This window comes from Arachis ipaensis, chromosome B3 (genome assembly GCF_059453495.1).
Source record: "Arachis ipaensis isolate K30076 ecotype BB chromosome B3, ASM5945349v1, whole genome shotgun sequence".
Classification (NCBI taxonomy): domain Eukaryota; kingdom Viridiplantae; phylum Streptophyta; class Magnoliopsida; order Fabales; family Fabaceae; genus Arachis; species Arachis ipaensis.
The window spans coordinates 20,356,328-20,428,416 of NC_142438.1; the positions used below are offsets into that span (position 1 = coordinate 20,356,328).

At 35.3% G+C, this 72,089-nt stretch overlaps 4 protein-coding genes, 1 non-coding gene and 2 pseudogenes across 5 annotated transcripts in view; 2 read left to right on the plus strand and 5 right to left on the minus strand.

Moving 5' to 3' along the window:
• Nucleotides 1-9,416: 9,416 nt before the first annotated feature.
• On the plus strand, nucleotides 9,417-17,027 carry LOC107629906 (UDP-Glycosyltransferase superfamily protein). The gene is made up of 18 exons (XM_016332849.3): nucleotides 9,417-9,718; nucleotides 10,338-10,481; nucleotides 10,622-10,734; nucleotides 12,272-12,305; nucleotides 12,434-12,489; nucleotides 12,579-12,710; nucleotides 13,447-13,595; nucleotides 13,713-13,802; nucleotides 13,896-13,962; nucleotides 14,521-14,584; nucleotides 14,664-14,778; nucleotides 14,946-15,112; nucleotides 15,192-15,302; nucleotides 15,384-15,445; nucleotides 15,783-15,835; nucleotides 15,932-16,007; nucleotides 16,440-16,568; nucleotides 16,669-17,027. Exons 2-18 carry the CDS (start codon nucleotides 10,475-10,477, stop codon nucleotides 16,684-16,686), a joined length of 1,443 nt encoding a protein of 480 aa, XP_016188335.1. The 5' UTR covers nucleotides 9,417-9,718; nucleotides 10,338-10,474; the 3' UTR covers nucleotides 16,687-17,027.
• Nucleotides 17,028-24,179: 7,152 nt separating this feature from the next.
• On the minus strand, nucleotides 24,180-25,137 carry LOC110270018 (putative protein phosphatase 2C 76 pseudogene; annotated as a pseudogene).
• Nucleotides 25,138-31,084: 5,947 nt separating this feature from the next.
• Nucleotides 31,085-36,241, minus strand: LOC148569992 (putative protein phosphatase 2C 76 pseudogene; annotated as a pseudogene).
• A 1,183-nt stretch (nucleotides 36,242-37,424) lies between these two features.
• On the minus strand, nucleotides 37,425-39,153 carry LOC107632665 (uncharacterized). The gene is made up of 4 exons (XM_016336333.1): nucleotides 38,521-39,153; nucleotides 37,882-38,289; nucleotides 37,595-37,666; nucleotides 37,425-37,490 (listed from the first exon to the last, which is right to left on the minus strand). Exons 1-4 carry the CDS (start codon nucleotides 39,151-39,153, stop codon nucleotides 37,425-37,427), a joined length of 1,179 nt encoding a protein of 392 aa, XP_016191819.1.
• A 3,867-nt stretch (nucleotides 39,154-43,020) lies between these two features.
• LOC148569993 (small nucleolar RNA R71) lies at nucleotides 43,021-43,124 on the minus strand. The gene has a single exon (XR_015907819.1). It is a non-coding gene; the product is annotated as a small nucleolar RNA R71 (small nucleolar RNA).
• Nucleotides 43,125-55,884: 12,760 nt separating this feature from the next.
• On the plus strand, nucleotides 55,885-57,381 carry LOC107632664 (uncharacterized). The gene has a single exon (XM_016336332.2). It carries the CDS (start codon nucleotides 55,885-55,887, stop codon nucleotides 57,379-57,381), a length of 1,497 nt encoding a protein of 498 aa, XP_016191818.2.
• A 13,351-nt stretch (nucleotides 57,382-70,732) lies between these two features.
• LOC107634258 (putative cyclin-D6-1) overlaps nucleotides 70,733-72,089 on the minus strand; it is a 2,054-nt gene continuing 697 nt past the window's right edge. The window contains exons 4-6 of the mRNA XM_016337809.3: nucleotides 71,806-72,016; nucleotides 71,598-71,728; nucleotides 70,733-71,216 (exon numbers count right to left, since the gene is read on the minus strand). Of these exons, the coding sequence (XP_016193295.1) occupies nucleotides 70,908-71,216; nucleotides 71,598-71,728; nucleotides 71,806-72,016 (651 nt within the window). The 3' untranslated portion in view covers nucleotides 70,733-70,907. The remainder of the gene's footprint in view (nucleotides 71,217-71,597; nucleotides 71,729-71,805; nucleotides 72,017-72,089) is intronic.

The window sequence follows — 72,089 nt, forward strand, 5'->3', positions numbered from 1 at the left end:
CTATTTTAAAAATAACTTTTAACTTTTCGAAAAATTAATTCACAGCTTTTTGAAGAAATGAAAATATATGACTTCTTCTCCTCGATAAGTCATTCTATCATTTCCGTAAAAAAATGACCTCAAAACAAAAAAAAATTTACTTTCATTCTTGGCTCTGTAAAAAAATACTGGAAATACTGCCCCCACCACCGTTTTCACCCAAGATTTCATCTGCTAGAAGTATTGGCCTTCCACCATCATTTTCACGTAATGATTTATCTGCTGAAAATATTGACCCTCCACCACCATTTTAAAATAATGTTCCATCTGAACCACCTATTGCATATATTCTTTCCAGTTTTTTTTTATCATTTTACCACTCTATTTTTATTATTAAATTTGTATTTAACATTGTGTGTGGTATAAAATACCAGTTTTAATCTTTTTCTCATGTGATTTTATTTTTATATAGCTGCTATTATTTTTATAGTTAGTTATAGCAAGTTCTTGACCCCAATAAAAGAGGAAAAAATTCTAATAAAAGTAAAAAAAATAAAAAACAGCAACAAAATATACATTGACACACATTTCACATTTATTTTTTATTTTTATCTACCATATCATACACAATAAATCAGCAAACACTAATTACGGGCCAACAACTTTTGTGTTTTGTAACCATTAATTGACCATCAATAGTATTTTTAATAGTGTGAGATTACATCCAATGGTGGAAGATCACTTACTTTTCTTTTGATAGTTAAGTGTTGGCCACAAAACACAAAAATTACTGGCTCCTTAGACTTTCTCTTAAAATTTTATTACTATTTACCACATACAAGAACACCATTATGGGTGAAGATGAAGTAGAAGAATTAGTTTCTACCTAAAAAATGGAACTAATAAGAGAGTAAATAAAGAATTAATTGCCTAAGCAGTTGTAATCTTAGTGATTAAGTTATAGAAAATCAACATTTAATATTGAAAAGTATTTGTTATCATCGTTGTTTTAATATCCATTTTTTGTGAAAAAAATGGTATTTTTTAAGTTATTTATCCAAACGTTATAACTTTAAAATAAGTACTTTTATAACTAAAAATCCAAATCTATACCAATGTATAATGGGATACACAGGTTTAGTATCCAATTCTTTCTTCTTCTTTTGCCCCTGTTTCTTTTTTTTTATTAAAAAATGGGTTTACTCACGACAAAATTTAAAAACTGAACCACTTCTAATAAAGAAAACTGACACTACGTACTCAGGATACATGATATTTTGAAATTAAATTTATTAATTATATTTTTATCTTTAATTTTTTATGATATTTTTTAAAAATTATTAAAATATAAATAATTAATATAAATAACGTTATCTATACCCATATATAATGGGGATACACAGGTTTACTATCCAATTATTTCTTCCTCTTTTGCCCCTGTTTCTTTTTTTTTTATTAAAAAAGGGATTTACTCACGACAGAATTAAAAAACTGAACCACTTCTAATAAAAAAAACTGACACTACGTATTCAGGATATATGATATTTTGAAATTAAATTTATTAATTATATTTTTATTTTTAATTTTTTATTATATTTTTTAAAAATTATTAAAATATAAATAATTAATATAAATAACGCTATACTATAATGATAATAGTAATATAAATAAAATTACATCAACAAAATATTAATTATTTATTATTTTTTATTAGTATTTTTCATATATAATAGTCCATAATACAATAGTATATAAGTGATCAATATATCATTATAGGACAATAACTGATAATAGAAAAAATATAATTATTTTATTAATAATTATTTCAATGGGACAATAGTATTTAAATTATAAACAAAAATAAATCATTATTATTATTAGCTAAAGTTATTGGAATAATTAAATCTACAACACATGGTTTACATATTTTTGATGTCCAATATTTATTTTTTTTAAAAATTACATATAAAAGTGTATTCATTAATCAAATCTATACCAATACAATATATAATGAACTATACCAATATATAATGGACTATACCAATATATAATGGGAATAAGAAAATTTGGTATCTAATTTTTTCTTACTATTTTACCCTTATTTATTTTTCTGTTAAACACTAAATTCAATATAACAAACTGTTACTACCTTCTCCATATTTTTTTTTTATCAAAGAAAGAATTTGCCCCACGACAGAATATCAAACTGATTCACTGTCAACACACGACATATTTTAAAATTGAACAGAACTGCTACTATCACGTACTCAATTTAAAAACTAATTCACTTTCAATAAAAAATGGTTCCACTTCAGTCATACTTAACCCTCAAGAAAACTAAATTATACTCTTTCCCTTTCAATCTTGGTCTCGTAAACGTTTTTGTTATCTTTCTAGCAAATAGAAATGGAACTTCACGAAATCAATAGGAATAACAAAGACAACAACACCTAGCTAGAAGACATACAAATTATCAGGAGATGATTCGACAAGAAAACAAATTGCCATATCAACTGATACAACTCCAATTTCAACTCCAATGCCAAACACAGGTGGAGGCCGATTAACTACAAACATAAGGGTAGCCAGATTGACTATAACTAGACAAATGGCTAGAGCTAAATTTGTTACGGGTAACACAATAACTAAATTTAAATTTCTTTGTTATGAATTGAATTAGTTCTTAATAATTAAATTTTACTTTTCAAAAATGTAGGAATGGAAGCGCATGACAATAGAACTGCTGCAAGTAACAGAAATCAAAATAACATAATTGGTTACTATCTATCATTGATATTCCATAACAAAATTAATCAAATTAATATTACTATACATAATTTATTTTATATATATCACGAAATTATACATACATTGCAGTATCTTTCTTAATCAAATAACACATCAATCATACATGAAGTTATAAAGTTAACATTAAAAATTTAGTATTCAACTTTTTCAGACATCATTCATCCATAAAAATAATTTTAAAAAAATTTAATGGTCAAAATAATAATAATATTTTTTTAATATTTCATTTTTATCTTACAATATAATATATAATGTAATATATAATATTTATATATTTATATTTATATTAAAAAAGAATAAAAAATAATGTCATGTAAGACTAAGAACAAAAAAGTACTCTTATATTAAAGTTTATTATAATAATTGTATAATAAAAAATAAAATTTATATATTAAAGTAATAAATCAATGTAACATTAAATTTTTTAACAACATTTTAATTTAATTTTTTTAAATTTTTTATGTTCTCATATTTTAGAACTTTGGTAACGATATATATTTCTAAAAAATTAAAAATAAAATTAGGATATATCTCACTTACATACAAATATAACGGTTAAAAAAATTACAAGAGTTATTATTTTTTATCCCCTATAATTAAAAAAGTACGGCATAAATAAAGATTAATTCCTTTTATTATAAAGATTAATTTCTTTTATTATCAACCTAAACACAAAAAAATAAGAATACATTATAGTATAATAAATAAATTATTTTTTAAACATTTTTGTATTCTTAATTGTCTTAATTGATGAAATACTCATCATATCATCAATTTATGGTAACAAATTAAAAAAATAAATTAAAATATCTCAAATATTAATGGATGAGATTTAAACCTTAAATAAAAAACACTATAAAAAAATATAATAGAAGCATAGAAAAAACTATTTGTATTATAATAAAGAAATATAGATCAATTCTAAAATAATTAAAGTTACCGATATTTTGTTTCACGCAATCAAAGTTAACTAATATTATGATAACTAATTCTTCTCTTATTAGTTTAATTTATACTTATTTTCTATATTGCTCTTTAAAAATATAGGTACGGAAATACATGATAACGAAGTTGGTTCAAGTAATAGATCCCTGGTTAGTATCTTTATATGCTTTAAACATGTAAAACACATCGATATAAATTATTTTGTCTTTAACCAACTTAACTAACACGCTTTATTTTATTGCTAAGCGCTAATTTTTATTTTTCAAAAAAGTATATAACATATAAAATTTGCATTTTTTTTAAATATAGGTGTACATCAAGACACCATTACTACTACTAATTCAATTCCTCAACCAATTGCATCTTATGAACCAACTACAAACAATACTAGAAGCCATGCAAATATGAATGGTAAGTACTCTATTTATATTTCTAATATTTTATCATCATCATATAATAATCATTTAAAACATTTATTATATTGAATAAATATAAAGTTTTATTAATATACATTACTATATAAAATGTGTTTAGTTAAACTTATTGTATTATTATGCTTATTAGTTATCATAATAACAAATGAATTTTTATTATGTTTATTATTTGTATTGCTCTTTAAATTATGCTTACTATATACTGTAAATAAAATTCTGAATTTAATAAAAAAATTTAAAATAAATACTTAATAAATAAAATATTTAAAATAGTTGATACATTCATAAAAATAATAATAATAAGAATAACTTTATAATAAAATTTTCGTAACAACATATATCTTTTAAAATTAAAGAGAAAAACTGAACAAAAAATAAATAGAATTTAAACACAAAAACAACAATTAACAGATACTACAAAAATATTGATGTCCTATCTCATGTATTTAAAAATAAATTGTATAAATTATATGGGTCCTTTTTATTATAAGGTCATTAACAAATTAAGAAATTAATAAATGCTGAAATTTACTGATGGCACAATGTGTTCTAATTTCTTAAAATAAAAAAAAAAAAATTATATATTATATTAAAAGTTACAAGTCAATAAGTAACTAATAATGTAGACCTCAAATTAAAAACATAGATAACGGTGTATACATTTTTATGAGTTACAAATTTTTTTTTTATGAATCACTAATTTAAGTACTAACTAAAAAAAATGCTACTACAACTGTTATTCAATAGTAAAAACCATGAGACATATAATATCATTTAGTGATGAAAAATAAATTTTAACGTTGTTATAGTAACTAGGGAATAAACCCTTGATGATAAAAAGATTATCAAATTAAAATTTAATAATGTAGGAAATATTATTAATATAAACACCAACAAAAATAATAAAATAAAAGTACACCATGCATGTTAACCATAAAAAATATTTATGCAATTTTAATAGACAAAATTTTTATTGTATCGTTAATTTATTATAATAATTTTAAAAAATATAATTAAAATTATTACAAATTATTGGACAACATTTAAAACTTTCATGAAATTGAATAGCAAACAAAAACACAATAGAAGCATATCATTTTGAAAATATTCTTTGTATATTTTAGTATAACTCAGAATAAAAATTTGCTCTATTAAATATATATTTAACCTCATATATTACCTAGAATTTTAAACTTTGACAATCTTATATGAGTTTAGGCAACAGAAAAATCTAGAAAAAGACACTACATCTTTAAAAATTACGTTTATTTTTCAAAAAATAAACCTCAATTGAAGAGTTGTATACATATTCTTTATTTACTATTGATTTCACTATCTAAAATAATATGAAATAATTAATGAATTCTACCCGAGTACCTAACCATATAATTATTGGCCCATGTAGGAAAAGAAATCTATAACATAATATTTTAATATTCTTATGCGAGTGCAGAAATTAGACACCATGTTAGAACATCCCACAATTGTGCTCGGAATTTTCAAGAGAATACAACAGTGCTTCAAACTACACTACCTACTACAAGGACATGTACACACTATAATGCACGTCTGTTTCACCATAAAACATTTAACATGTGTTGCAATGGAGGAAAAGTCTCTTTGCCCCCAAGTAAATGCTCCTCAAGAATTACTTGAAATCTTCTTAGACCCTTCTGCAGAAGGGAACCATTTCAAAAAACACATTCGTGGTTATAATTCTACAGGTTTTAATTGAATTCTTTTCTATAATAAGCAATCAATTTAATTGAATAAACCTGAAGCGTTTATATGGTTACTTTTATGGTAAACAAAATCTGACAGTTTTTCAAGATACAATAAGTTATTGACAAGGAGATGTATGATGAATTACGAAGGATTTTTTTTAAGTACACAATTTTTGAATTTTTCCAATTTTTTCATTAATTCTCTTATAGTTTGATATTTAAAAACGAAAAAAATAAGCATATTCATTTCTTCTATCCTTCCACTATTTGTAGGAAAATGAAGCCCTCTTCAGATTCAGAATCATATTTTGGCTTACCACTTAAAAAAAAAAGAAGACAAACATGAATATCCATGATATTTAGGCAAAATTAATCTTTTGTAAATAACTAACATGCATTTGGGTTTATAGATATACTCTTTTTAAATTAAGATAACATTTTTGTCGTTATTTCTTGAACTATACATTTTTCTGATAATATATACATATATCTTTATTGTGTGCTTTTATAATTTAGCATTTTAAAGGTTTTTTTTTATAGTAATTTTACTCTCAACAAAATATCATATAAATAAGACTACGTTAATTTTAAGATGATGAAAAAAATACTTATCTGACAAATTTAAAGAGTAAATAATATATTAACACTAACACTAAAATATGATATAAATAAGATCACGTTAATATTAAAATTAAAAAAAGTAATCTAATAAATTTGAAAAACAAATAATATATTTTAAAAATAAAATTAATTTCTTCAAAATAATAGAAAAGTGGCTGAACAGGCAGTTAGTGCCTGTTGAGCCGCTAGTACAAAATAATTTATTTATAAGCTGCTATTAGGGCTTGTTTGGGTGAGCTTCTAAGAAAATATATTTTTTCGAGTTATCTTTTTTTAAAAGATCTTATGGAGAAGTAAAAATAATTTTATGTTTGAATATCTCATTTAAAAAAAATCTTTTTATCTATCAATTATGTTTGAGTATAACAATATAAAAGTACTTTTTTGTTTATTCATTATATGAAAAACATCTTTTTTTTAAGGAAAAAAAGATCTTTTAAAAAAAGATGTAAATTAGGTAGCGTTTGTTTTCGGAGACAGGACACAGAGACATGGACAGTACATGTTTAAAATGTGTTTAGAAGCAGAGACATGGATATGAAACACATTGTCTCCGAAACAGTTTTTTATATTTTTGTGTCCACTCTTTTACGAAGGACAATGATAGACACGGCATTTAGAAGAGTGGACACGGATTTTTTTATAAATTTTATTTTTCTTTTTGTCCATAGATATTTTTTATTATTCCACTATTATCCCTTCTTATTTTTTCTATAATTAGTCTTGAAATTTTTAAAAGATAAATATTATTAAAGGTAAAATTAATCTTTTAAAATACTAACAAATAATTTATAAGTTGTAATTGATTTTATATAATTTAAAGAAAAACCAATTTTTAGATAAAAAAAATTAATTTTCTAAATAAAAATAGATTTTTGTGCAAAAACTATTTTTTTTCATGTAAAAATGATTCTTTTTTAAAACTGATTTTTTATTTAAAATTAATTTGGCTTATTAACCTAAACAAAATTTTTTATTAATCAAATTGAGATCTATTTTTTTATTAATCTTAACCATATGTATTCCTACATATTAATAATAAATTTAAAAATAAAATAAATATATTTATAATTTTTATTTTAATATAAATATTATTATATATTTTTCTATTAAAATTTTTAGTCTCTTCAAACATTTTTCAAGTTTCATCTGTACTCTTACGTACTCTTATTCTCTATTAAATTAGTTTGTACTTGATGTAGAAAATTTGGAATCATATGGTTATTTTAGTCATTTTATATAATATTTCAGTCTTGTCCATGTGTATCCAAACATAATACTGGATGTTACATTAATGTCTTGTACATCGTATCCAAACACAATACACAAACAATAATTTTTAGTGTCTCCGTCCTATTGTCTTTGTCTCAGTTCTGTCCTGGCTTTGAAAATAAACGCAGCATTAGTGCTTGTTTGGGCGCCATTATTTTGATAAAAAAAAGATCTTTTTTCAATGAAAATGATCTTTTTTTTTTATTTTTTAGCGTGTTTGGCAAATTTCGAGTAGTAAAAGTAAAAGTACTAGAAAAATCAGAAAAATATCTTTTTTGAGAAGTTGTAATTTACATCTTTTTTTAAAAGATCTTTTTTCTTTAAAAAAATTGTTTTTTATGTAATAAATAAACAAAAAAGTACTTTTATATTGTTATATCCAAACATAATTGATAGATAAAAAGATCTTTTTGCATGAGATACCCAAACATAAAATTACTTTTATTTTTTCACAAGATCTTTTAAGAAAAGATAACTAAAAAAAAGAATTTTTTTTAGAAGCTCATTCAAACAAGTCCTAAACAGCTTCTCAAAAAAGATATTTTTTTTTTATTTTTCTAGTATTTTTATTTTTACTACTAGAAATTTACTAAATACGCTAAAAAATAAATAAAAATCTTTTTTCATTAAAATTTTTTTTATCAAAATAATGACACCTAAACAAGCACAATAAAAATTCTTATACTTTAAATTTTTTTTATTCAAAAGAACTTATTTAAATTATTTACTTAAATTGGGTCTTGATTAACTTGTTAATTTGATAAATGGTTATAGTGTTGCTGTTTTTGATTTTGTGATTGCTAGATTATTGTGCTGTTCTTGATATTTTGAGAATTCATTAATTTGATAAATTGTTATTACTGTGACTTGTTGTTCTCGATCTTGGTGTTATTATTATTGTTTTGATCTTAGTTTATGTTGTTATTCTTAATTTATTAATATTGTCATTGGCTTGTTTTTATGTTATTTTGATTTTAGATTTTTAATTTAGATAATATTTTAAAATTTATATTAGATTATAATTATGTATTAATGTGTTTTATTTATGTTTTATTTATTATTTATTATAAAATAATTATTTTAATTGAACCGATTAAATTAATAAATTAATAATTAAAGTGATTCGATAATTAATTTGATTAATATTAATTAATACAGAAAAAAATATGAACATATGCTTCATAGAAATAAAAATCAAAGATAGAATATATTTTTATTGTGATCTCAATGTCTTTTAGGTAGTGTTTGGTGGAGAGACAGAGACGAAAAGATTCAGACTGAGAGATAGAAAATATTGAAATAAATTTTAGTATTCTGTTTGGTGCAAAATAGGAGGCAGAAATTGAAATAAAAATAAAATTTTAATTTAATTTATACAAAGAATAAAATTGGAATTAATTAATTAAAATGAGAATATTTTAAATATAAAATATTATTAAAGTTTTAGTTTCTATCTCTAAAATTTTTAGTCCCTTGTGTCCTTACTTTTTAGAGGTATTGAAATACTAAAATTTTAAAAATAGAGACAAAAATTTTAATACCAATCTCTGAACTAACAAACATAATACTAAAACTTAATCTTTCCATCTCTATCCCAATACCTCAAAACCTCAAAACAAAGCTACCTTTCCCTAAGGTTAGGAGACCATAAAAAATTCTGATGGTCCTGCTGATTAATCTCACACACGCCCAATTTCATTTGAACCCTAGCAGTAGCAGCAGTGAAGTACAACAACGCAGTCGTACTCGCACACTCTGCTCTCTGTGCCTCTGCCTTTCTCACTGTCTTCCGGTGGCGGTCTCTCCCTGGTCACAGTCTCTCACTGGTTGCCTGTCGCTGGGCACTGCTGTCCGCCACTGGTCTGGTCGCTGTTCTCCCTTCACCTCTGTCCGAAGCTCTCCACGGCCACGCCTCTGCTGTGCTTTCAGCCTCAGGTTTGTTTTCTACCCCTGTAATCATGTACTCTTAGTCCCTTACACTATATATAATATTAGCAAAAATAAACCATAGGGCTATCTTTTGTGATTTACTGATTTTTAATAGCTTTTAATTGTGGATTTGTTGTTGTATTGTTCTAATTTTTATTGATGTTTATGCGATTAATGGATTGTTAACAAGTATTTTGCGGAGTAAAATGTCTTCACTTGGAGGAGGTGTTGCTGGAAATGAAGGTGATGGCAAGATTGTTAATAATCCATAAATTTGTTACTACTTTTGACTCAAACTTTTTATTATAATTAGTTCCAACTTCAAATTATTATATGATGGATTATTTGTTTAGGTATAAATCGTTAATAAGCTATAAATTGTTATGCATTTTGAGCTACTATGACGTAATATAATTATGGTATTTGTACTTATTTTCTCTGTGTTATTATATTAGATTGGTGATTATCTTTTTCCTGTTTGCAATTATATAGTACAGCATGTATATCTATTTGAGCCTACGTTTCTCCGTTACTTGCAGTAATAAGATTTTTTGTAGGCACTTGTGTTTCGTGATGCGTTTTTACATTTTTTCTGTTCCTGTACTAACCTTCTGTGCCTGTATAGGCACTAGTTTCTGACAACCTTGCTCAGTTGCTCGTGAGGTGCTTCTTCATCTTCGATTCTTCCAGTGGACTCCTAATCAAAATACCAATTGTGAAATTTTGATTTATTTTTTCTTTTTCCGCATAGTGAAGGGAGCAATGGCAGGTGAAATTTTCTTCATCTCATCTTCAATTTTCCTTGGGGAAAATAGATTTTTATGTGAATTTGTTCTGAATTGGCCCTTTGTTTCTTATTTTTTTTTTTAATTGAATTTTGATTTTAACTTTGGGATATGAAAATTGAAGGGAGAAGCAAAGAGAAAGAAGGCGGAAGAAGAGGGAGGGCATGTGTGGTGGTTTTAGGTGACATTGGACGCAGCCCAAGAATGCAATACCATGCTCTTTCACTTGCTAATCAAGTTTTTCTCTTCCCTTCTCTGTCTATTTTTCTAGTTTATCCATCCAATTTTATGATTTGGTGTCATACTTCACTCCAATTTTATTTAATTTCCATAATATTGTTACCAATTTTTGTGCTGAACAATTCACCAGAACCTGAATCATCACCGCAAAAGAACTGCTCTTTAAGTTATTTTTTCAAAGTTTAGATTGCAAAAGTGTTTTAAATTGGTCTGAGAATCAACCATGCTGTTTAATTGTTGTGTTATATATTTGAGATTGTACCAACATTTGTGTTCAATATGACTGCCAGTTATTTGGTGGCTAGATTCTTCATATTATGCAGTTGGTAATCTAATTTTATGAGCATGATTTTGGGTATTAATCTGGAGTTGCTCAGGTTAGCATTTCTTAACAGGGTTCCATGTTTTTTAAGGTCTGCTTAGTTGTTAGCTGTTCTTGTACTATTTCCAAGACTTAGCTGATGCTCAGACCTTGGAGTCGATGATGTTGTTTCTGTGATTAGATAAATTATGGTGTGTAAATGAATCCTATGTCCTTTAAAGCAATTAATTTATACTAAGCAATAAGTAGAGTTTGTGTACACAGCAGTTGCCTTGTGTGATTAGATATTGACTGGGTCACATTTGATAAGCTATTAAGGTATATTGATGTAGAAAGGGATAGGTAACTTAGGAGTAATTCAATTTCTTAGTCAATCTGTTTTTATCGGATTGAGTCTATGACCTTGCATTTATACATAAATGATACATTTCGTTAGCTACATTGCATACAGAACCTTGTCTTGTTCTTGACATTGCATAATTTAATTGCTAGAGTTAATTTAGACTCAGAAACCTCTCAAAACATACCTGGGAATCATGAAGGACCATCTCTATTGTAGTATTGTGTTGATTCCACTATTGTTCACTTCTCCTTCATAGGCACCTCTCAAACCCTCACAACCCACACCTTGAAAGACCAATCTAGCTTCTTTGCATTGACTCCTAGGAAATTGATTTTCTCGGCCATTTTTGAGAGGAAAAAGGAACAGGGAAGGAAAATGCAGTGGTTCTGAAAATGAAGTGGTTTAGAGGCAACTGGTAGGAGTTAATATGAAGTGAGGGTCTGCTATAGGAAGGGTCTAAATATATAGTAAATATCCGAAGCAAAGTAGGAGGGAAATTTGAATTCTGTTTTCTTTTTCAAGCATGTTAGATTTAATGCTGTGGCAGTGTGAAGCTTAAGCGTATTATTGTGTGATCAATCTAGGACTCTGTATAGGGATAGATCCAAAAGAACCTAGGATAATATGTTATCAATACATTTTAAACAAAAGTATTTCAGCTTAAAACATATTTTTAATATATTTCCTTTCCGGCCATTTCAGTTTCATGTGTCTGCTGTTTTTCTTTTACTGACACCATCTTGATTTCAGTGTTATTTCTTTGGTTTGTCCAACTTTGATGTCCCATGCTTTTACAGTCATAGGTATAAGCATTTTGTAGTACAACGCAATTTAATAGTGATTTATGAGTTCCTTCTAATGCATTGCAGGCTTCGTTGGAGGTGGACATTGTTGCATACGGAGGTAGATTTTGCAATTTCATATTTTTATGAGGAATAGGTTCTATTATTACAGTTAATGGAATTAATTACCACTTTTCATGTACCGCAAGTGTAAATTTTTCTTATCTAACAATTTCTATTTTCTGACAGGTTCAGAGCCGCATGGTGCACTTCTTGTTAATCCATCTATCCATCTTTACATAATGGTATGTAAGTTGACAAATCTTTTCAGCTTTAGCTATTGTCATATTTTACTCAAAATTGATGTAGCGTTGGAACATTCTCAAATTTTCAGAAGCAGTGGCCAACGGCCCGCCAAAGTTTACCAAGGATACTTATACTTTTGTTGAAGCCATTAGTTCAATTTTTCACGCTTCTTTGGTTCCTTTGTATAAAAGTACCTTCTCCTGATATTTTTATTGTCCAGGTTAGTTTACTTTCCTCCTTTAGGTCCATTGTTATTGAAATTAAGTATTTTTATGCTTTGCTCAATAGATCCAATGATAGTATGATACTTGCGAAATAGTATTTTTATACCTGAAATATTGGATGGTTGTTTCCTTTGGCTCTGTTGCCACTTTTTGAGAAGCAAACCAGATGCCAGGACAAGTAGGTCCTGAGAAATTTTGCAATGGACTTACAAGTTTTTAAGGAAAATAAAGTACCAAGTAAGTCCTGAGAAAACTCGGTGATGGACTTATAGGTCCCTGAGAAAAATGCCAAATAAATCCATGAAGAATTGAAATACTGGAGTTATAGGTGCCTGAAAATTTGCAATGTTGGACACGATTCATTCTTTTCTGATTTTCTCAAGAACTTACTTAGTACTTTTATTTTCTTGAGGGACCTATAAGTCCATCGCAAATCTCTTGGGGGAGCTACTTGTCTTCTTACTCATAATAAAATTATTTCTGCAAAAGAAATTTTTGTTAGATCAGCTTATGCTTCTAGAAAAGAATTGATATGATAATGGTGTCTAGCTTGGGTATCTTTCATAGTTGATCATAGGTACTATATTCGTAAGGGTAATAATTTATTATCTGGTTTCTGGTTAGGTTAATTACATAATGAATTCAATGACATTCAAGTGAAACAACCATTGCTGGAGCAAGACTGCTTTGTAGTTTATTTTTACATTTTATCTGCTTCCTTTCTTTGTACAGAATCCTCCTTCGGTTCCGACACTAGTGGCAGTAAAATGGGCTAGTTGGTTGAGGAATTCATCATTTGTCGTAGATTGGCATAATTTTGGATACACACTACTTGGTCTGTCCCTTGGAAGAAATAGTCACTTTGTATCTTTATATAAATGGTAACATTTTAGTGTTTTTTTATTACACATCAGCTGATGAGTAATTTTCTTTTTGGTCTATAATGATTTTGCTCTCACATGGTTTTTGCTAATGTTATTTTTCTTGGCTTCATTTAGGTTTGAAAAGCATTATGGGAAAATGGCAGATGCTTCTCTGTGTGTAACAAGAGCAATGCAGCATGAATTGGCTCAAAATTGGGGAATTAAGTAAGAGGGTCAGCTCAAAGTTCAATGAAATTGTTTGATATTAAATTGTCCTTGAACATAAACCAATCTTATGCATATTTCTTAACTTTACAGTGCTACAGTATTGTATGATCAGCCACCTGACTTCTTTCATCCCACTTCATTAGAGGAGAGGCATAAGGTAAGTTTATTGTCTTGTTACGAGTAGCTCTGCTTATTATTATGGTTAAATCACTCTGGAGAATCTTGTAGTTTCACTCAATTTTCAATTATGTTTTTATAGTTTAAAAATTTATAATCAAGTCCTTATATTCTACACAAATTTTCAATAGGTTCCTATAATTTAAACATTTCTAATCAAGTCCCTATATGTACAAACAATTTTCAATTTAGTTCCTCCAATTTAAAAATTGTGATCAAGCCCTTATCTTAAATGATAAATCGCTATTTTTCTTGAAATTAGTATTTATAGTATAAGGACATAATCATAAAATTTTAAAATAGAGGGACCTAATTGAAGAATGTATATACTATAGGGACTTGATTGAGAAAATGTTTGAATTGTATGGACCAGATTGAATTTTTTTTTATACAGCATAGGACTGGATTTCACACTTTCAAATTATATCAAGCTAATAAAAAGAATTAAGTGAAACAATAGGATCCTCTATAATAATTAAACCCGTAATTATTCAATAAGAACTGAAAGATCCCCATGTATAATGCGGATAATTAATAGTTGTTTTGTAGATTAAATAAGGAACTCTGTCAGCCTCTTGGTTTTAGAGATTGTGTTAGCAATGGTAAGAAAGGTCTTACAATCTAGAGATATAATACTGTCAATCTTTGTGAATTGTTTGTTAATCTACCTTCTTCTTAAAGGAACTTCTTTGATTGGAAGCCATGGCCAAAATGAGACCTTATTTACAAATGAGGTTGGTCCAGACATATATTTGAAGCGTAACCGTCCAGCACTTGTTGTAAGCAGCACGAGCTGGTAAGTATATTCTATCATTAATTGAATGCATTAGTTTAAAATGGCTGGTCTGCCTATTCTAATTTTCCTTATTTACCTCTTTATTATAGAAAGGCTGCTCCATTTATTTCAGTGGGTTACTTTACCAGGTCTGAGTGATTTGTTTCTGTTAACCGTGACACTTTCAGGACTCCTGATGAAGATTTTGGAATTCTTTTGGAAGCTGCTGTGATGTATGACAGACGTGTTGCTGCTATATTAGGTGAAGACGATTCGCTAGATGAGGATGTCGTCTGGAAAGAAATATCTGATGGAAAACAATGTTTATATCCCAGATTGTTATTTATCATTACTGGTATAAAATTTGTGTTCTTTCCTATTCAAGTATTGGATATCAAATGAAACTTCTTAACATGGGATCTTTATTGCTAAAGGTAAAGGTCCTGAAAAAGAAAAGTACGAAGCAAAAATAAAGAGATTAAAACTTAAACGTGTGGCATTTCGTACCATGTGGCTGTCTGCTGAAGATTACCCATTATTGCTAGGTATTTTGTGTATTGCATGGCTTTAAAAGTTGCTGTACATTGTGGTTCATTATTTGATCTTAACATCTTCATGTAATTTAGGGTCGGCTGACCTTGGAGTTTGTCTGCATACTTCATCATCAGGATTAGACCTTCCCATGAAGGTAATCATAGTCATTTGGCAATATATGATAGTAACACAGATGGAGTGTTGCCATTTTTTTATTATTTAGATAACTCCCCTCTTTATAATCTGTCTTTTCAAATGTTTGGCCACAGAGCACTCATTAGCTTCTTAGGCATTAATTGTAAGGCATTATGTTTATATTAGAAAACTTTCGAAAATTATCTTGTTATATGTTAAAAAGAACTTGAATTGAGTGTCACTTTTTAATTTTGAATATTATGGTTTGTTTTTTAATGTAGGTTTCAAACAACTGTTGACTGAAATTTTATTTGTTTTCTATTATTTTCTCCATTTTTCATCATTTAATGTACCAGGTTGTCGATATGTTTGGCTGCGGACTGCCTGTTTGTGCTGTTTCGTACTCTTGGTGAGCTATGTACTTCCTTTGGGAACCACTTGTATTCTTTATTTTCAGACAATATGCCTTTTTCATTTATTTATTGGTCTTTTTTTGTTGTTGAAGTATTAAAGAATTGGTTAGAGTTGACAAAAATGGTATTCTCTTCTCTTCATCTTCAGAGCTGGCTGATGAACTTGTGGTGAGTTTGTTAATGCTTTCATATGCAATATTTGTTAGATTATACACAATCTCCCTTTAACATGATACACAACTATTGAGTAGATTAGTTTGTTAAATATACATTGTAATAAAGAAAAAATAATAAGAAAAAAGAGAAATTGCATCTAGGTTATACGGTCATCTGAATACACCCCTGTTTCGGAATTTGTTTCTGTAAAGTTTAATTTATTTTCAGCTTGACTTGGCCACAAGGCACTTCTAGTGGGTCATTATTACCTAAACCTACCAACATAGAGACCTTGTAAGAAAGATATATTAGAGACTCAAATGATAATCCGTAACTTCATTTGCTTTGAGATTTTGTATCTTAGTGATCCCTGTGGCCATTTTGTATCTTAGTGATCCGTAAACTTGTAACATGCTAATTTGTTCTCTTGCTGTATATTTTCAGATGCTTTTCAAGGGATTTCCTGATGAATGTGATGCTCTGAAGATTCTCAAAAATGGTGCACTAGAAACCAGTTCTTCGACAAGGTGGGCTACAGAATGGGAAGAACATGCAAAGCCACTAATAAACAAGGCAAGATTGTGAATCTGAGTTAATCCAATTCTCCCCGTTGTTTTATTTTATACACTGCTTCAGGCCTTTGAACTTAAAATATGTGAATTTCGATTTTCAGGTTGTATCAAGATTTTGATTTTCTTTTGATTCTCGGAAGATGTCTATATAACAGCTCTAACGACAAATGAGATTGATCTCTTGGCTGGATCCAGTGGAAGGTCAGCTGGCACCGTATGCTGATTGTGTCCGGCATGATGATGTTTGGCAACGTGAGCAGTCGGAGTTATCTTCTGTAAAATCGGTGCACCTTGTAGAATTTGAAGGTTTAAAGAGATCCTGTTCCTAAATGATGGCTTTGTCTGATATAGGGTTCCATTTTTGTTTGACTATTGCCCGAAACTGTGGTCAAGATTGTAGCAAAAGTGAGAGTATAATTCTAAATCACCAGAGATTTGATTATGTTTTTATTTTTTTTTTCTTTGGTGAGCTGAGGCCTATTTTGATTAGGTAATTGTTTTCACCAATGTGTCACAATCTTGACACATTCCAACGCTACCGTGTAGGCACTTGGATTTACTCAACCTCTTGAGTTAAGACCAAGTCAATCTAACTCTCAATATTTTGGCAAGAAAGTTAAGAACACAAAAGCACACAAGAGAAAGGAAGTTTTGATAGAAAGAACACTTTATTATTTAAGTATTTGTCACAAAAGACTCACATCCAAACTCTAACTCTTGCCTCTTATTTATAGTCATCCACTTTCTTAATAGATGGTTAGGATTGAATCTAATCAATGGTCCAGATTAATCATCCAAAATTTTTATTACAAATATATATCCTACTATAACTTTTTAAATATTTCTTGATTATTCCATATTATTTTTCATATTTCTATATACATCAAGACTCTTCTAGAATACTCTGGCTTTCTAGAGTCTTTTAGAACTTTTTAAGGTATTTCGGGACCTTCTAGGATATTTTAAAACGTTCCGGAACCATCTAGAGCATTCTCAAACACTCTAGAAAACTATATAAACACTATTAAATCTAAAATTTTAAAATTTACTATGACATTCTCCCCCATCTAATGCGCACACGTCCTCGTTGCGTTCTGTTCATAATAGCGCTCTAGATGTTCTTGGAATTGCAATAGATTTTCACGAGCTTCCTAATTAGCTTTGGTTATCGGGAGTCCTTTCCACTTGATCAAGTATTGGATACTTGGTGATATTCCTTTTCGTCGCATGACATGATTAGCTAAGATCTCTTTGATTTCATCAAAGGATCTAATCACCACACGCAGAGCTCGACTTGAGTCACCTTTACTCGGTTCATCTTGGTCTTCATGATATAGTTTAAGCATACTCACATGGAAGACCGAGTGAATCTTCATAGAGGGAATGAGTTGTACTTTGTAAGCAACCTTCCCAATGATCTCAAATGACCATTCGTATTTGCGGATTAAGCCCTTATGAACCTTGTGCAAGACTTTGAATTGTTGTGGAAGAAGTTTAATCATTACCTTGTCTTCTACTTGATAGCTTGCATGCCTCCTCTTTTTATCTGCTCATTTCTTCATCCTCTTTGCAGCTCTATCGAGATAAGAATGAGTGACATCTGCTTGTTCTTTCCATGACTTAATCATATGATAAGCTCCAGGGTTCTTCTCTGAGTAAGAGGAAGAAAGAGAGTGAGGTGTAAGTGACTGTTGTCCAGTCACAATCTCGAACGGACTCTTCTCTGTAGACTGACTCCTTTGTAGATTGTATGAGAACTGAGCAATGTCTAGGAATTTTGTCCAATCCTCTGATTAGCGCTTACGAAATGCTTCAAGTAACACTCAAATAAGGTATTCACTCTCTCAGTCTGCCCATCGGTTTGAGGATGGAAGCTTGTTGAAAAATGAAGTTCCGACCCAAGGAGTTTGAACAGCTATGTCCATAGTCATTTTGTGAAGCGTGGATCTCGATCACTAATGATACTCTTAGGCAATCTCCAATACTTCACCACATTCTTAAAGAATAGTCGTGCTGCTTCCTCTGCAGTGCAGTCAGTAGGGGCATGTATAAAAGTAGCATACTTCGAAAATCGATCCACTACCACGAGAATAGATCCAAGCCCTTCGGTAAAACAAAGATGAAATCTAGAGAGACACTTTTCCACGGTCGCTCTGATGGAGGCAGAGGTTCCAACAACCCACTTGGCGTCTTCTTTTCAATCTTATCTTGTTGGCATACAAGACAAGTTTTAACATAGCCCTCCACTTCATCTCTCATTTGAAGCCAACCCACTTGTATTCAAATTCGAAATTAAACTCAGCTAAGAAATCTTGCCACCTAGCTTGTTTGGGGCTTACTTTTTTTTTAGTTTGGAAGTAGCTTGTAGCCACATTTTCTGTCTTGACAATGAAGTGTGAACCAAGTAAGTAGTGATGCCAAGTTCTCAGACAATGCACCACTGCGGTCATCTCCTTCTCGTGGACGGTGTATCGCCTCTCTGTATCATTCAACTTGCGACTCTAAAAGGCAATAGGATGTCCTTCTTGCATCAAAATCCCTCCAATGGCGTAGTCAGAAGCATCGGTATGGACTTTAAACACCTTTGAGTAGTCGGACAGTGCTAGTACTGGTCCTTTTGTGATAGCAGCCTTGAACTCATCAAAGGCCTTTTGACACTTCTTTGACCATTCCTAAGAGTGATTCTTCTTGAGAAGATCAGTTAATGGTGCAGCCTTGGCGGAGTGTCCCTTGATAAACCTCCGATAGTAATTAGCCAGTCCAAGGAATGACCTCAATTTCAGATACCTTGTTTGGCGGCTCCCATTCTTTGATAACCTTCACCTTTCCTTGATCCATGCAGAGAGTTCCATCTTTAATGATGTGTCCCAAGAAGTGGACTTCGTCCCTTGCAAAGAAACACTTTTCTTTCTTCACATACATGTTATTCTCTCGCAAGATCTTAAACACAGTTTGTAAGTATTGTACATGTTTCTCCAAGGTATTGCTATAGACAACAATATCATCCAAGTAGACCACTACAAACCGATCAAGATAAGGACGAAATATCTCGTTCATCAAGGAACAGAAGTTCGCAGGAGCATTGGTCAAGCCAAAAGGCATCACCAACCACTCATACGATCCATATCTCATGACACACGTGGTCTTAGGCTCATCACCATCGACAATCCTCACTTGGTGATATCCTGACCTTAAATCCAGCTTTGAGAACCACTTGGCTCTACCAAGTTGATCAAACAAATCGGCTATCAAAGGAATAGGGTATTTGTTCTTGATGGTTACCTTGTTAAGTGCTCGATAATCGATGCATAGTCTCAACGAACCATCATGCTTCTTTTGGAACAAGACTGGTGCGCCATAAGGTGCCTTTGATGGACGAATGAACCCAGCATCTAGAAAATCCTTGAGTTGCTTCTTCAACTCCTCAAGTTCTGGCAGTACCATCCTATAAGGTGTTGAGGCAGGCGGCTTTACTCCTGACTCCAATTCAATCTTGTGGTCCACCTTTCTCCTAGGTGGTAGTTGTTTTGGCAACTCGGGAGGCATCACATCCTTATTTTCTTAAAGGACTTCCTTGATTTCGGGAGGAACGTCTTCTCTTTCAGATGTTAACTCCTCTTGTAATAGAGCCAAATATGTAATCTCTACTTTCTTGAGTTGCATAGCAGAAAGCATGGGTAGTCCTCCAGCTTTAGAGACCGTAGGGACCATGCATGGAGACCCTTTTTCCATGACGCATACTATGTCGTAGTATAACATAGGTATTATATTTGCCTTCTTTTGCAAATCGAGCCCGATGACTATTTTGGAATCGTCCATGGGTGCTACTGAAAAATCCACAAGGCCCTTCCAAGAACCAAGATTCATCTAAACCCGTTTTGCTACTCCTTTAAGAGGTTTACCCTTGGTATTCACGGGTTTAAACCAGCCATTCTTTTCGGTGATCTTTAACCCAAGCCTCTTTACTTCATCAAGCATGATGAAGTTGTGTGTAACGCTAGTGTCGATCATAGCCATGACAAATTTTTCAATAATACAGGCTTTGACATACATCAAGTCTTTCTTTTCTGCAGTGCTTGCTTCTTTACCCTTCACAACATTCATGAGTTAGATAGATGCAACACACTCATTTACTTGAGTTTGGGCCTCTCATTCCTCGGTGATAGATGCCAGAGTCCCTGGTTTGGAACAGTCCTTCATTTGGTGTGGCCTCTTGCACACAAAACATCCTCTTTTGGGCACAAAAATATTCTTCTTTTCCTCGTACTCTTTCTTTGAAGAGTATTTTCCTTCTTTCTTGGTTGAGAAACTCTTCCCCTTGTCTCCCTCACCTTTAATAGAACTAAGTTTGGAGGAAGACTTAGATTTAGAGTCTCTCCTATGATACTCAGTGAGTGATTCGGCCACCACGATGACCTCATCGACATCCTTAACATTCCTTCTTTGTAGTTCTTGCTTTGTCCAAGGTTGGAGTCCATCAATGAAGAAGAACAATGCATCTTCTGATGCTAAGTTGGGGATTTGAAGCGTGAGAGTAGTGAACTACTTTACATAGTTGCTAATCGTACTCTTGTACTTTAACTCCCTCAACTTCTTCCTTGCTTCATAAACCACATTCTCAGGAAAAAATTGTCTTTTCAACTCCCTTTTGAAATCTTCCCATGTGGCTATGTTGCAAGTACCATTCTCCATATCTACGCATTTTGTCCTCCACCACAAAGTAGCATTATCAGAAAGGTAGAGAGTTGCAGTGCGTAATTTTATTGCTTCTTCGACCACCCATTAGCCTTCAAAGTACCTCTCCATTTGCCATAAGAAGTTCTCCACCTCTCGAATGTCCCTCACGCTCTTGAACTCATTTAGCTTTGGGAGATCAATCTTTGTCGTCTCCCTTATAATGGTTGATCGAGATTTTGCCTCCTCGAGTCAAACTCGAACTTCCTCAAATAACTTCAAGGAATTCTCAAGTTTCTCTTCGATTTGGAGCATGCTTTCTTTGAAAGCATCTAGTTTTCCTAACACGTGAGTCTCGAGGGTCTCCTTGTCATGTTCTATCCTTTGGAAGCGCTCATCCATAGAGGATAGAACATTCTCCAACATAGAAACTCTCTCTTCTAAAAAGTTAGAGTCCTTACCTCTAGGCTCACTTGAAGAACGGGACTTCTTGCATTCCAATTGAGAAGGAATAGCATTCTTTCCCCTTTGAGACTCAACATGCTCCATGGTTATACTAGAAGCCATACCCACAAACCACTTGTGCTCCTTCTCGAACCTTACTCTGATACCAAATTGTCACAGCCTTGGACACACTCCAACGGTACCGTGCCGATACTCAGACTTACTCAATCTCTTGAGCTAAGACCAAGTCAGTCTAACCCTCAATATTTAGTAAGAAAGCTAAGAACATAAGAGTACACTAGAGAAAGGAAGATTGGTGGAAAGAACACTTTATTATTCAAGTGTTTGTTACAAATGACTCACATACTGAAACTCTAACTCTCACTTCCTATTTATAGCCATCCACCTCCTTAATAGATGGTTAGGATTGAATCTAATTAACGGTCCAGATTAATCATCTAGAACCTTCATTACAAATATCTATCCTACCACAATTTTCTAAATACTTCTAAATTATTCCATACTATTCTTCATATTTCTATATATATCAAAACTCTTCTAGAATACTCTATGGTGTAACACTCTCACTACCAGAATGTCACGCTTCCGGCTGCGCCACTCTGATAGCAAGAAGTATTATGGCTACTTTACATACTAAATATTTAAATAGGAGCCTGTGACTCGACACTGTATCACTGCGTTCTTTGAAAACCGAAAAATAAATACTTTATCTTAAGAAAAATACAAGCAGACATAGATTCATATACAAGACTCCTTACATAATATCTTATAATATAGTATACACATAAAACATACAACTCCTATCCCTCTTACAAATTTGTGATAACAAAGACGAGGGAAGAAAATAATCTAATTCATACAACAATATATGAAACCAAACACAATTTAACTCTTCTTAATGCTTCTTCATCCGGTTCCTGAAAAGGTAAAGCTGTAGGGGGGTGAGAACCTAACCACATGGTCTCACCACGGAGTTTCAAAGTTGTCATAAGAAGATATTTAACAAGAAAATCATTTTCAAGCTCAATGATTATCATCGCCTTATGAATCTTTTAAAAACCAGTAGGTAATCGTTCAAAACTTTTTCAAAGAAATAATGTTTAATCTAATTGAAATCTGAAACCTTTCCTTTCTTATAAGAAAATCTCAATCAGAAACCAACCACGCAATCAAACAACACAATCATTAATTCAGCACCAAAGTTCATTCTCAAATGTAGCACGCCAGGACAAACACAGGCAAGACAGACAAGGAAAGCACAAGTAGGTAGCAATTACAGCAAATAGTTCAAGTAGCAGTTAAGAACAGTTTAGCAATTAGGCAAACCAAAACAAGTTCAAACCCAAGCAAAGCATACAAATGCATATGATGCATGCCTGTCCTATGGCTGATGAGGCTCATCTGTCGGTTATCCAGCCAACCCGACAAGTCTGAATTGTCCTTAGACTGTCCCCCGACGTGCATCCCCAAGAGTCTATGCATAGCTTTTTCTTAAATAATCAATATTGCTCAATGGGGGTAACATTCCCGGGAATTTATATAGTGCCCGGTCACACTTACGTCGTAGGGTCAACAGAGTATCGAGTTTTCAACCTGGTACACGTGGTGGCAAGCCACGGCACTTAATCCAGGGAACCTCGTATCTCAGATATTTCAAATTCATAAGCCACATAAATAATTCATTCACATTCATCAATATCATCATCATTCGTCAATCCATGTCTTATTTCCAAATTCATTCAAAAATCATATTTCAAATCCATCCTCATCATCCTTCTTTCCGTTAATCAACAATCTCAATCCAAAACATAATTCTTTCTTTTCTAAATAAATCAATCTTAAACATATAACGTTTAAGAACTAAATCTTTTTAAACAATTACTTCAAAAGAAACTTCCAATTTTATAAAATTCCGGCAGCATCTCCTCTAAAACTCGGATTCTGCCACCCTTTTCGGGTTCCATCCAAACATTTCTCAAACATTTTCTCAACTATTTCTAAATCTTAATCATCTTCCAAAATTCAACCAACTCCAATATCAATTTATTTTCAAAGCGAATCAATGCCAATAATAAATCTCTTTTTAAAATCAAAACAGCTCAAATACTAAATCATTTATAAAGTAAGACTAACTCAAAATTAAACCATTTCTAAAATTAATTCATTTTCATATTTCAAATCATTTCCAAAGCCGATGCGTTTACATTCTCAAAACAGCTTCAAAACAAGAAAGCCATTTTTCATAATAATCAACTAAATAACCTTTCAAACTAATTTCTTTTCAGCCATCACAAACTACTCAAACAATCAAGTAGTTAGTCATTCAGTCCAGGAAACAACCACATATATAAGACAATCATAATCACAGACATGTTTCTCACATTAATATCTATTTATAACAACTCTGTAATGTAAAATAGATTTTAAGAAAAACCCCTACCTCAGTTTAGCCAAAGCTCAGTAGTTAAACGCATCAATTCCTTTTCCGTTCATCACTTCTGTTTGGCTTATGATCCTAAGAGAGCAATTGCTTTACCAGCCTTCAATATTATAGTTCCAGAATCTCCAACATTAGCCACATAGAGATGATTATCAACCAAAACAGCGGTTGAAACAGTAGAGCCATCATCCTGGAAAGTGTTTTTTTTGGAATCCAATTGAGAATCAGTCCCTTGATACGTTTCACTTATAGCCAATTTGGCACCAGTAAAGAAAATTTGGATGCTTCATGAGATTATCAAAGAGATGCTCTTTCAAATACTCTGCAACACGAGAACTACCATGAACGTCAAATATTCCAAATAAGCATACTGAATGACCACCAATCTTCAATGTTTTAATATCATAAAAATCCTCCATCGTCACATCTGAAGCTTGAACACCCACAGCTAAATCTTCCATCCTCACTTTTCCACCCTCCACTCGCAACCCGGCCATCATCATCTTTTTCTGGCATCATATTCACAAGGGAACCAACACTTCTTAACACATAACCCGTATCCATCATCATCACTGTGAATGTCTTAAATTGACGAATAAGAATTACTAGGGGCAGCTTGCAAACTCCTCTTAGTGTTGTTTATTCTCACTTGTTTGGAAAAGATTCCAGCTTGAACAACCAAAGACTTACACGATTGCTGCATACCATCTAACCAACCAATCAAGAAGACAGGGGTTCCGGCGTCAGTTTTCGACAACCACACTCGCAGCAGCGCAGCTTCCAACAGAACCAAATAGAGCGACAGTAACCTTCGAGCAACTCCGATGAGCTTCATCAGCGGTGGTAAGAAAGGCGGTCCCGACGGCCAGAGGCTCCAGCAGCGGTGGTGAGATTTGGCGGCAGTGACGTAAACATCGACTCCTTCCTCGCGTCGCACTCCTCCTCCGTCAGTCTCCTCTCTTTGGGCACTCTCTCTCCTCGGCTCCACCATGGATGGCGGTGACTCTGCTTGCAGTGAGGACGACGATGGTGACCTCAGCAGTGGCAGCGGCGGCAAGATGCGACGGCAGTGGTGGCTTCTCCCCTGCGCGCGCTCTGCTCCTCCCTTGCATGGCTCTGGTTCGCGCTCCTCTTCCTCTGACGGTGACACAATGGCACGGACGCATCTGCGGCGGCAACGGCCTCAGCCGCGACGAAGAGCGGCGGAACAGCTCACCAGCTCCGGTGCGTTTTCCCCCTTCCACCGGCGCTCTTCCCTCTCTCTCTGTTTTCTCGGATTTCACTCTCTCTTCCCTGCTTTTCCTGTTTCCATTTCCCTTCTCTTTTTCTTTTTGTTTATTCTGAAGCTGTGTTTCTTTAAAGAAAAGGGGGGTATGGCGGTGGTGGTTAGGGGGTTAGGGATTAGGGTAGAATTAGAATTTGATTTGGGACAAATATAAAATTAGAAATTTTTGGGTAAATTGAAATTTTGTTAAATTTTAATAAAATTAAGAGATATTATATTAAATTAAATTTTAAATTAATCCTTTAAAATTATTTTAAAGATATTATTTAATTATTAATTTGTTGATTAGCTTTTAATTAAATATTCTAATTTAAAATATAAAATAATATAATTAATTTTCTTTGTTTATAAGGATTAAAGTATTAAATTATAAATTCTTAATTATTTAAACCAAATCATGTAAAATTCTTATTATTTTACATTTACTAAAATTTATAATTTAAATATAGAAAATGATTCGTTAATTATAAAATTAGATAAAACCTTAAATTATTTTAAACTCAATTAATCAAAATTTGCTTTAATTATCTTTAATAAAATAATTTATGAGATTAAAGTACTTAATGAATAAATAAATCAAAATTAGCTCTTAATAAGATTTTCTAAAATTTCTGGGTTTTACATCCTACCCACCTTATAAAAATTTTCGTCCTCGAAAATTGATACAAAATAAAAGAGATTTCGTATTACTTCGCTCTTGAACTCATTTAAAAAAAAGGCAAAAAGTCCTCAATATATATACATATAATTTCAAATACCAGGATTTTCATATAAAAATATGAAGGTATAAGTATTATGTGAAACAAGGTTACAAGATAGGCTTGATGCACAAAATAATATGTTTCAAACATGTGATGGTAAAACAAGGCGACAAAAGGTTATAAAACGGGATAGGGTTAAAACAACGTACTTAACGTTTGCATTTGTTCTCACACCAACTTCAGATTCAATTATTCAAACTTCAACTTAACTTATTTCCTCCATCCTCAATCGTACTTCATCGAACAACTCATCTGAGGGTCTTCAACCTCGTCAACACTTCGCAAATTTTAATGATCACAAACCCAACATCAACAAAATTCTTTCACATGAAATAAGGTTCCACAACTCCCTGCAACATTGTATATTTACAAGTTTCACCTTTTGCGTCCATCAAACATACCCTAAGGAATTAATGTGTCGTTTACTAAGTCCAACAGTCACACAAGATACCAAAACTAACCTCGAGTAAACTCCGAAGGATAATAGACCTTAGAAAAGAAAGAAAAGCGGCAAGGACTGTATTTGCGAGAATTTGAAAGAATTGTTGAAATCACAAGTAGACAAGGATAAACAAGAAACGAAGAATGTTGGAAACAGGATCAATTGATAACTTTAAGGATAACTCTTGAGTCGAAGGGATTCGATAGGATCAATAAGATGAAAAACAACACAGTATTTTGAAACGAATTCAAGATGAATCAAGAAATATGAGGTTTACAGAAGAAGAATATCCAAACCAAAGACAAAGTTTATAGAACTCAAGAGTATGGTTTAAAAATATTTTCGAATGCATTGTTCGTAAAGAATGAAAAACTTAAGGGGAAATCATTTCATGTTCTGAAAGAGAAAATGGGTAACAAACATCCTTCAAAAGATTAATAAAAGCATAAATGTAGCATTATTTCAATATAAATTCAAGTGGAAATAGATTACACAAACTTTGTAAATAGAAGGATTAATTTGACTAAGAGCTAAATTGTATTTTCTCTTCTTTTTCAAGCATGTATGAAAACTACAATTTTGTTGGAAGAAAACCTGACATAAAGTTTTACTCATAAAAGAAAAGATGATGCATTACAATTGAACATGTTTAAATCACATACAGAAATTTTCAGAGTATAAGGTAAAGGAGTGTAGGCTGAATTGAAAGCGATTTTATTAAAACTTTAATAAACGGTTATATCGCCCCGGAACGAGTTCAAATCATATCAAAGAGAGGCACTGCTTAAGTAAAGCAATTCAAAGTCAGGGACAACTTTGCATAAGAATAAATCAAAACCTGTTTAAAAAGGTTTAAAACAAAATTCCAATAATATACTTGAAGTTACAACTTTATAAAGATGTTCAATAATATTAAGATGCGCTAAAAAGGAAACTAATTCATTTTAAGAAAGGAACTTAAAGGATTTCGATTAGGATTCATAAAGCATGTCACTCATAGAAATGAAAAGCTTAAAAAGGAACTCAGCAACTTAAAGAAGTTGATTCAAAACTTAAATTTCTTCAAAAAGAACTCAAAACTTCATCAAAATGGTTTAAAAAAATTTTTGAAAGTATACTTGGAATAACCACCTTGCAAAAATCATTTAAATCAAGGGAATTCGAACAAGAACTCACTAGGCATGGATTATCAAATGAGTTTCCAATTGGTCCAAAGGAATACAACATGCGTCAGGAAAGACAACTTAATCAATGAAAAATTCTCAAGAAAGAATCTTTGACTAAAGAAAGACAAATAAAAGGATAAATGGTGCATTAGATGGAAACGAATTCACGTTGACTCGGATGAGCATGAGATTCATAGGAAATGAAAAACTAAGACTAATGGTGACGTTCAAAAAAAAAAAGTGAGAGAGTAATTAAAAACAGAATCAAATATAACATTCTCAGAAATGAAAAGCTTAAGAAAGAAATTGGTCTATTCACAAGAAGAAAGATATGAGTCCAACATTTTTTTTTCTAAAAGAACAATAATTGCATAAACAATGTAGTATGCTAAACCAAATTCAAATTAAAAATAAAATAGGTGAAATTTACCAAACAAAAACTAACTGGGAAGAGATAAAAACCTTTCTTTGAAAAATATCTAAGTATATAATCAAATAAGGATATTCGTAAAAATTGTAATAAAATTGCTAGAAAATCAAATTGTATTTAAAGTATATATACATTTCCATAAATCAGTGAAGAAACAGGCGAGGTATTGGAAACAATTAGTTTTAAACTGTATAAGAATCTTTCAACGTTTATATAAAGTACATATCAAATTAAAAGCGGTTGTATATTTCAAATCAAAAGCGGTTTTGTTTAAAGATGGCTGTAATTATCGTCAAATAAGAGGAAAACTAAATTACAATTTGTTTACAAAGGACTCAAAATATGAATTTAAAAAGGTGTATTGCATCAAAACAGATTCAAATGTATATATAAAAAAAAATACATGATTCAAGTGGAAGTGGCTAAATAAAGAAGGTAAATACACCAAGGATTTTAAACAGGCATATGCAGTCAGGATCAAACAAGAGCGTACGTGAACAAGAGAGTAGGATTGATAGATAATTTGATCACTTTTCAAGAAAAGTATCGCAGACAGGAACCTTAGAGCATTCCAAGCAGGAATAAGATACGTAATATTTGCAGAGTTCAAGACACTTAACTGCGTAATTTCGAGAAATAATTTCTAACGTTCCCAAAACACGCGACTCACGTTATTTATGACTCGCATATCATCTATGATAACACATTGGTGCTTCCATATACATAATTCACAGTGTTAAGCCGGCCAAACTTAATACCAGGAATTATGCAACGCAAGACTAATGGCATTAATCAATAGACCGTCATGTGCATAAATCTCTAATTCTCGTTATTCAAACAAGACCTACTACATGACAAACTCTCAAAGTATGCAATTGTTGCATAATCAGTCCATTCCCAAGGCTCTACAGGAAAGACCGCTCTGATACCACAATGTAACACTCTCACTACCAGAATGTCACGCTTCCGGCTGCGCCACTCTGATAGCAAGAAGTATTATGACTACTTTACATACTAAATATTTAAATAGGAGCCTGTGACTCGACACTGTATCACTGCGTTCTTTGAAAACCGAAAAATAAATACTTTATCTTAAGAAAAATACAAGCAGACATAGATTCATATACAAGACTCCTTACATAATATCTTATAATATAGTATACACATAAAACATACAACTCCTATCCCTCTTACAAATTTGTGATAACAAAGACGAGGGAAGAAAATAATCTAATTCATACAACAATATATGAAACCAAACACAATTTAACTCTTCTTAATGCTTCTTCATCCGGTTCCTGAAAAGGTAAAGCTGTAGGGGGGTGAGAACCTAACCACATGGTCTCACCACGGAGTTTCAAAGTTGTCATAAGAAGATATTTAACAAGAAAATCATTTTCAAGCTCAATGATTATCATCGCCTTATGAATCTTTTAAAAACCAGTAGGTAATCGTTCAAAACTTTTTCAAAGAAATAATGTTTAATCTAATTGAAATCTGAAACCGTTCCTTTCTTATAAGAAAATCTCAATCAGAAACCAACCACGCAATCAAACAACACAATCATTAATTCAGCACCAAAGTTCATTCTCAAATGTAGCACGCCAGGACAAACACAGGCAAGACAGACAAGGAAAGCACAAGTAGGTAGCAATTACAGCAAATAGTTCAAGTAGCAGTTAAGAACAGTTTAGCAATTAGGCAAACCAAAACAAGTTCAAACCCAAGCAAAGCATACAAATGCATATGATGCATGCCTGTCCTATGGCTGATGAGGCTCATCTGTCGGTTATCCAGCCAACCCGACAAGTCTGAATTGTCCTTAGACCGTCCCCCGACGTACATCCCCAAGAGTCTATGCATAGCTTTTTCTTAAATAATCAATATTGCTCAATGGGGGTAACATTCCCGGGAATTTATATAGTGCCCGGTCACACTTACGTCGTAGGGTCAACAGAGTATCGAGTTTTCAACCTGGTACACGTGGTGGCAAGCCACGACACTTAATCCAAGGAACCTCGTATCTCAGATATTTCAAATTCATAAGCCACATAAATAATTCATTCACATTCATCAATATCATCATCATTCGTCAATCCATGTCTTGTTTCCAAATTCATTCAAAAATCATATTTCAAATCCATCCTCATCATCCTTCTTTCCGTTAATCAACAATCTCAATCCAAAACATAATTCTTTCTTTTCTAAATAAATCAATCTTAAACATATAACGTTTAAGAACTAAATCTTTTTAAACAATTACTTCAAAAGAAACTTCCAATTTTATAAAATTCCGGCAGCATCTCCTCTAAAACTCGGATTCTGCCACCCTTTTCGGGTTCCATCCAAACATTTCTCAAACATTTTCTCAACTATTTCTAAATCTTAATCATCTTCCAAAATTCAACCAACTCCAATATCAATTTATTTTCAAAGCGAATCAATGCCAATAATAAATCTCTTTTTAAAATCAAAACAGCTCAAATACTAAATCATTTATAAAGTAAGACTAACTCAAAATTAAACCATTTCTAAAATTAATTCATTTTCATATTTCAAATCATTTCCAAAGCCGATGCGTTTACATTCTCAAAACAGCTTCAAAACAAGAAAGCCATTTTTCATAATAATCAACTAAATAACCTTTCAAACTAATTTCTTTTCAGCCATCACAAACTACTCAAACAATCAAGCAGTTAGTCATTCAGTCCAGGAAACAACCACATATATAAGACAATCATAATCACAGACATGTTTCTCACATTAATATCTATTTATAACAACTCTGTAATGTAAAATAGATTTTAAGAAAAACCCCTACCTCAGTTTAGCCAAAGCTCAGTAGTTAAACGCATCAATTCCTTTTCCGTTCATCACTTCTGTTTGGCTTATGATCCTAAGAGAGCAATTGCTTTACCAGCCTTCAATATTATAGTCCCAGAATCTCCAACATTAGCCACATAGAGATGATTATCAACCAAAACAGCGGTTGAAACAGTAGAGCCATCATCCTGGAAAGTGTTTTTTTTGGAATCCAATTGAGAATCAGTCCCTTGATACGTTTCACTTATAGCCAATTTGGCACCAGTAAAGAAAATTTGGATGCTTCATGAGATTATCAAAGAGATGCTCTTTCAAATACTCTGCAACACGAGAACTACCATGAACGTCAAATATTCCAAATAAGCATACTGAATGACCACCAATCTTCAATGTTTTAATATCATAAAAATCCTCCATCGTCACATCTGAAGCTTGAACACCCACAGCTAAATCTTCCATCCTCACTTTTCCACCCTCCACTCGCAACCCGGCCATCATCATCTTTTTCTGGCATCATATTCACAAGGGAACCAACACTTCTTAACACATAACCCGTATCCACCATCATCACTGTGAATGTCTTAAATTGACGAATAAGAATTACTAGGGGCAGCTTGCAAACTCCTCTTAGTGTTGTTTATTCTCACTTGTTTGGAAAAGATTCCAGCTTGAACAACCAAAGACTTACACGATTGCTGCATACCATCTAACCAACCAATCAAGAAGACAGGGGTTCCGGCGTCAGTTTTCGACAACCACACTCGCAGCAGCGCAGCTTCCAACAGAACCAAATAGAGCGACAGTAACCTTCGAGCAACTCCGATGAGCTTCATCAGCGGTGGTAAGAAAGGCGGTCCCGACGGCCAGAGGCTCCAGCAGCGGTGGTGAGATTTGGCGGCAGTGACGTAAACATCGACTCCTTCCTCGCGTCGCACTCCTCCTCCGTCAGTCTCCTCTCTTTGGGCACTCTCTCTCCTCGGCTCCACCATGGATGGCGGTGACTCTGCTTGCAGTGAGGACGACGATGGTGACCTCAGCAGTGGCAGCGGCGGCAAGATGCGACGGCAGTGGTGGCTTCTCCCCTGCGCGCGCTCTGCTCCTCCCTTGCATGGCTCTGGTTCGCGCTCCTCTTCCTCTGACGGTGACACAATGGCACGGACGCATCTGCGGCGGCAACGGCCTCAGCCGCGACGAAGAGCGGCGGAACAGCTCACCAGCTCTGGTGCGTCTTCCCCCTTCTACCGGCGCTCTTCCTTCTCTCTCTGTTTTCTCGGATTTCACTCTCTCTTCCCTGCTTTTCCTGTTTCCATTTCCCTTCTCTTTTTCTTTTTGTTTATTCTGAAGCTGTGTTTCTTTAAAGAAAAGGGGGGTATGGCGGTGGTGGTTAGGGGGTTAGGGATTAGGGTAGAATTAGAATTTGATTTGGGATAAATATAAAATTAGAAATTTTTGGGTAAATTGAAATTTTGTTAAATTTTAATAAAATTAAGAGATATTATATTAAATTAAATTTTAAATTAATCCTTTAAAATTATTTTAAAGATATTATTTAATTATTAATTTGTTGATTAGCTTTTAATTAAATATTCTAATTTAAAATATAAAATAATATAATTAATTTTCTTTGTTTATAAGGATTAAAGTATTAAATTACAAAATCTTAATTATTTAAACCATGTAAAATTCTTATTATTTTACATTTACTAAAATTTATAATTTAAATATAGAAAATGATTCGTTAATTATAAAATTAGATAAAACCTTAAATTATTTTAAACTCAATTAATCAAAATTTGCTTTAATTATCTTTAATAAAATAATTTATGAGATTAAAGTACTTAATGAATAAATAAATCAAAATTAGCTCTTAATAAGATTTTCTAAAATTTCTGGGTTTTACATATGGCCTTTTAGAGTCTTCTAAAACTTTTTAAGATATTTCGAGACCTTCTAAAATATTCTAAAACGACATTCCAAAATCATCTAGAGCATTCTCAAATACTCTAAAAAATTATACAAACACCATTAAATCTAACTTTCTAAAATTTATCATAACAAATGGGTTATGCACTTTTTGATATATGGCCTTTTCAAGATTTATATGAATCTTGGATTGGATGGGAAAGATATTTTTTAATTCTTAAATTCATGATTACTCTATCACGGTCTAATTTGTTTCAACAGATGGATGCTGTTTTGGCCTTTCAGTTCTTAGCTTGCACTTATTTCATTTATTATGCACACTTCAATAACCTAAAAGGCTTTCACAACTTCTGGATGAAGTTCTAGTAAAGCTTAATCCTATCCTATAATACACTAGCACAGAATATGATACTATATGTCATGAGATATGCAGATACACGAATTTAAAATTTTTAAAAAATATGGGGATACGGTATATATATAAAATATAAAAAATTTTTTAGATAAATTATAATGATATTTTAGTATTTTATTGATATTAAAATATAAATTAATTTTTAAATTATTTTTAATATTTTTTTTAATTTAATTATATAAAATATTTAAAATATTTTTTTAATAATTAATAATATATACTATTTCTAAACTCATTTTAAGAATATATGTTAAAAATAAGGTTGGACATTGACACGTGATGGTATTTAGGTGTGTCAAGTGTGTCTCGAAAAGAATTTTTTTTATTTTTTTTAAGACAGTTGAACACAAAAGACATGCGTGTCGAAAGAGTGTCAATGAGTATCATGTCCGAAATGTGTTTGATATGTAGACACAACAAATTAATGAAGTGTCTATGCTTCATAGATTCTACTATTATTATTATTAGTGAAGATTTCACTCCCTTCTCCTAAGAAATATTAAAATGACATTCCATTTGTAAAATATACATTCCATTCTCTTATAAGTTATAACTTTTAAAAAATCACATCATTAATCTATTTTAAGTTTTTTGTATTAACTAACGTTAATTTTATTCATTTTTTAGAAAAAAAATTCTTTTTTACAAAAATACCGTTTAGGGCAGATCAGAGGTTTGTCCATTGGTATTGGGCATGGACGAGCCTCGACTGGGCCAGCATTGATGAAAAAAAAACTTCTCCCATCGCATCTACCGAGCTAACCAGAGCAGATGAGCATCTCTTTCAAGGCCGGGTGGCGAGAAAAGAAGATTTCTTATTTTATTTAAGCAGCGAGACCCTACCAGCTTCGGAGCGATCGGATTGGACCTTTCCCAGCAGCGCTGGTGACTTAAGGGATCGGCTTAGGACTCTCAAAAAAGTAACCTGGTCTGATACCTATTCACTTTTCTGGCCCACTCGTATCCATCTTATATAATATGCCCTACTCTCGAAGGAAATCGACCTCTTAGATAAAGTATTTAGCAAAAAAATTTATTTTTTATGATTTTTGTTTTTCACAATATTCTTTAACAAATTATTTTTTTATTGATTAAATTATATTTATACCAAAATATTTTTTTAAAAAATTTTAAGAACATATGAAAAGAAAGTCATATAGAGAAGGAGAAGCATGGATCCTCTAAAGATAACCTTCAGAAGTAAGGGTGACTTTCATTTATGTTTTTGAAAAAAAGTTTAATATGTTATCTTATAAAAAAAAATTTAATCATTAACAATTTTTTTAAAAAAAAATTGATAAAAGTACAATTTAATCAATAAAAAAATAATTTGTTAAAAGGTATTTTGATAAACAAAATTTAATAAAAAAAATTGTTAAAAGATATTTTTATATAATTTTTTTATAAAAAAATGGGTAAAGTTGATGTTAGTCAACAAAAAAATTTTAAAATGGATTAAAGAGAAAATTTTTTAAAAATTATAAAATAAGAGAATGTACATTTTACGAATAAATGTGAGAAAAATATTATTTTAGCATCTCTTAAAAGATGAGAGTGTAATTTTCTCTTGTTATTATTATTTAATTATATTCAAAACCTGACATTTAGTAATAATAAATTTACAATGTAAAAAAAAGTGAAATAATACAATTAAATAGATTAACAAATTTTTTTTATAGAAAATTATTTTTAATAATGGTCTTTTTTCGCTTAATTATCATCAGTAAATTTTTTTTTTAAAAATAAACTTATTAATAGTTTATGGAAGTTTTAAACCACCACAAAATACTCATAAACAAAGAGATTGTATTGTCTTAAATTACAAAAGTTAAGGGCTAAAGTGTTTATTTTTTTTATTGTCCATGGTATTCCCCAACTCGATAGACAAAGGACTAATTCATCGCGAATCTGAGTTCCATTTAAGGGTTTGTTGCTGGCCAATGGGTTGCTGCATGCACAAGGCGAAATTCAAACTTCTGACACTAATTTAAGCGGACGAGTGAGCTAACCACTCGACAAGCCCAAGTTGGTTAAGTGTCTATTTTTTTAAGAGTCTATACTTAGTCAATGAATTACTGTATATACAAAATAAAATTCAAACTCTAATACTTATTTAAGCAGATGAGTAAACTGATTACTTAATCAATCCTAATTAATTATTCATATTTATATGAGTTATTAAAAAAATAGAGCCGAAAAGTAATACGCAAAATAAGAATATATATACATTAAAATTGATAATTAAAAATTATTATCTGTTAAAATAGATATAAATAATAATAAAAATATTATTTGTATACTAAAATCAGTCACTAATATAGTGTTTTTTTGAAACACAGCAAACTCAACACATTAAAGTGGAGCAAAAAGTACAAAATAAAACATAATCATACTGTAAACAAAGAAACCAATCCCCTGGCATCTTCAGCAGTGCCATCAACCACCAAAAGGATCACAGCTATTCCATTCTGTGTAACTCAACCACGTCCTTGTTTGAATGATCTCGATACTTGCTCTTTTATTATTGAAGATTCTGGCATTATGTTCCAACCAGACGTTACAGATCACTGCAAAAAAGCCGTCATCCACATCTTCTGTCCTTGTCGTCTGTTGGGCATGCCAATCCAACTCACAAACAGCTCTTTAATGGTTCCAGGAATTACCCACTCTGTACCCAAGGACCGCAGCCAGGAGCACCACACCTGCCAAGTTACCTCACAAAGAAGAAATAAATGCTCAACAGATTCTATCCCCTTGTTAAACAGGACACACATATTAACACTATTAATAACAACTCCTAATCTAGTCAACCTCTCCTTAGTATTAATTCTACCAACTAGTACAAACCATCCAAAAAGCTCAATTCTTGGGGGTATCAAGCCTCTCCAGGGTACACTTGTGAAGCTATAGCTCGTGATCTCATCTGACAACGTTTCCGATTGTAAGACCTGCATAAAGGATTTAGTAGAGAACACCCCTTTATTATCGAACTTCCACACAACAGAATCCTCGCTCGCAGATGACAACTTCACTGGCCTTAACCGCTCATGAAGCTTATGGACAAGTTCCAGCTCCCATTGGAACAACTCCCTTCTCCATTGAAAATTCCATATCCACTCCAGTCCATCCCAGAACCCACAGTCCCCAATGACAGATCCTTGTTGTCTTGATACGGAAAAGAATCTTGGAAAACTCACTTTTAGAGGACCACCCTGGACCCAGTTATCTTCCCAAAATCGAGTTCTCCTACCATTGCCGATCTCTATTGCCAGACCACTAACAATTTTTTCTCGGACCCTTTGTTCTTTGATATTCAGCTGACATATGTCTTTCCAATGCCCCCCTTTTACCGGTAAAGGTTGAGTTGCTAGCATGACCTTCGGATTCAACTTGTTGCAAGAACACACAATCTTCTTCCACAGCGGGCAATCTTTCTTTGAAAACCGCCACCACCACTTAAACAAGAGTGCGGTATTTCGAAGTACTGCATCTCCCACTCCCAAGCCCCCAGCCTTTTTTGGAGCCTGAACCAGCTCCCACTTGACCATCGGCATCCCGTAGGTTCCATCCTCCTTGCACCACATAAAGTTCCTTTGTAAAGTAATCAGCTTGTCTGCTACCGCCTTCGGCATCTTGTACAAACTCAAGTAATAAATGGGTAGGCTATTCAGTACCGACTTGATGAGGACAAGCTTGCCTGCTTTATTCAAAACCTTTGCTTTCCATAAACTTAGCTTCTGTTCCACCTTATCTATGATTGGTTTCCAAGTCTTCACCAGGCGCGGATTTACTCCTAAAGAAAACCCCAAGGTATCTAACAGGTAGAGAAGCTTGCTGGCACCCCAGTAATCCACACGCACGATCAACCCAACCTTGCTCGCAGTTCACCGAGATCAGATTTGACTTATCAAAATTAATGCTCAACCCGGACATCAGCTCAAAACTCCTCAACAGCCTTTTATAGTTTACAATTGTTTTCGTCTCTGGTGGACAGAACAAAATTGTCTCATATGCAAATTATAGGTGTGACAGTTCAATATGATCTCCTCCCACCAACAACGGGGCAATGCGCCCGTTTCTGACTGCTTCCCCCAGCATCCTATGCAGAACATCAACCACTAGTACAAACAGAAGTGGAGAAAGGGGGTCTCCTTGTCTTAGTCCCCTTTCCATCTTGAACGGCTTGGATGGTGTCCTATTTACCAGGATTGCCATAGTAGCTGTAGTAACACACTCCCTCACCCAATTCCTCCACCTTAGGCCGAAACCCATTTTCTGTAACACAACATCTACAAAGCTCCATCTCACTCTATCATGAGCCTTTTGGAAATCCAACTTAATAATAGCGCTGTTTTGTTCCTTGTCTTCAGCCAATGAACTATCTCACATGCTATGAGTGCGCCATCATAAATTTTTCTTCCTTTTACAAATTCCGTCTGAGTCTCTCCTACCAACCTTGGCATAATGAACCTCATTCTCCTCACTAACACCTTGGAGATCACTTTATACACACATCCCACCATACTAATTGGCCTAAAATCCTTCACCTCCTTTGCACCCTCCACCTTCGGGGCTAGTGTCACCCAAGTTACATTCAAATCCATTGGTAACTTAGCACTTTGGAAGAATCCTAGTACCGCTGCAATGAATTCCAGGCCAATGTCCTCCCAGAATTTCTTGATGAAGTTCATGTTGTACCCATCACTCCTTGGAGTCTTGGACGATCCGCAATCCCACACTGCCTCCTTGATTTCCTTCTCCGATGGCAACACCTCCAACGCTGCAGCCTCATCTCTACTAATCTGTTTCACCAACCCATCCCTAACCCCAATCCTTGGAACATATTCCTGCCGATATAAATCTTTGTAAAACCCCCTAATGGCACCTTTGATCCTGGCCTGATTCCGCACAAGTCGTCCATGGATCATCAAAGCATCTATCCTGTTATTCCTTCTTCTGGCCGAGGCAATAGTATGAAAGTATCTTGTATTCTTATCCATGTTGGCCGCATGCTGGGACCGAGACATCTGCTTCCAGTGGATTTCCTTCCTAACGTACTATTTTTCACAAAAGCTCACCAACGCCTTTCTTCTAGCCTGCGTTGTACCATCATATATCCTATTACTTACCAAATTGCCCAGTCTTGTGATCTCCTCCTCAAACCTCATTAGTCTCTTATCCATGTCCCCGAAGGTATTCTTGTGCCATTGCCGCAGAGGAACTATTAAAGCCTTTAGCTTACACGTAAATTGAGCATCTTCTAAGCTTCTCCATTCAGTTTTCACCATTCTCAGAAAGCCCTCATGCGTAAACCAGGAATCCAGACTTCTGAACGGTCTAGGACCCCCTTGTAATTTTGTACCCTCCACAATCAACGGGCAGTGATCAGATAACCCTCGTGGACCACCTTTTAGTCGAATATCCGAGAACTTCTCAGTCCATTCCACATTGACCAGAACCCTATCAATCCGACTACAGGACCGACCCCGAAACCATATGTACTTCCTATCAGTAAGAGCTAGATCCATCAGTTGTATGTCATGCACCCATCTTTTAAACTCTTCCCCTGTTGTCGGCAAGCTGGTCGCCCCTTTGCGATCCTCAGCATACATAATTTCATTAAAGTCCCCTAAAAAGCAGAACGGAACCTGACACAACCCCGCCACATAGCTGAGTTCTTCCCACACCCCCCGCTTCTCCTCCCTCCCATGCGCTCCGTACACCAAACAAAGAGCACAATGGAAGTTGGTCGTTGTTATCATGCCTTCCACACACAGCCACCACTCACCTTTATGACAATTCTGTACTTTAAACACTACATCATCCCAAATCAATACTAAACCCCAGCCGTCCCTACAGACTCCAGAAACTCCCAACCAACAGTACTATGACCCCAAAGCCTTGAAATATCATATTTAGAAAGCACTTCTCTTTTTGTTTCTAGCAATCCTATCATGTTTAAGTTATATTTCTTCTTCAAAGATTTCACCATACTCAATTTTTCGTCTCCCCTCAACCCCCTAATGTTCCAACAGCCTATAATCATTTAATCAAATTTTTACACACCTTATTTTTATGCTTTGGCCGAATTCTTCTCGCTTTTTCTTTTTGCTTCACCAACCTTCTCTTCGCCGCTACTTCCTCATTTTGTGCTTTTAAAATTTCCATAATATCTGCTTCCTCATCGTACAAAACCGCTCCCGATTCTACCACCGGAGCCCAAGTTGCTTCATTTTCCTGCAGCTGATCTTCATGCGTCCCCTTGACTTAGTCACCCACTGAACGCTGCTCTGTCCTCATTCCATACCCTACTGCTCCTCGTGATGTTCCCTCCCCGCTAGCCACACACTGCACGTCTCCTTTTGTTGTGCAGTGTGCTACCGAGTTCCTCCCCTCCCCGGTTTCCCAATCCAGTCCCAACGGGGAACCAGCATCAGGACTCCTACCCGTCCTTCCCCCTGCTATGGTCCCCAGCTCCTGCCTCCGAACTGCATCGCACACGTTCGCCCATCCCCTCCTCAACCCCATATCATCGCAATCTACGGCTTCAGCTTCCTCCAGATCCGCCACCAAGTTCCATGTCCCAGCCTCCACTTCCCTCAAATCGACGGGCTCTGCCTTTTCGATGCCAGTGGCAGCCTCCGCGATGAACCCGTGCCAGCCATTCACGCCCCGCCTAGACGCCCCCTTCGACGCAGCCCTTGGATCACCCTTCATAAGACACGGATCATCCGACCCGTTTTCGCCCACAATAGAAGGACCTCCATGTACCCGGTCAGCCCGCCTCCCAACCTGCTCCAACCCATTATCCGCCCCACTTCCCATACGCCGTACACAATGGCCTCTCCACCCATTTTCTAATTGGCTTGGTATTGGGCCACGAGACCCCAAGCCCATCTCATACCTCTCCACATTACTCATCATAGCATGGTAACACATAGACTGGCCCCAAAGATAGAGATCACGTGGACTGTCAAACCCGGAATTAATTCCTCCTTCCCCAGTACCACACACCTGAGTAACCGTCCTCTCAGACCCCTCCTCATTATTCTCCACCAAACCCTTAGAATCCGCTCCTCCTTCATCCTTTGTACAGCTAACTGAATTTGGTACATGCTTATCCTGTTTGAATTTCAAATAATCAATGTTAACATCATTTAACAGCACATTGGGAGTTACTATTCTGTCCTTCTCGTCCTCAGCCACCAGTGCACCACCATCAATCAAGTCCGCCGCATGATCCCACTGCACCGCCACCATCATCGGGACATTACCATGGGCGACAGAATTTCCGACCATGGTACTTGATGCGTGAGCATCTTGTCTATATTTTTCTAGTGAATTTGCATCTAAATTGTTGAATTTAATTAAGAATTAATTATATTTTAGCCACTATGGATGCTATTTTGAGTTTTGTACAATACTGTTTATTTTAGGTAGCATTTAGCGGAATTTGATGGAGTTTCTGCAAAGAAAGAGAAGAAGTCAAAGAGATGACCAGCGAATACCGACGCGAACGCATGGCTCACGCAACCGCGCGGAATGGAGGAAATTGCAATGACGCGATCGCGTGCCTGACGCGAACGCGTGGACTGGAATATGCACAAATGACGCGAACACGTGGACGACGCGGACGCGTCACATGCGCCACGTGCAGAAAATGTAGAAAAACGCTGGGGGCGATTTTTGGGCTGTTTTGACCCAGTTCTTAGCCCATAAATCACAGATTAGAAGCTGTAGAATGGACAAATCAAGTGGTCCCACCCATCAGCTGAAGACTTGTTAATTAATTCAAATTTAAATTCAAATCTTATTTTAGGAAAAGATATTATTTTAATTTTAATTTTAGAAATTTGATTTTTAAATTATTAGGATTAGTTATAAAAGGGATCCCAATAGGGTGGTTCCAGAAGAAGATATTCCAAAAATATTATTCCATACAAATTTACATTTCATATTCTATGAGCAACTAATCCTCCATTGTTAAGGTTAGGAGCTCTGTCTATTGTATGGATTGATATTACTATTTTTCTATTTTAATTAATTTTTTGATTTATATTTCAATAATTGTTTTTGTTCTTTATTTTATGAATTTGGGTGGAACGGAAGTATGACCCATGTTCTATTTGAGTTCTTGTAAAACTTGGAAAAGCTCTTTACTTGAACAATAGCTTGAAAACATATTATCCTGAATTTCTAATTGTTTGTATTTAACGGGATACGTGACATATAATCTCTTTATTTTTGGACAATTAGGATTCTTGTGGCATATAAACTGGAATTTAATCATCACCCTCTAATTGGAATCAATTGACCAAGGAATTGGCAGTTGATGAATTTTAGAGGAGACTAAGAAGGTCTAAGGAATTAGGGTCTAGTCACAATTAGTTTGCCATGAATTAAATCTCGCATGATTAAAATAGTTAAAAAGAAAAATCAATCCAAAAAACAGATAATTCTAAAACCTTAACTGTCTTCTCCATATATTATTTCCATCTTAATTACTTGCCCTTCTTTAATATTTTTGCTATTGTTTAATGTCTTTGAACTCCCAATACTATTTTCTGTCTGTCTAACTAATCCTATCAAACGCTATTGTTGCTTAATCCATCAATCCTCATGGGATCGACCCTTACTCACGTAAGGTATTACTTGGTACGACCCGGTGCACTTGCCGGTTAGTAAGTGTGGTTGCAAATACCGCACCAAATTTTTGGCGCCGTTGCCGGGGATTGACTGTGATTAACAACTATTAGTTGTTTGATTTTTTAGATTAGGCGTTTTAATTTTAATTTTATTTAAATATTATTTTATTATTTTTTCAAAAAAAAATTTAATAAATAATACTAATAATTTTTCTTAATTTCTGAAATTAAGTTTGGTGTTACTCAGTTGATTCTATTTTAATTTTTCTGTTTAATTTTTCTTTTAAATTTTCAAAATTTTTATTTATTTTCAATTATTATTTTCGAAATTTTATTTATTTATTTATTTAGTATTTTTATTTTATTATTTTACACAGGTTACCTCACAGGGACTTCTCTGCACTCTGACGTAGAGAGTCCCATTTTTTTCTTATTTTCTGCTTGTGTATGCACAGAAATAGAGACAAAGAACATCTCTTAGACTTTGATCCTGAACCTGAAAGAACTTTCAGGCGACGTTTACAACAAGCAAGACTTTGCAAGGCTGCTGAATCCACTATGGCAAATAATAATGCTAATGCCAATGTGGTAAATCCGAATGGGGATGATCAACAGAGAAGAGTGCTTGGCTCTTATTCTGCCCCTACTGCGGATCTCTATGGAAAAAGTATTGTGGTGCCTCCTATAACTGCAAACAACTTTGAGTTGAAGCCACAATTGGTCACCCTGGTGCAACAAAACTGCCAGTATCATGGACTTCTTCATGAAGATCCAAATCAATTTATTTCTGATTTTCTGCAGATATGTGATACTGTGAAGACAAATGGAGTAAACCCAGAGGTGTACAAACTCATGCTTTTCCCATTTGCTCTGAGGGATAAAGCAAAGCTATGGCTAGATTCCCAACCAAAAGAGAGTTTGAATACTTGGGAAAAGGTTGTTACAGAGTTTCTCACTAAATTTTTCCCACCAAAGAAGCTGACTAAGCTTAGGTTGGAGATTCAGACCTTCAAGCAGAAGGACGGTGAAACTCTTTATGAAGCTTGGGAGAGATACAAGCTACTGACTATGCAATGCCCTCCTGACATGTTCTCCAAGTGGACCCAACTGGATATCTTTTATGAAGGCTTAGGAGAGATGTCAAAGATGAGCCTAGACACTTCTGCAGGCGGTTCATTGCACAAGAAGAAGACACCAGAGGAGACTATTGAGCTGATTGAATTAGTTGCAAGCAACCAATATTTATACACATCTAACAGGAATCCTGTGAACTCTGAGGCCACTCAGAAGAGAGGCGTGTTGGAAGTAGAAGCTGTTAATGCTCTTCTTGCTCAGAACAAGCTTATGTCTCAACAGATAAATCTACTTACTCAACAGATGGGTGGCATGCAAGTCTCAGCTATCAACATTCAAAATCCACCCCAAGATACCTCCTATGACATGACAGGTAACTTTATGCAAAATGATAATTATGATTATGCTCAACCCTCTTCTGAACAGGTGAATTACATGGGGAGTGGTCCTAGAAATCCCAACAATGATCCATATTCTAAGACATACAATCAGGGGTGGAGGAATCACCCAAATTTTGGGTGGAGAGATCAACCTCAGAGACCTCAGAACTTCAACAATACTTCTCAGGGTGGTTTTCAATAGAACAACCATAATAACCGCCAATTTCAGTCTCAGCAACAACAACCACCTCAGCAGGCAAATTCTAAATCCCAAGAAGATTCTAAATGGAAGATGATGATGAGTTTCATACAAGAAACCAGAGCCTCCATTAGAAACTTGGAGGTGCAAATGGGTCAAATGAGCAAGCAATTACCTGAAAGGTCTTCAAATACATTCCCTGGTGATACAGTGGTGAACCCAAGAGAAGATTGCAAGGCTATTCAATTGAGAAGTGGTAAGGTGGCTGGTTCTGAGACCAAGGTCAATGAAGATCTAGTTGAAAAGGAAGCTCTAGAGGAGAAGAAGGAAGAAGTAGAGCACACCCCTCCTAAGCGGGCAAACAACCCGTTCCCTGACTCTCTTGACACGTATCCTACCTTACCAAAGGCCCCTGAATACAAGCCAAAAATGCCATATCCTCAGAGGTTTCAGAAGGCGTCCAAAGAAAAGTAATTCTCTAAATTTTTAGATGTCTTCAAGAAGCTGCAGATCAACATCCCTTTTGCAGAGGCTCTGGAGCAAATGCCTCTCTATGCTAAATTTATGAAAGAATTGTTGACCCATGGTGGACGAAATTGTGATTACACCTTGATTATGTAAAATTCATTGCTCTTTCTTTCCCTGGTAATGGCGCCAAAAACATGATGCCAATACCATGGTTCACAACTTCGCACAACTAACCAGCAAGTGCACTGGGTCGTCCAAGTAATACCTTACGTGAGTAAGGGTCGAATCCCACGGAGATTGTTGGTATGAAGCAAGCTATGGTCACCTTGTAAATCTCAGTCAGGTGGATATAAAATAGTAATGGGGTTTTCAAAATTAAATAATAAAAGAGGGATAGAAATACTTATGTAAATCATTGGTGAGAATTTCAGATAAGCGCATAGAGATGCTTTCGTTCCTCTGAACCTCTGCTTTCCTGCTGTCTTCATCCAATCAGTCTTACTCCTTTCCATGGCTGGCTTTATGCAAGGGCATCACCGTTGTCAGTGGCTACATCCCCTCCTCTTGTGAAAATGGTCCAAGATGCCCTGTCACGGCACGGCTAATCATCTGAGGTTCCCAATCATGCTGGAATAGGATTCACCCTCCTTTTGCGTCTGTCACTACGCCCAGCACTCGCGAGTTTGAAGCTCGTCACAGTCATTCAATCATTGAATCCTACTCGGAATACCACAGACAAGGTTTAGACTTTCCGAATTCTCTTGAATGCTGCCATCATTCTAGCTTACACCACGAAGATTCTGATTAAGAGATCTAAGAGATACTCATTCAATCTAATGTAGAACGGAAGTGGTTGTCAGGCACGCGTTCATAGGGAATGATGATGATTGTCACGTTCATCACATTCAGGTTGAAGTGCGAATGAATATCTTAGAAGCGAAATAAGATGAATTGAATAGGAAAACAGTAGTACTTTGCATTAATCTTTGAGGAACAGCAGAGCTCCACACCTTAATCTATGGAGTGTAGAAACTCTACCGTTGAAAATACATAAGTGAAAGGTCCAGGCATGGCCGAGAGGCAAGCCCCCAAAACGTGATCAATAGTCTCCTAAGATGAACAATGGATTAAAACTGAGACCAAAGATCCTCATACAATAGTAAGAGGTCCTATTTATAATAAACTAGCTACTAGGGTTTACAGAAGTAAGTAATTGATGCATAAATCTACTTCCGGGGTCCACTTGGTGTGTGCTTGGGCTGAGCTTGAATGTTGCACGTGTAGAGGTCCTTCTTGGAGTTGAACGCCAACTTTTGTGCTAGTTTGGGCGTTGAACTCCACTTTGCAGCTTGTTTCTGGCGCTGGACGCCAGAATTGGGCAGAGAGCTGGCGTTGAACACCAGTTTGCGTCGTCTAAAATTGGGCAAAGTATGAACTATTATATATTGCTGGAAAGCCCTGGATGTCTACTTTCCAATGCAATTGGAAGCACACCATTTCGAGTTCTGTATCTCCAAAAAATCCATTTTGAGTGCAGGGAGGTCAGAATCCAACAGCATCAGCAGTCCTTCTTCAACCTTTGAATCTGATTTTTGCTCAAGTCCCTCAATTTCAGCCAAAAAATACCTGAAATCACAGAAAAATACACAAACTCATAGTAAAGTCCAGAAATGTGAATTTAACATAAAAACTAATAAAAACATCCCTAAAAGTAACTAGATCCTACTAAAAACATACTAAAAACAATGCCAAAAAGCGTATAAATTATCCGCTCATCAACCCACAAGAGGAATTGGAAGGAACAAGAAACAGTGGTGCTAACCAAGGAATGCAGTGTTATTATTCAACACACCCTTCCTGAGAAGATGCCAGACCCAGGGAGCTTTGTCATTCCTTGCACCATTGGAGAAGTCGGCATTCAGAGAGCTTTATGTGATTTTGGAGCTAGCATTAACCTCATGCCACTTTCAGTGATAAAAAAGTTTCAAATTGAGGAGGTAAAATCCACTCATATTTCTCTTCAACTTGCTGATCTTTCTATCAAATTACCTGTAGGTGTTGTTGAAGATTTACTTGTGAAAGTAGGACCATTTATCTTCCCTGTTGATTTTGTTATATTAGACATGGAAGAGGAGGTAAAACCCTCTATTATACTTGGTAGACCCTTTTTAGCTACAGGTAGAGCTCTGATTGATGTGCAAAAGGGTGAATTAACCCTGAGGGTCAATGAAGAACAGGTGGTCCTAAATGTTTTTGAAGCCCTCAAACACCCCAATGATTCTGAGGGGTGTATGAAAATAGATGTTATTGAACCACTTGTTCAAGAAGTACTGGAAACTGAAGTACTTGATGATGTTCTAGATCCTATTTCTGAGTGTGAATTAGTTGAAGTTGATGATTCACCACCCCAAAAGGAGCTGATGAACATGCCAATTAAGGAGGAGGAAGCCCCCAAGCTTGAGCTCAAACCCTTACCCCCTTCTCTGAAATATGTGTTCTTGGGTGGAAATGATTCATATCCAGTGATTATTAGCTCTTCTCTGAATCCTAAAGAAGAGGAGGCGCTTATTTCAGTGCTTAGGAGCCATAAAACAGCTCTTGGATGGACCATTAGTGACTTAAAGGGGATTAGTCCAACCAAGTGTATGCACAAGATCCTTCTTGAAGATGATGCTAAACCAATTGTGCAACCACAAAGGAGACTCAATCCAACTATGAAAGAGGTGGTCCAAAAAGAGGTAATGAAATTATGGGAAGCAGGTATTATTTACCCTATTTCTGACAGTCCTTGGGTAAGTCCTGTATAGGTAGTTCCCAAGAAAGGAGGGATGACAGTGATCAAAAATGAAAAGAATGAGCTTATTCCTACAAGAACAGTCACATGATGGAGAATGTGCATAGATTACAGGAGGCTAAATACTGTTACAAGGAATGATCATTTCCCCCTCCCTTTCATTGATCAGATGCTTGAGAGGTTAGCTGGTCATGCTTTTTATTGTTTTTTAGATGGATATTCTGGATATAATCAAATTGCAGTGGACCCTCAAGATCAAGAGAAGACAGCATTCACATGCCCCTTTGGAGTATTTGCCTACAGGAGAATGCCATTTGGACTTTGCAATGTTCCAGCAACTTTTCAGAGGTGTATGCTTTCAATTTTTCTGATATGGTTGAAAAGTTTATTGAGATATTTATGGATATTTTTTTGTTTTTGGTAATTCTTTTGAATCCTGCCTTAAACATTTATCTCTTGTCTTGAAATGGTGTCAAGAATCAAACCTTATTTTAAATTGAGAAAAATGCCATTTTATGGTTACAGAAGGCATTGTTCTTGGACACTGGATTTCAAGTAAGGGAATTGAGGTTGAGAGAAAAAAGGTGGAGGTAATTGAAAAATTACCACCACCAACTAATGTTAAGGCAATTAGGAGTTTCTTGGGTCATGCAGGATTTTATAGAAGATTTATAAAGGATTTTTCTAAAATTTCTAAACCATTGAGCAACCTGTTGGTTGTTGATGTTCCTTTTGTCTTTGATTCTGATTGTCTGCATGCTTTTGAAACTCTGAAGGCAAATCTTACCTCTGCTCCCATTATAGCTTCCCCTGACTGGGATTTACCATTTGAATTAATGTGTGATGCTAGTGATTTTGCTATAGGAGTTGTTTTAGGACAGAGGCATGGTAAGTTTGTACATGTCATTTACTATGCCAGTCGTGTGTTAAATGATGCTCAAAAGAATTACACAACTACAGAAAAAGAATTATTAGCTGTTGTGTATGCTGTTGATAAGTTTAGGTCCTATTTACTTGGTTCTAAGGTTATTGTTTATACTGACCATGCTGCGTTGAAGTACCTTCTAACCAAACAGGATTCTAAACCAAGGTTAATCAGATGGGTGTTGCTCCTTCAGGAGTTTGATATTGAGATAAAAGACAGGAAAGGGTTAGAAAATCAAGTAGCTGACCATCTCTCCAGAATTGAGCCTGAAGCAGGAGTATAACCACCCATAACTGTGAATGAGACGTTTCTAGATGAACAATTGTTCCTCATTCAGCAGGCTCCATAGTTTGCAGACATTGCAAATTATAAGGCCATGAATTTTATCCCAAGGGAGTACAGTAGGCAACAAGTGAAGAAGCTATTGACTGATGCAAAGTACTACATTTGGGAGGAACCATACCTTTTTAAAAGGTGTTCAGATGGAATTATCCGGAGGTGTGTCCCAGATGAAGAAAAACAGCAGATTCTTTGGCACTGTCATGGTTCTGAGTATGGAGGCCACTTTGGTGGTGAAAGGACAGCTACAAAGGTCCTTCAGAGCGGGTTTTACTGGCTGACTCTCTTCAAAGACTCAAGAGCATTTTTAAAGCACTGTGACAGATGTGAAAAAGCCACAAACCTCCCTGCCAACCATGAAATGCCACAGCAGGAAATTCTTGAGGTTGAGTTGTTTGATATGTGGGGTATTGATTTCATGGGACCTTTCCCACCCTCACATTCAAACAACTATATTCTAGTGGCAGTCGACTATGTGTCCAAGTGGGTGGAAGCTGTGGCTTTACCCACCAATGATGCCAAGGTGGTAATGAGCTTTCTTCAGAGATATATCTTCAGCCGGTTTGGTGTCCCAAGGACACTCATTAGTGATGGAGGAAGTCACTTCTGTAACAGACAGCTAGACTCTCTTCTGCATAGATATGGAGTCCGTCATAAAGTGGCAACCCCCAATCACCCTCAAACAAGTGGACAGGTTAAAGTTTCCAACAGGAAACTCAAAAGGATTCTAGAGAAGACCGTCAGTGTTTCAAGAAAGGACTGGTCTAGAAAGCTTGATGATGCTCTCTGGGCATACCGGACAGCATACAAGACCCCAATTGGCATGTCCCCATATCAGTTGGCAAAGCCTGTCACTTGCTAGTTGAGCTGGAGCACAAGGCTTATTGGGCAATTAGGTATCTGAATCTTGATTCAGAAGCTGCAGGAATTAAGCGGATGCTTCAGTTGAATGAGCTTGATGAATTCAGATATTCAGCCTATGAGAATGCCAAGCTCTATAAGGAGAGAACCAAGCTACTGCATGATAAGAAGATTGCCATCAGAATATTTGAGCCAGGACAGAGAGTGCTTTTATATAATTCAAGGCTCAAATTCTTTCCCAGGAAGCTGAAATCCCGGTGGTCAGGACCATTTGTGGTTACCAGAGCTTCACCATATGGTCATGTGGAGATACATGAAGAGAATTCTGACAGAAAATTCACAGTGAATGGCCAGAGGTTGAAGCACTATCTTGGAGGCGAGATTGATCGCCAGAGGTCCACTCATCTGCTGAACTAGCAGAACTGACCGTCAAGCTAGTGACGTTAAAGAAGCGCTTGTCGGGAGGCAACCCGATAATTTCGTATCCTTAGTTATTTTTCGTAGTAGTAGTTTTCTTACTTGTTTGGTTTTTATTAAATTCTTACTATCTTTCTGATCATGCAGCTATTCTATCACAGGAACTGAACACCTCAAGCTATTTCAAAAAAAAAAAAAAAAGAGCGCACACGACACAAACGCGTCGCTGACGCGTCCGCGTCGGATGGGTGTGTGTGAAAAAATAAATTTGACAGAGAGTTGCGAGGGAGTGGCGCTAGAATAGTGCCTTTGGCACAAATTGTTCCACGCGACCGCGTCGATGACGCGTCCGCGTCGGGTGGGAACATTGGCCTCCCACGCGACCGCGTCACTCACGCGGCCGCGTGCCCTGGAATTCGACGTGAAAAGGGTGCACGACCGAAAGTTGTGCTAGAGTGGTGCTGGATTCGCGCTGAACGCCCAATTCTACTCACGCGGACGCATGGCTCACGCATCTGCGTCATATCCTTCTAATGGCCACTCACGCGATCGCATGCCCCACGCGATCGCGTCACCCAAGATTTGGCAAAAAAAATAAAATTTCAAACAGAGAGTTGTGCGAGTGCGAGGCTGCCCTCGCGCCAGTAGCATAAAACGGGTCACGCGACCGCGTGACCGATGCGACCGCGTGACCGACGCGACCGTGTCAATCAGTATAAGCGCAATTTGCGCGACCGCGTGCCCCACGCGGCCGCGTCGCTTGCGCCGCACAGCTTCCCTGATTTGCCAATTATCTTATCTTTTTTTCTCCCAATCCTAATTCTCTCTTGTTATTTTACCTGTATATTCTTCTTTCCTCTCACTATTTATTTTTATTTTTAGTTCTTCTTTGCTTGAGGACAAGCAAACCTTTAAGTTTGGTGTTGACGCTTCGCTTATAGGTTTTCTGTTTATTCCTATGGCACCAAAAGGGAGGCAAATCATCTTCACTGAGGAGCACAACCTGAAGAATAAACGACTGCTAGGATAACTAAGGTGGTTGAGTTCCTTTCATTTTTTATTCCTCCCCTCTTTGTGTATGTTATGTTCTGGTTTTTTGCTATTTTTCTTTGTTTGTTGCATGATCCTTTATTAGTTAGAATCCTAGGACTAGTTTAGTTCTCCCTATTGCTTTAATTCTGAAAAAAAAAATGTCTGATGTATTACTCACTAAGCTTAATTTCAAATAAAAAATACAAGAGTGATATATTGCATGAGAAAGTGGGTCTATATTGAAGAATAGTCTTATTTACTTAAATGTGGTGGTGTTTTCTGTGATTCTGAATGCATGACATGAACAGTGCATATTTTTGATAGTGAAGTTTATGAATGTTAAAATTGTTGGCTCTTGAAAGAATGATGAAAAATAAAAATGTTATTGATAATATGAAAAATCATAAAATTGATTCTTGAAGCAAGAAAAAGCAGTGAAAACACAAAGCTTACGAAAAAAAATTAATAAAATAAAGAAAAAAACAAGAAAAAGAAAAAGCAAGCAGAAAAAGCCAATAACCCTTTAAACTAAAAGGCAAAGGGTAAAAAGGATCCAAGACTTTGAGCATTAATGGATAGGAGGGCCCTAAGGAATAAAATCCTGGCCTAAGCAGCTAAATCAAGCTGTCCCTAACCATGTGTTTGTGGCGTGAAGGTGTCAAGTGAAAAGCTTGAGACTGAGCGGTTAAAGTCGTGATCCAAAGCAAAAAGAGTGTGCTTAAGAACTCTGGGCACCTCTAACTGGGGACTCTAGCAAAGCTGAGTCACAATCTGAAAAGGTTCACTCAGTCATGTGTCTATGGCATTTATGTATCCGGTGGTAATACTGGAAAACAAAATGCTTAGGGTCACAGCCAAGACTCATAAAGTAGCTGTGTTCAAGAATCAACATACTGAACTAGGAGAATCAATAACACTATCTGAATTCTGAGTTCCTATGGATGCCAATCATTCTGAACTTCAAAGGATAAAGTGAGATGTCAAAACTATTCAGGATTGCAGTTGTAAACCCCACTATAAGAACAGACATGAGCTTAATCGAACTCTCATTCTCATGCAAATTCACATCCTAAGCTTATATTAGTATTGGTTGCTTGAGGACAAGCAACAGTTTAAGTTTGGTGCTGTGATGCGTGAGCATCTTGTCTATCTTTTTCTAGTGAATTTGCATCTAAATTGTTGAATTTAATTAAGAATTAATTATATTTTAGCCACTATGGATGCTATTTTGAGTTTTGTACAATACTGTTTATTTTAGGTAGCATTTGGCGGAATTTGATTGAGTTTCTGCAAAGAAAGTGAAGAAGTCAAGGAGATGACCAGCGAATATCGATGCGGACGCATGGCTCACGCAACCGCACGGAATGGAGGAAATCGCAATGACGCGATCGCGTGCCTAACGCGAACGCGTGGACTGGAATCTGCACAAATGACGCGAACACGTGGACAACGCGGACGCGTCACATGCGCCACGTGCAGAAAATGTAGAAAAACGCTGGGGGCGATTTCTGGGCTGTTTTGACCCAGTTCTTAGCCCAGAAATCACATATTAGAAGCTGTAGAATGGACAAATCAAGTGGTCCCACCCTTCAGCTGAAGACTTGTTAATTAATTCGAATTTAAATTCAAATCTTATTTTAGGAAAAGATATTATTTTAATTTTAATTTTAGAAATTTGATTTTTAAATTATTAGGATTAGTTATAAAAGGGATCCCAATAGGGTGGTTCCAGAAGAAGATATTCCAAAAACATTATTCCATACAAATTTACATTTCATATTCTATGAGCAACTAATTCTCCATTGTTAAGGTTATGAGCTCTGTCTATTGTATGGATTAATATTACTATTTTTCTATTTTAATTAATGTTTTAATTTATATTTCAATAATTGTTTTCGTTCTTTATTTTATGAATTTGGGTGGAACGGAAGTATGACCCATGTTCTATTTGAGTTCTTGTAAAACTTGGAAAAGCTCTTTACTTGAACAATAACTTGAAAACATATTATCCTGAATTTCTAATTGTTTGTATTTAACGGGATACGTGACATATAATCTCTTTATTTTTGGACAATTAGGATTCTTGTGGCATATAAATTGGAATTTAATCATCACCCTCTAATTGGAATCAATTGACCAAGGAATTGGCAGTTGATGAATTTTAGAGGAGACTAGGAAGGTCTAAGGAATTAGGGTCTAGTCACAATTAGTTTGCCATGAATTAAATCTCGCATGATTAAAATAGTTAATAAGAAAAGTCAATCCAGAAAATAGATAACTCTAAAACCTTAACTGTCTTCTCCATATATTATTCCCATCTTAATTACTTGCCCTTCTTTAATATTTTTGCTATTGTTTAATGTCTTTGAACTCCCAACACTATTTTCTGTCTGTCTAACTAATCCTATCAAACACTATTGTTGCTTAATCCATCAATCCTCGTGGGATCGACCCTTACTCACGTAAGGTATTACTTGGTACGACCCGGTGCACTTGCCGGTTAGTAAGTGTGGTTGCAAATACCGCACCAGTACTCCCCTCTCCCCACACTGTCCTTCCCATAAGCAGCAGAACCCACCTCCTTCACAAAAACTCCATATACGTTATTCTCAACAGAGATTTGAACCCACTCTCGAATTATGTCAAACACCCCTGTCTCAACTTGGATCCTTCCAGGTTTAAACGCCGCACCTCCCTCTGTTGGTAAATCACACTGAAGCACCTCACCCCATTGTCGGCCTATTGTTGTAACCGTCTCCGGCGACCAGACATGTAACGGGATCCCGTAGCACTTCAACCACACTATTCGAGTGTCACAACGGTCTGCCTTCTCCCAACGCCAGACCCTATGGAAGAATTGTAACAACGTATTCAGGTTGAAAGCAAACGCATCGTCAGCATGTTGCACAGTATCAAAGTTAGCAACACTTTTGACGCTCCAATCTCCTTGACGTCCACAATGTGCGGCATATTTGTACACAGCGTTTTCCTCAACGATTTTGGGTCCACCGGTTTCAAAGTTCTCCCCACCAAGCTCCTCTTCAACCATTTCATATTTGCTTCGACGATGGCAACCTCAACTCTTTTCGTCTCTCCACTACCCGGATTGCTTGCCGGTTGATCACTCACTAGCCTTTTCTCTACTACTAAGTCGGTATCAACCTCTTTCCTCCTATGAGATTTCTCTGGCCCTCTTTCTTGCTTATGTCTCAGGTCCACATTCCCCGCTCGTTCCCTCTTCGGTCCTTACCTTCGAAACCTGGCTTCTCCGACAGTGATCACCCTCCCCCGAAGTCTCCACTGGTTCATCTCACCAATAGCTTTTAGCGCACCGCCTTTCGTCGTGTATCGGACAAAGACAAAGAGATAGATCCTTCTATTCTTCCGTTTTCTGCATAGATAGATGTCGTTTATAATTTTATTTATTTTTAATGTATATTTATATTTTAATATATATTTTATACTGATGACTAACTTTAATAACTTATTTTAGTGTACATATAACATTATTCAATATTATAACTATGCAATTCTCAATTATATAAACAAAACCGATTATCTGTCAACAATGATAATATTAAAAAAAGATTAAAGAAAACAAAGAGATAAAGACAAAGATTTAAAAGAAACAAAAATAGAGATTCGAGCGAGACTCTTTCGTGGTTCTACAATTAATGGTTAACAACTTAACATTTTGTTACGGCATGTTTATAGAGAATCCAAGACAAAAGATGCACTTTGATTGTGTACTAAAAATATAAACCTTTTTTGTACATAATTATTTTTATAATGACCTACAAACATGGTCAAAAAATAGTTAAGTTCCTCCTAAAGGTATTGGGCTAAAAGGATGGAACCCAAAATAACACCTTGAGGAGTTGAATTTCTCTTCAGTGGGAACTATATTGGTGGAAGTGGATTGGTTGGATTTGGAGTGTAAAGGTGTCATCTAGTTGAAAGAAAACCAAACTAGATGTCCCTTCACTAATGTCACATGTCAGGAGCTTTAGTTTAACGTGTGGGAATCAACTTCCTACCCTTTTCAGTTGACAAGACTTGAGGTGATCCCAAATACCTAAAGATATTTTGGAAAGAGCAGTAAACCAAATGTCAGACTAAAACCATTAGCCAAGGGGTGTCCTCTTCATCATGGTTTTACGCTATAAAAAGGACCTCAAGCCACCTCTGTAAATCATCTTTTTACTTCACTTTTCATCCTTCATCCTTCACTCTCACTCTTCACTTTCACCTTGATCATCTTCTTCTTCATAGACCCTGAAACCCTTTTCATCCTTTACTTTCACCTTCACCTTCATCCTCTTCTGAGAGCTTCTCTTCTTTGTAAACCATTCCTGTCCACTTTAAACAAAGCTCATTCATCCTCTTGTGACATTAGTGGAGGTCTCAACACTTGTTCTCCACCTCTCTTCCTCACTATTAGTTCTTGTATTGTTTATTTGCCATTAACAGAAGTGTCTTCCTCACAAGTTTACTTACCCCTAATCTCTTACCTTAACTATTATTTTTTCACTTAATCTATTTTTCACGAAACTCACCCGAATCATCTGGCGACTCCACTGGGGAGGAACACTTCGACGTGATGGCTGAATCTAGCAATACTCATCCTGGGCAGAATCGACCACCTAAGCGACGCTCAATAACTCCTCGGGATCTCAACCTCAGTTTGGGATCACCTCAAGACGAGGACGGGCACAACCAAGAAGAGGAACACATGGAGCAGCAGAATCTGGGTGCAGGAGGAGAAGGAGCTCATGCCCATGCAAATTTCTTCACACCCCATGCTGGAGGTACCACTGGCATGCACACTCATGTAACCATTCCTGCTCATGTGTACAACTATATGATAGACAACCAAATAAAGATGCAAGCTTTGATCACAGAAATGATGGCTAGAGATCAAACGAGGTATAGAACCCCCTCACCGCCTCCATTCGCGAACCAGGAGAATATGGAGGAAGACGAGAACACCCCAGTCACTCGTAGGGAGTTGACACGTATTCTAAAGGGCAAAGGAGAAGCAAGTGAGCCCACTTGGGAGATAAGTCCACCATTTGGGCATCATATCTTGGCGAAACCATACCCTAAGGGGTACCAACCACCTACCTTTCGTAAATTTGATGGTACTGGAAGTGCCAAAGAACACATCCTGTCATTCTTGGATGATCTCGGGGTGTTCAGGAACCACCAGGAGCTCAAGATCAAGGAGTTCTCAAAATCACTGACAGGAAGGGCATTCACGTGGTATTGCAAGTTGAAAGTCAGTAGCATCAACACCTAGGAGCAATTAGTAACGGAGTTCTACAACAAGTTCCTGGAAGAGGAACCCTCCATGCACATCATGGATCTGGGGAGAGTGAAACAGAGACAAGGAGAAGGATTGGTAGCGTCCGTCAAGAGGTACAGAGATCAAGCTTTACTTTGTATAGACACTCTCCCAGAGCCACAATTGGTGTACGGATGTATTAGAAATGTGGAAGATGGATCCCAAATTTATCTTTCTATGAGCAACATAAACACTTTCTCTGATCTCTTAAAGAGAGCATCTGACATAACAGAGGCAATGAAGCGCAATGGAAGGAGATATAAAGAAGTTTCTCCTCTGGAAGTGTGTGCCGCTGATGGCAGGGGCAGAAGGAGTTCCTATTCTAAGGGTGTTAAGAAAAGCAGTCCTCCACCCCCACTACCTCTCTCCAAAGCTCAGGCCATGGTTGTCGTAAATGGATGGTTTGAGGATGGAACATTAAACCCCAGAACAGATAGAGAGCCACCAACATCTGAAGACTTGAGAGATCCAAGATATTGCATGGTGCACCGCAATAAGGGCCATGGGTTAACCGATTGTTATGTGGTGAGGACGATGTTTCATAGGCAAGTGAAGGAAGGGAAGATACTCCTAAATGGGGAACAAAACCAAGAAGGAGTAAAAAGCACTCCTTTTCCTCAACATGATGTTGGAATGATAGGCATTGAAGGAGAGGTAATGCTGACAGAGATCGTAGATGAAGCAGAAGAGATGGTTACCATGGAGGAGCCCTTGGATGAAGACACCTTGACAAGAGGTCTTTTGAAGTCTCGAGGTTGTAGAATCATGTTCAACCAACTTGGCTTGGAATCCCACATTCAGAAAGAGGTGGCCAGAGCTCTAATAGGAGTCATTCAGAAGCATGAAAAAGGTTTTAGGGGCATCAACGCTCAACTCACAAGATTAGCAAAGGCCCATGCAAATGCCCTAGTGTTTCGGGACCCTGACTCATTTAATGGGGAGTTCTACCATAATAAACTATTGTATAGGGAAGCAGTGGTAGAAGGCATGAAGGTCAGAAGGGCCTTGGTGGATGCTGGATCAGGGATAAATATCATACCCACTCATATATTTCTAGAAATGGGAGGTTCTGCTGATCAGATAAGGCCTACTCAAGTCGGGCTCAATGCTTTTAATGGAGTGGGTGTGAAATCTAGAGGGTGTGTTAATGCTGTCTTGGAGGTTGGCCCCATAAAGACCAATAATAAGTTTCATGTGGTGGATGGAAGCTCTAGCTATCACATCCTACTGGGACGTCCATGGATTCATTTACATCGGTGTGTTCCTTCAAGTTGGCATCAATGCATAAAGTCTAGCTGGAGAGGGAAGGATATTAGCATCTCAGCCACTGTAACACCCTTTGATGCGGGAGAAGCACATTTAGTGGATGCGAGTTTCTATGAAGAGCTTGCGTTACCAGGGATCAACAAAATAAGGCCTGTGCAGGAATGCACCATTGGAACACCCAGACAAAAAGCAGTACGGAAGGACACCCTGAGGGAGGAAGCACCAAAAGAAAACACCAAAAAATGAGCAACAGCAATCGAAGACCTAGGGCTTTGTAAGGAAATTCTCCCAGGTGGAGGATATTGGTGGTGTATCCTATAGGAACTCGGGGGTCCAGCGAAGTAAAATTACCAGAACTCCCCTGGCCCCGACATCCTAAGTATACAAGAAAAAGAACATCTGCAAAGCAGCATATAAAATGCCCCTTTCCAACTCCAAGATGAAGCAAAGCAAAAGAAGGAAGAGTTGGAAGAGATTAATTTAGGGACTGAAGAACACCCGAGGCCTTTGTTCGTGTGTAAAACTCTAGGGGAGAAGGAGAAAAGGGATTTGATAGCATTATTAACAGAGTTCAGAGATGTGTTCGCTTGGAACTATGATGAAATGCCGGGGTTAGATCCAAACCTGGTAACCCACAATTTAGCCGTGAGGAAAGGAGCAACTCCTGTCAAGCAAGCTCCTAGAAAATTCTCCAATGAAATAGAAGCTCAAGCAAAGAAAGAAATCGAAAAGTTACTCGCAGCCAAGTTTGTCAAACCAATACAACACCCCTCTTGGTTAGCCAACATAGTGCCAGTGAAAAAGAAGAATGGGCAGATCCGGTGTTGCGTGGATTTTAGAGATCTAAACAGAGCTTGTCCTAAGGATGATTTTCCTCTGCCAGATGTCGATAGAATGGTAGATGCTACAGCCGGATTTGAGAGGTTCTCCTTCATGGATGGATTTAGCGGGTACAACCAAATTAGAATGGCTCTGGGAGATGAAGAAAAGACAGCATTTCGAACACCCGTAGGTAATTTTTACTATACTGTCATGCCTTTTGGCCTAAAGAATGCTAGAGCAACCTACCAAAGAGCCATGACTGCTATATTCCATGACATAATGCATGACTTTGTAGAAGACTATGTAGACAATTTGGTTGTCAAGTCAACATTCGAGAAGCAACACACAGAACACCTCAGAGCTGTGTTCACTAGATGCAGAAAGTATAGACTCAAGATGAACCCCATGAAATGTGCCTTCGAGGTGTCATCTGGAAAGTTCTTGGGATTCAGAGTCCACAAAGGAGGCATTTCAGCTGACGAGGATAAGATTAAAGTTGTCCAAGACATGGAACCTCCGAAAGACATCAAGGGACTTCAGAAGTTTATAGGCAAGCTGGGGTACATTCGAAGGTTCATACCAGCATTAGGGGAGCTCTTAGGACCCCTAAGACCTTTGTTGAAAGAGAAGAACACCTTTATGTGGGGACAACATCACCAAGCTGTGATGGACAAGATCAAGAACGTTCTCATGTCCACTCACACCATGACTTCCCCTCAGCCTAGTGCACCATTGAAGGTATACTTAGCGGTAGGAGAAGAAGCAGTTAGTGGGTTAATTGCACAAGAAGGTGAAGGCAAAGAGAAACCCATTGCTTATGTTAGCAGAGCCATAAAAAGGCCGGAACAAAGATACTATTCACCAGAGAAACATTGTCTTGCTCTGGTGTACATCTCACAAAGATACCGACACTACTTTCAAGAACACCAAGTAGAAGTCGTATCGAAAAATGAAGGTATCAGATTTTTAATTGAAAAGCCAATGTTGACTGGAAGAATGAGTCGTTGGGCACTCCTAATAAGCGAATATGATGTAAAATTGGTGACACCTACCACCATTAAGACCCAAGCTTTGGCTGACCTCTTGTCGATCTGTCCTGAAAAAGCAACGATTGAAGAGTTGCCAGATCAGATTCCAGGAACAATAGAGACTGTTTATGCTTGCAATGAAGAGGAAACATGGACCCTCATGTTTGATGGAACACCCTCGAATCCTCAAGGAGGGGCAGGAGTCGTCCTTACAGACTCCCATGGAAGAAATCTGTCCTTCATGTTTCGATTGGATTTCTCTTGCACCAACAATGAGGCAGAGTATGAAGCGCTAATGCTCGGTCTAAAGATGGCTCAAGAAGTTGGTATCAAGAAACTCCATGTCAAAGGAGACTCCAACCTAATAATACAACAAATCCTAGGAGGATATGGCACGAAGGAAAGAAGTCTGGCCTTATGCAGAGAGCAAGTGTGGCGCATGATGAAGGTATTTGATAAGATCTCATTTGAGCATGTACCCCGAACAGAAAACAAGCATGCGGATGCTTTAGCAACATTGGGGAGTAGAGTCACTATTCAAAATGGACAACATGCTTTGGAACACCGGATAGCTGAAAGTCCAGCCAGAGAAGAAGGGAAGTCTGTGGAAGAAAAAACCAATGATTGGTGAACGCCTATACATGAACAGCTCAGAACGCTCAAGATCACCAAAGAAACAAGAGGATTTTGCCTCCTCAATGGGCAAATGTTCAAAAAAAGCAATGATGGACTCCTCATGAAATGTGTAGGAGAAGAAGAAGGGAAAGAAAAAGCAGAACAACTGCATGGAGCCACTTGCAGAGAAGAAGGCCCCGGTTTGTACCGAAGGCTCCAGAGGTGGGGTATTTATTGGCCGAAAATGAAGTTTCATTGTGATGAATTACAGGCTTCCTGCAAGGCTTGTCAAGAAACAAAAGAAAGCATACAAATATGTAATGTTCACAATTGGCAACAACCCATCGTAGAGTACCTCGATGCTGGAGTTTTGCCTTCAGAGAAAATAGAAGCTGGGAGATTGAAGAAGAGATCAGAACGTTACTTCTTGCAAAAAGGTGAGTTGTTCAAAAAGAGTTTTACCGGAGAGATGCTAAAATACGTTCGAGATGAAGAAAAAGATAAAGTCTTGGAAGAAGTCCATCAAGGAGTATGTGGGAGACACCAAGGAGGAAGGGCCTTATGGTATGAACTAATCAGGATTGGCTATTACTGGCCAAAAATGAAGGAAGATGCAATCAACTGGGCCAAAAGGTGTGTACAATGTCAAAAGCATGCAAACTTGATACATGCGCCAAGCGTGCAGAAGAACAGCCTCAAAACACCATACCCATTCCATACATGGGCGGTAGATTTTGTGGGACCAATCAACCCCCCATCAATGGGAAAGAAATGGATTCTAGTTGCAACAGAAAGCTTCACCAAGTGGGTGGAGGCTGTCGCTGTCAGGGAAGCAAATGCTGAAGCAGTAGTGAGATTTATCAAAGAAAATATAATATGCAGGTTCGGGCTGCCAAGTGTTCTAGTGTCCGATAATGGAACCCACTTTGTTAACCAAAGAGTGTGGGGTGTTCTTGAACAATACCAAATCAAACATCACAAGTCTTCCCCCTACTACCCGCAAGGCAATGGCCAGGCAGAGGCTACTAATAAGAGCCTTTTGAAAATATTCACAAAGATGGTGACCGATGCTCATAAAGATTGGAGTGAATACCTACCACTTGCTCTTTGGGCTTACAGAACAACCAGACATGGAACAACCGGAGTAACGCCTTTCTCGTTGGTTTATGGGGTTGAAGCTGTACTGCCAACAGAGATTGAAGTACCCACCGCCAGGATGTTGTTAGACGAGGCAAGGGATCGTGAAGCTGAGTTGCAAGAATTGGAAGAAAAAAGAGAAGTTGTGGGATGCAAGATGGAAGAATACCACCGGAGACTAGCATTAGCTTACGACAAGCATGTTCAGCCCAGGGTGTTCCTAGAGGGTGATCTGGTGCTAAAATCAGTAGACGCAGTAATGAGGAAGATGTCTTTGCCAAAATGGGCTCCCAAATGGGAGGGTCCTTACATTGTTTCTGAAGTACACCCCAACGGACACTGTATCCTGTTAGACCCAGATCATGGAACAACCACTGGTCCCATCAATTTCAAGTATGTCAAGAAATACTATGCCTAATTTCAGCTTTAGTAATTCAAATTTCAATTTCAAAAGGCTTCTTTATCAAGAGCCAATGTTTATGTTATATTATTCTGCAAGCATCCTGCAATACATGAGAAAACTGCTTTAGCAATCATACACTCAAAAAATGCGAGTGATGCATCTTAAGAAATTTTCAGTACAAAATAGTTCCAAAAAAGTGAAGTGTCCCACCCTCCAAGCTCCTAAAAAGAGTCGAGCATAAATAGGGCAAGAAAGTTATGGGTACCTTCCTTTTCTTTGCCTAAAAAAAAAAGAGGCAGAAAAAAATAGCAGTAGATAATCCTGCTCATCTTAAAATTATACCCTCCCCCTGCAAAAAAAAAAGTGTGTATCCAAAATAAAATGATCACATAAGCAGGTAAAGCCCCTGGAAGAGTATGCATATTATAAAAAAAAATGAGGGGAAACATAACACCCAAAAAGAGGTGTACAATGAAAGTCATAGAAGCAGTAGGACAAAAATATACTTTGTCAAAGTATTACATATTTTACAAAAATAAGTGCTGAAACTATCACACCCACAAAATATCACTGTAAGAAATCGCAGAAGAAGCAGCCTCCTTATGCTTGGCCAATTGCTCTCGCTCCATGCTGACGCTGGCTAACCTAGCCTTCATGGTGTTCATTTCAGATGTAAGATTGTTAACCTTTTCTTGAAGAGCAGAAACATCAGAAGAGAGAACGTGATGCTCTTTAGACAACAATTCTTCTCTAGCAAGATCAGAGATCCCAAGTGGAGGCTCCAATTTTGCAGAAAGATTTTCAAGCCAACGACCACTAAATTTAAATAACTTAAGGTTATTTAGATGATTTGCTACCATATCCCGATGAGCACCCCACAAGTCCGCAAGGGAGTGTGAAGTAAAGAAATCCCATGCATCCAGAAAAGCTTGGTACCCAAGCTTCTTGAAAAGGCAGTTCAGGTCATTTGGAAGCAAGAAGAAAGGAGTCCGAGATGCAATTTCCGATAACAAGTTCTTCGCATCGCCATTGAAATGCTCAAACTCATCACAGACAGAAACTAAAAAGCAAAACAACCTTTTTTCATCAAGAACTTATAAAGTGCTGGCACGCCTGACAAATGAAAAGAAATACAATGGAACACACCAGAAGAAGCACTAGCTAAAGGTTCCTTTGTGATATCAGAAATGCTCGAAGATTAAAAGGTGGACTCAGAAATAGCATGAGAAGCTGAAGATACAAACATACACACAAACAGCATGAACAAAATCATGTACCCCCTTTAAAAAATAAAAAAAAAGAAAGGCAGAAAAAAAAACAGTTGTACCTGCGCCAGGAAATACCGTTCGGATGGGAGTAACAACACGTCTAGTAGGGTCCCCTTGGCAGGTAACACCCGGCTCAATGTCAACATTGCTCTTAGAACTTGCTATTGCTCGTGGGTCATCTCGCACAACTTCTTGGGTAGTACCCTTGTCAGGGATGTCGCCAACAACAAATGAATTAGGAGAGTCCCCACTGACCCTTTCTTGAGAGCTCTCATCGCCTACATTTACCGGATCAGAGGGTGCATTTGGAATTGTTTTCATTTTACCCAAAAGACGATGGGACCTACGCTTCACAACACTTCTAGATAAGCTAACCACAGCTTTACCAGGAGACTGTGATGACTCAACAAAGCAAGCAGCAGCAGAAGAACCTTTAGCTTTTGCCATCGAAGAAGGAGAAATCCCTGAGCCAGTGGAAATTGGTGAAGGCGTAGCATCAACAGAAGGCCTAGGTGGTCTTTCAAGAGATCTCTTTGCAACCTTAACATTTGAACTCTCCACTTTACTGCGCTTGACCACTTCAGCAGTAACAACTGAATCATCAGGTTTTCTTTTTGAAGAGGGTGGATGTCTATAACACCTAGCATTCAAGTCTACAAAATACCAGCACAAAAGATACAACAGTCAAATACACAAAGAGGAGAGAGAGATGAAAAAGAAATGAAGAAACAAAAAACAAGAATCAGCAAAGAGCAAATATTACTTGTAATGATCGAAGGAGAAAGGTTACCAGTCATGAAATATGCATCCTTGATCAAAACTCGGACAAATGATCTGACATCAGGGACGGAGGTACCCTCATATTGCCTGATATGCTCCTTCATACGCATAAGGTAATCCACATACTCCTTTGTAACTCCTCCATCCCTGTCGAGAGGAACAACCAAGAAAGGATTGTACTTCGGGAGTTCTTCTTGAAACAGAACATTTTTCATTAAATTTTTCGATGAAAAAAAAAATATGCTCCACGTTTTTTGGATCCTGGTCCCACCCTAGTTGGCGACTTACCCTATCAGGACGGTAGATCACTGGACAGATCAAAGCTCCACAGTGAAAATCCCTATCCATAACAATCAAACCAGGAAGAGGGGTAGGAGAAGTACACAAAAGCCAAAAGTCATAAACCCCATCCTGGCCGGTAGAAATATTATTGCGGTCATGCTCAAGACAAGCAGAATATATACGATGAATAGCCAATGCATCGGGCTGGTAAGAGGTTACGTACGGGCGAAAACAAAATTTTCCTCCAAGTCAATAACATCCTCCAAAGATTTCGAAGGATGAGCTGAACCCCAAACCCAAGCACGAGGACTTGCCTTCTTATCTGGAAGAATTGTAAGGGGCTTACGGGTGGGAGCAAACAGAGAGAACCGCTCAAAAAGAAAGAGTTGAAGAAACATTTCGTCAATGAAAGACAAAACTGGAAAGCGACCATGAGCAATCTTGAGTTGCTGGGAAAATTGATCAAGTCGCGTATATAAGCTGCCGAGATACATAGGAGCCAATGGTAAACGTTCTCCTCTAGCAATCAAGCAGGCTAAAAGAAACACCCCATGGCTCATACACTCATCCGCCGGTCCAAAAAATACGTATTTACTTAACCAATAAGCAACAAAAGCAGCTCCCCTAAGATCTGAAGAAACAGCGGGAGCAGGGACAAACTCACCATTGAAGAAATCACCAAAGAAATAACGAGACCAATTAGAGTAAGAATACTTAACAGTAATCTTCTTCTTCTTGGAATCTTGCTTGTCGCTAACCACCTCTTTTCCTCTCGAGGACTGACGAGTCTTCGGATGCTCATCCTTGGAGGAAGATTTCTTAGCCTGCCTACTCTTGGACAACCCTTTTGCATATCGACCAGCATCACTTAAACTCATTTGAAGATGTTGTGCAAGCTTAAGCAAATTAGAATCTGGGCGAAGAAGAGTGAGATCCACACTACCAAACACCGGCAGTTGAAGAAGAACCACAACATCTTCCAAAGTGGGTGAAAACTCACCCCAAGAAGTCAGAAAAGTATGAGTCTGAGAACACCACCTCTACCAAAGTAAACTCATATCAGATCCATTTCGCTGAACACCCAAGCCTGCCAAGAGGAAATCAATTAGTGCTCCTTCAACATATAGCAACAAGGTAAAGAAATTATAAGAATCAATTATGAGGATAGATGGCAGAGAACAACCAACTTGCAGATGTGCGAATAGCCTCGGCAACACCAGCTGATTCTAATCTCCTCACAAAACTACCACCCTCCTCAAACAATACTGTGAACACCCACTTTTGCCAAACCTTATTTATGTGAGTAGCTGCCTCATATTTAAAAGACGTCCATGGAAATTCTTGGCGCTTTAACCGAGAACAAAGTAGAGTAGGACCCACTTGATATGAAGGCTTCTCAACAAATTCACCTAAAATTCTACAATCTGAAGAATCAAAGGCGGGTTTCATAGTTTTATCCATACCTAATAACAAGCCAGAAGAAGGAGGGTCCAAAAAAGGTTTCTTCATCAGAGGAGGATCCACAAAAGTAGCCCTCTTATTTGATGGTTTAACCCAAGGTTGGGGGATAGATTCAGAAAATCCCATTGCATATTCTTCAGGAACATCGTCCATATCATTCACAGAAGAGTCAGTACCTAAACTATTACTAGAGTCCTCTGGGTCACTATCCATTATCTCAGCAAGTTTCACACGAGGCATGACAACAAAAAAGAAGCAATTCCTTAAAAAGGGGGGGGGGGGAAGAAGGAGAACAGCAACAACAAAATAGAGTAAACATCAATATCACGCAAATACCAACGACAAAAATGTTCAAAATATAAAGGAGAATATTGCAGAACACTCAAGAAATTCTAAAAAAGCCAAAGAGCATCGCATGTCAAGAAAACAACCAAGGAGTTCTCAAATGAAACAAAAAAGCAAAGGTATGAAAATCATTCATCATATTCTTTACTCGATAAAGCCACTAACTCCTCATATCCTCACAATATCATATTTCATTTGGTGACATATATGAAAATATTGCAAAACATTATACGTTTATAGCTTTGAAAGAATATAAATATGGAACACTAAAAATTTGTTCTAATTGAAAAAGTTTATAAACAAATTACTTATGACTATACTATACAAAAAAAAATAAATTTTTAATTAAATTATTTTTATTCTTAAATATCTATTTTATAGTTGCAGATGAACATTGTTCATGATGTTTAACTCAATTTCTTTTATTTTGTGATGCCATTGGAAACATATACAAATGAGAACATGTACAAATGAGGATACAACATCCAAGTTGTAAGGTGAAAGACCTTTATCAAAGAATCCCTATAGCTAATCCCAAAATTAGCAACTCAATATACATGGGGCTGAGAGGGGTTACATGAGAACAAAGGCAGAGAACATAATAATAAGGGTTCATAGTAACAAAGAATACAGAATGATCATCAGAGTTTTGACAAGAGTTCAGAGTAACAAAAGTTCAGAACAATATGAAATAAAAATGTCAAATATACAATAGTAGATATTCAAGTGCCAGAATCTCACACAAGAAAATAGGAGTACGCATTATATGACAAAAAAGGGAACAAGACCCAAGACAAAAGCAAGAAAAGAAGAAAAAGAGTTTTACCAAGTAAGAAGACAGAGTGAGAATACAGAGCAATGTTGAATATGGGAGTGTCCTTTGTCCTAAGAAAAACTCCCAATTGTTGAAGAAGACAGAGGGTTTGGATGGTGGTGCTGCTGTGTAAAAAATACCCTAACAAAGATGATGAGAAACACGCTCTCCCTGTCCTCCTAGGTGTTCTTCCCTTCTTATGTGTCTCTCCAAATCCAGGTATTCAAATTTAAAACGCGTCCAATTAAAAGGGTAAGAGTTTCTCCCTTCTTATTTTCTTATATATTAAATTATTATATTAAATCAAATCTTTCCTCTTTTTTCATTTAAAAAAAAAGAGTTTATATATATATAAATAAATAATAATAATATTATGTATATATACATACACTACTTTTAAAAATAAGTACATACATACAAATAAATTATGAATATATTCATTTACTAATCTTATTTATTTATTTTATTAATATTTAAAATATTTGCACAATAACATTCTTTTATTTATTTTTTTTATTTTTTATGAGTACATAATTATATTCATATTATACATAAATATTTATATTTGAATATTTACAAATACATATCTCATTATGACAAAAAATAAATAAATAAAAGAGGGGAAATTTGATTCTTTAGACTTATGATATGTTAGCTTCTTAAAAAAAAAAATATTATTCTTGTTCTGTTGAGTACAAAAAAGTTTAATGCAGCTTGAGGGAATACTTTGTACCCTCAAAGACTGCATGGGACTTATGATTGTGTACTAAAAATATAAATATTTTTTGTACATAATTATTTTTATAATGACTTACAAACATGGTCAAAAAAGAGTTAAGTTCCTCCTAAAGGTATTGGGCTAAAAAGATGGAACCCAAAATAACACCTTGAGGAGTTGAATTTTTCTTCAGTGGGAACTATATTGGTGGAAGTGGATTGGTTGGATTTGGAGTGTAAAGGTGTCATCTAGTTGAAAGAAAACCAAACTAGATGTCCCTTCACTAATGTCACATGTCAGGAGCTTTAGTTTAACGTGTGGGAATCAACTTCCTACCTTTTTCAGTTGACAAGACTTGAGGTGATCCCAAATACTTAAAGATATTTTGGAAAGAGCAGTAAACCAAATGTCAGACTAAAACCATTGGCCAAGGGGTGTCCTCTTCATCATGGTTTTACGCTATAAAAAGGACCTCAAGCCACCTTTGTAAATCATCTTTTTACTTCACTTTTCATCCTTCATCCTTCACTCTCACTCTTCACTTTCACCTTGATCATCTTCTTCTTCGCAGACCCTGAAACCCTTTTCATCATTTACTTTCACCTTCACCTTCATCCTCTTCTGAGAGCTTCTCTTCTCTGTAAACCATTCTTGTCCACTTTAAACAAAGTTCATTCATCCTCTTGTGACATTAGTGGAGGTCTCAACACTTGTTCTCCATCTCTCTTCCTCACTATTAGTTCTTGTATTAGTTCTTGTATTATTTATTTTCACTTAATCTATTTTTCACGAAACTCACCCGAATCACACTTCCATTTCCAGGTAACAAAAAAAAAGGTAAATATTAATAATTTAATTTTAATATATTATTAGTCTAAAATAATTTTATATGTATATTAATTATATAATATTATATCAATAACATTAATTATTTTTTATATTAATTACATAAATAATTATTTAAAAAAACAAATATAACTACATAATTATATAAAACACTTTACAATATAAATATATCAAAATTAAATTTATATATTAATATGCAGCATCGAAGCGAGAGATTTCTCCCTATTCTACTAGGCGCTAACCTTGACTCACTTTTACAAAACTACAAAGAACTGAAACAGTACGTACAATATACAACATACAAATATAATATACAGGTTACATATAAAAGTACAAACACTTTATCCTCACCAACAAAATTGTTGCTTTCCTGTTATACTAAAAAACTATTATTTATTCATTTTGACTGATACATCAAAATTTATAAAATATTATTGAAATATACACACACACGTATATATAATAAGAATAAATCTAAACTTTAGTATTCAAAATACTATATAAATACTTTATATCAATTTAATATACAAAATAATAAGAATTAAAAAATACATTTTAGTAAAAAATTTAATTTTTAACAAATTTTAAATACTAAACTAATTTTCATTTATTATTTTACTCTGTTAGATATATAAATCACTTTCTACATCGTCAAATTTTATTGCCGGAGGCTAATAAATTCAATTTAATCAAATCAATTTTATTTATTATTTAAAATGACATAAAGTCTTTTACAATTTTTAAAATTTTTAGATAGTCCTTCACTCCTTCTGCATAAACGAATTCTGCTAGCTTTTAATTGAATAATCTGGTTTAATAAAAACTAACTTATCAAAGAAAAGATCGAGATCTAGTTTAGCAATTAAAATTAAATTTAATTTTAATACACTAATATAAAATATTTAATTACGTAATATTATATAAAAAATTATATTAGCCATATGAATAATTATCCAAATTTATTATTGGTTTGCGAAGAAGGTAAGAAAGAAAGCAACACTAAATCCAGGAACATACACACAAAACTGAACCCTACAAATCAAAGTTGTGGTTTGTCTTCTAGTTTGATGTCTTAACTAAAAACAAAAATTCCCGCATGTTATCTTCGGTGATTCTTTTTTTCTCAACTAACGGATTTAATGAATGTCGTACGAGGATCATATCGCAGTGATCTTGTCCGTGAACTATATCCATCAACTTCCCTACTTTCTCATTCTCGCATCACTTTCAAAAATTGAATAAACTTTGCATTGAAAAGGGTCATTTTTCTTTAATAAAAAATCAAGTGTCAAAAGTTTAATCTTTCTCTTATATAAAAAGGTTTTAAAATTCCAAACCAATTATCTCACTTTTTGAGATTACTTACAGACCAACAAAGATGAATTCTAGTAATTCAATGCTATATATAGTAATCTAAATAAAATTTTGCTAATATTAAGACTAATTAAAACCAAAACCAGAGAACAAAGACGGCAATAACAAAATAAGACATTATCACAAAAATTCTAAGTGCATTTAGCTTATATTTTTATTTTCTATTTCTATTTTTAAAATTTTATTAAAAAAACTATAATAAAATTATATTTTTTCTTTTTACTTTTTATTTTTTTGACAAAATTTTAAAATAAAAAATACTAATCAAATCTTCTCACTTGTATCAAAGTTGCAAATAGAAGAGGATACACATACTTTTGATTAAAAAATACTATGTGTCTAAGTTTTTTGAGTAAATAAATTTAATTAAGTTGTTAAAATTTAAAAATCACTCACGCATTATTCTTCCTCCCTCTTCTCTTCCTACGCTCTTTTTTTCTTTTTCTTTCTTCAACGTTGTTGTCGTTGCGGCCACTACCATTGTCATAATCACTGTAGCCACCGCCATCTTCTTGATAATGATGTTATTGTTATTTAATTTTTTTTTTCTCATCATCCTCTTTTATTATATTATCATCACACTCATCGTCTTCATCTTCTTCTCCTATAAATATTCAGAAAACTAGAGTACAGAAATTTTGATACACAACCAATAAAATACGCACAATACATAAATTTTGATGTGCAGCACAAAATTTTTTGGAAGACTATATATCCCAAACATTACTCACCTAACTAACAAAATATATTCGCAGCAAAAACTTGTATGTTATGTATAAAAATTTATGTGTTATGTGCAAAAGTTTGTGTGCTATATGCGAAATTGTATACTATATCTAGGGGTATTGAAAAAAATCAGTTTAACCAATTTCTTTAGTATAAATGATTAAAAGTCTTGTGTCACACAATATACTCATAAATATTTTTGAGAAGGAAGATAATAAACAAAAAATATTTGTATCAAAGCGTAAAAAATAAAGATAAAATAAAAAAACTAAAAAAAAAAGATAAATGATGATAAATAAATAAAAAAAGGTTGAGAGAGAGGGAGAGGAGAGGAGGATGAGAAAATGGAGAAAAAGAGAAAAGGAGAGAGGGGATAGATGTTAAATTTGATTTTTTTTTTTAATATGTTAAAAACTAGTTTTAGCATATAAACTAGTTTAGATTTGGATCCTCTAAATTTTGGATTTTATTTTAGAGAATAAAGTGTAATTTCTCACTTTATTTTATAAATGGAACCAAGAGAAAATATGAGAGAGAAAATATAAGAGAAAAAATATTCAAGGATAAAAGATTATAATTTTCTCTCTCTAAGTGAAATCTAAAATTTAAAAGATCCAAATTCAACTAATTTAAATTGGTTTTATTTTTATGGATGGATTGATTTATTCTAGTGAACTACATTATTAAATTAGTTTAAAATCAGTTTTTACGTGAAAAAATTGGAACATAAATACCCTTAACTATATCGATAAATGTTATGTGCAAAATTTAGTATGCTATACTTCGAAAAATTATTGTGTTATACTTTGAAATTTATGTGCTTTTCAACAAAATTTTGTATGCTAAAAAAATGTGAAAAATGCAAGGCGCGCTCTAATTAAGCTCTAGTGGAGCACTTATATACGCATGTTATTTTGAGAATATCTTTTATTGTTAATGGGCTACCTTAACTAAACTTAGTTGTTAAAAAGAGTTGTAGATATAACATCATTACTTTTGATTCTCATTTTGGTTTCACAAATTGGAAGATAAAAGATCTCTCTTAATCTCTTATCTATTACTAAATAGGCCTAATGACATAGTCGCTTTCGGTTGGACCAAAGAGAGGTTTTAATTAAATGTTATCCTGTGTCCAGTACTTTCTTCTTCATCATCAGCATTGTGCCATCCGAGAAACATGGACCGTTTGATTGTTGTTATTATTATTCATCTTCCTTCTCTTGTTGATGATGAAATCCTTCTTCTCTTGCAAGGCTTCTTCTTCATCATCATCTACTACTATGGCGATTCCTCCATTATTATCGGTTTTCTCACTTTCTGAGCTCAGTGAAAACTTATGGTCTAAGTCTAACACATTCACTGGTGTTCCTGAACTTGAAACTTCATTGATCACACACTCCTCTTCTTCCATCTCCATTCCTACCACTTCTTGTATCACATTATAGCATTTCACCATGTTTTCCTACACCATAGCATCATTTCATTATTATTATTCATGTATACAATAAAGTTTTGACATATTTTAAGAGTTTATCAGTCTAAAATTGTTTTATATTTTCAACTAGTCAAATTCAATTACAATGGCTAATTAAGTGATTGAGGATAATTGATTTTGTATATGGGCAAAAGTTTTATACTTTTAGTCGGAAAATTTTCAATTATACCTGAAATACCGGTGTTTCAGTGATTTTAAGAGTTGATCATATACATTTTATAATCTAGATCAATGATAAAAACCACGAAAATTCCTAATATAGTTGAATCTCTTGCTATACTTTAAGTCATGTAAATCACTTGCTATTTGAATTTTCATAATAATGATGGTAAAGGATGAGAGATGTACTTTATTTACATATAAACAATTGGATATTGCTGCTGAGAAGCTTTGGTATTGAAAAGGAAAGAGTTCATGAGAAGCACAAAGAAGTGCTGATGCGGCAATTATAGATGGCTTGAATTCCAAAAGCTTTATCTCTGCATTATCATACCATAAGATGCAATCATTATTATTTAAACTACCATCAAATGAAGTCATAAATTAAATATGATACCTCCTTGTGACTTGAATATAATTTCAGCCACTCTTTTCTTGAGAACCTGTTCCATTGGGTCTTTGACACATATTAAAGTAATAAAGAAAGTTAAGAAGGAGAAAGGGGTAATGGACCGCATTCTCCATTCTAATGCTCCCAAGATGAGTCCTTCCATTCTTTGCATTGTTTGTGTCTCAAAAATGATGCCACCATCATTAATGAGAAGGGCCTGTTAATAAAATCATCACAAGTTTCAATGAATATATCACAAGAACAAAACAAAGTTAATTAAATTAGAATAT

Excerpts from the sequence above, each read along its gene's own strand:
- LOC107629906 (XM_016332849.3), top strand. Across the intron at positions 12,711-13,446 it reads CTGATATTTTTATTGTCCAG|AATCCTCCTTCGGTTCCGAC; the intron begins GTTAGTTTACTT and ends TTCTTTGTACAG. Across the intron at positions 14,779-14,945 it reads GTTGTAAGCAGCACGAGCTG|GACTCCTGATGAAGATTTTG; the intron begins GTAAGTATATTC and ends TGACACTTTCAG.
- LOC107632665 (XM_016336333.1), bottom strand. The coding sequence starts at position 39,153 with ATGATAACAACGACCAACTTCCATTGTGCTCTTTGTTTGGTGTACGGA. Across the intron at positions 37,667-37,881 it reads TGTATAAAGTGATCTCCAAG|AAAATGGGTTTCGGCCTAAG; the intron begins GTGTTAGTGAGG and ends GTTGTGTTACAG. Across the intron at positions 37,491-37,594 it reads CAGCTACTATGGCAATCCTG|GATGCTGGGGGAAGCAGTCA; the intron begins GTAAATAGGACA and ends TGTTCTGCATAG.
- LOC107632664 (XM_016336332.2), top strand. The coding sequence starts at position 55,885 with ATGGATCTGGGGAGAGTGAAACAGAGACAAGGAGAAGGATTGGTAGCG.